The 72,089-nt window shown below is 33.8% G+C and overlaps 3 protein-coding genes, 2 long non-coding RNA genes and 1 other non-coding gene across 7 annotated transcripts; 1 reads left to right on the top strand and 5 right to left on the bottom strand.

Moving 5' to 3' along the window:
• The first annotated feature begins 7,456 nt into the window (after positions 1–7,456).
• Positions 7,457–7,563, top strand: LOC116107362. Its single transcript, XR_004124446.1, has one exon. It is a non-coding gene; the product is annotated as a small nucleolar RNA R71 (small nucleolar RNA).
• Positions 7,564–23,346: 15,783 nt separating this feature from the next.
• On the bottom strand, positions 23,347–31,344 carry LOC116107337 (structural maintenance of chromosomes flexible hinge domain-containing protein GMI1-like). 2 transcript variants are annotated; one of them, XM_031393615.1, is made up of 12 exons: positions 31,266–31,344; positions 31,039–31,147; positions 30,126–30,224; positions 28,718–28,784; positions 28,128–28,213; positions 27,763–28,044; positions 27,356–27,493; positions 26,550–26,664; positions 25,301–25,514; positions 25,012–25,203; positions 24,317–24,637; positions 23,347–24,162 (listed from the first exon to the last, which is right to left on the bottom strand). In XM_031393615.1, the coding sequence occupies exons 2-12, from the start codon at positions 31,069–31,071 to the stop codon at positions 23,901–23,903; spliced, it is 1,809 nt and encodes a 602-aa protein (XP_031249475.1). In that variant the 5' UTR covers positions 31,072–31,147; positions 31,266–31,344; the 3' UTR covers positions 23,347–23,900. The 2 variants fall into 2 exon arrangements, with proteins under 2 accessions (XP_031249475.1, XP_031249476.1); XM_031393616.1 differs by lacking the exons at positions 31,039–31,147; positions 31,266–31,344 and adding an exon at positions 30,832–30,916.
• Positions 31,345–33,313: 1,969 nt separating this feature from the next.
• Positions 33,314–33,958, bottom strand: LOC116107274. Its single transcript, XR_004124426.1, has 3 exons — positions 33,891–33,958; positions 33,614–33,794; positions 33,314–33,448 (listed from the first exon to the last, which is right to left on the bottom strand). It is a non-coding gene; the product is annotated as an uncharacterized LOC116107274 (long non-coding RNA).
• Positions 33,959–35,472: 1,514 nt separating this feature from the next.
• On the bottom strand, positions 35,473–43,757 carry LOC116107303 (structural maintenance of chromosomes flexible hinge domain-containing protein GMI1-like). The gene is made up of 13 exons (XM_031393589.1): positions 43,624–43,757; positions 42,457–42,817; positions 42,329–42,361; positions 42,098–42,184; positions 41,941–41,996; positions 40,700–40,783; positions 39,959–40,031; positions 39,687–39,742; positions 39,444–39,549; positions 39,217–39,285; positions 36,038–36,140; positions 35,566–35,626; positions 35,473–35,500 (listed from the first exon to the last, which is right to left on the bottom strand). Exons 2-13 carry the CDS (start codon positions 42,793–42,795, stop codon positions 35,473–35,475), a joined length of 1,095 nt encoding a protein of 364 aa, XP_031249449.1. The 5' UTR covers positions 42,796–42,817; positions 43,624–43,757.
• Positions 43,758–51,522: 7,765 nt separating this feature from the next.
• Positions 51,523–52,143, bottom strand: LOC116107304 (disease resistance protein SUMM2-like). Its single transcript, XM_031393590.1, has one exon. The coding sequence runs from the start codon at positions 52,141–52,143 to the stop codon at positions 51,523–51,525; it is 621 nt and encodes a 206-aa protein (XP_031249450.1).
• Positions 52,144–56,835: 4,692 nt separating this feature from the next.
• Positions 56,836–58,963, bottom strand: LOC116107343. Its single transcript, XR_004124442.1, has 3 exons — positions 58,616–58,963; positions 58,486–58,518; positions 56,836–57,064 (listed from the first exon to the last, which is right to left on the bottom strand). It is a non-coding gene; the product is annotated as an uncharacterized LOC116107343 (long non-coding RNA).
• Positions 58,964–72,089: the final 13,126 nt, after the last annotated feature.

Genomic DNA, 72,089 nt, shown 5'->3' on the forward strand with positions numbered 1-72,089 from the left:
AGTGGAAAACAAAAATTTACCGATTAAAACCATATAAGCCTCAAAATCCATATACGAGTGTAATGATGTTTACATGCTTTGAAACAACCAAGACCCATGAAAGATTCAGAATTTTACTAACGTTTGGAGGCTCCACCTCTTTTTCAATTTGGATGAAAACGCTCACAATCCAAGTGTAGGATTGAACCAACGATATCCACATAAAGGCAAGATTTAACATAAATGATTTACTAGATGATTTGTGTAGTCTAAAGAAGATAAGTGAGTGAAAGGGTTGAGAGAAAAAAAAAAAATTTCTCTCAATGAACATATCCTTAAACAGCCAAGAGAGGAAACAATGAGAGATTTATTTGATTTTAGGGAAAATTGTCCTTTTACAGGGTTGCCCTAAAATCCCTTGAATGGTATATTACCATTTACCCTTCCACAATTAAATAATTAGTGTCCATGATTTCGGAACAAAATCATATTCTAGGTATTGAGTCGTTATTATTTTTAACCTTCAATAACGTTCTTTCAATATTTAAAACATATACACACCGATATATACATTTAAATATTGACGGTTTATTTATTTACAATATATATATGACAATATACATATGACAATATACATATTTAAATAAATAACCAATCTTACATATTAAATCCAATACGGGATTGGATCCAGGCAACAACCTTTCCAGCAAATTTAATTGCTCCATAAGATATACCAAGATAGCCCTTCGTCAACAAATGACGAAAATGCCCCTCACATATTATCTTCTTTAGATTCCCTTTTATGTGTGTGACCCGAAGGCTCCTTGATGCGTGTTTAACTAAAACACATGCAAAGTAGCAAGTGCACTAGTCGCAAAAAGTAATAAAGTGGTGAAGTGAGTATTATTCCCACAGAGATTACGTATTAACTACCGAAATGTCTAATTTATCACTAATTGAAGAACATAAAGAATTTGGAGTGATGAGAGACAAAATGAATTAAACTAAAAACAAAGTATTAAAATTTGCAAGAAATTAAAATAACACTAATTTAAAGCAAATGGATTATAATTTACTCAAGACAAAGAAGTTAGGGTGTTTAACTTCACCAAGCTATACTAACTTAACCTATGAATTCCAATTGTTCAAATTCTATTGTGATGACTAAAAATTGAACTCCCTAAGATGTTTGGCGCTCCCTCTCAGGTTATACCATCCCACCTATTCCTATTAAGTCTCCGCACCAAAAAATTGAGACTTAATAGTTCAAAGCCTCTTAAGCACTGGGGAATCCTATCCAGATTACTAAGGTCGTGTTTATCTATCTCTAGTTTTTGTTCAACTAAAGGTATCTATCCCTAGAAGCCACACATGAATCATTTCTCAACCTCAACATGTTCAACAAGTCATTTGAATGAAAACCCACCATCCAAACACAATAAAAATGGAGATAAATACTTAATCACAACAATTAAACTTAAGAACAATAGGAAATTCATAGATTAAGCAAGTATAATCAAGGATCCATCAAACCCCTAACGCAAACAAGTTAGTTCATGATAAAAATGAAATATAATATAAACAAAACGGAGAAATCCGAGTTCAACATAAAAGGAATTGAAAAGAGAGAGAAATCTTCTCTAATTTGAAGCCCAAATCTTGAATCTTTCTTCTCCTCTTCTAAACTCTCTCAAAAATGACGAACCTCCCTCTAAAATCCACTAACTTTATTTTTATAGTAACCTAAAACCCTAGGACAAATCGCCTGTAAAGCAAAACTATGTGTATTAATTTTTACAAATTTTCCAAGCTTTGCCGCAGCAAGGAATTTTCCTTGCCACGACAATGGGTTGTTGCCAAGAATTTCCAAGAGAACCTTGCCACGGCAAGGAAAATTCCTTGTCATGGTGAAGTGTTGATTTTCTTTGGCTGAAATTACATAATTGCCCTCAGCTTGCTTTTTCACTTGAATCTTTTATCTTCTTGAATTCCGATTAGGTCAAGCTTCAAGGGTGCTTCCAATCAACCTCAAAACTTCTCCAATCTTCTAAATTACACTCAATTTTGGGTCAACGAACTCAAATTTTCTCCATTTCACTCCAAAAGCACGTTTAGGCCTGAAACATAAAATATACAGAATTAAGTAACAATTCATGCCCAAATCCAACGAGAAGTATTCAAAAACCCTAATAAAATCAAATTGGAAATAAAGCATAATCCTAGGATTATCACTCCTCATCATGTCGATAGTGTGTAATATCGCGATCAACACCCAATCAATCGTCTCATTACACAAAGATCAAGATTGGCCCCTAGTAAGGCATCATGGCCACCTGACATGTTCGGATTCAACATATTTGCTACCTGCCAATAGTATGGTTATCGTGCAATAAAATCATTTCATCATCTATTATCTCATCAAGGTTTGAAGCATAGACGTAAAGTCGGCTTCAAGTATAAACCAACTTGACATGTTCAAATTTGGTTATCGGACCAATCAACCAATTGAGCTTCAACTTGATTCCACTATGGCCACAGATTCCAAAGTCGTTGTCCTTCATCAGAATCTCACCAAGATAATATCTCCTGTGCACAGGAGTGATGAATCATTTGTTGATCCATCATAGTCGTGATGTACTTCTTGATGTAGCCAATCACTCCCATACTGATATCCCTATCAGGATTACGTTTGGATAGTGTCAAACTACAACAATAGGTACCAACGATGCTCTGCTAATCTCAAGTCTAAGGACCACATGCACCACCATTTGTTAGAGGATGTATTTCATGGACATTAGTGTTACCATCTATATGAAATCCTCTGATGGGTCTGGTGAACTCGTGAATAACAAGCACCCATGTGTCGTACCAAGTTGTCACCAAACAACCTTGAGATGTGAGGTATGTCACTACTTTCTGGTAGGGTCGTTCAACATTATGAAACCCTAACCGTGTTATCTATGCCCTAGGTTAGGATAATACTATAGATACGGACGTTTCTAGAATGGCCACCATAAGTGATCATAGGGTGGTTCTCACAATCAAGGCTTATCACTGCTTGAGTCCCTAGTCATAGTTCAACCACTGTAAGGGCATATATTAATACATACATATCAAATATGCTTTATATAATATAAACAATGCCTTTCATAGATTGAATAATCATGATCCATAAAGTCAACATACAACGATATGATTGGCTCAGGGGCACCTACACTAACACTCACACAATCAACCAAAAACCATTTATCCAAAAATCTGGATGATTTTATGCACAACTTTCATAGGCAACGAAATTTGATCTCTGAAGAATTTTTTTCTCATAAAAAGAAACAATAGAAATCGTACAATCAAACTCCATAGGCCCACTTTTCAAACCACTCTCCACTAATGTAGAATCCAAACACTACCTTGGATCATTAGGTCTTTATTATGGTTTTAACATTAGGCTAAGGTAATGGGTTATGAAAGAATGGAAAGGGATGTTGCAAGTGTAAGAGACTTAATCTTTTCACAGTATAATGACCATGAACAATCTCCTATTTGCTTCCCTTTTCATTCACCCACTATTCTTTCACATTCGTTGAACTCTTCTTACCAACATGAACATAAACCCTCATATAATGTCAACCTTATTCCATGTGCTTCTCACAAGCTACTTCTTCCTATGTTCATCATTTTTCTTTTTCCTTTTGTTTTTTGTTTTTCAAGATAGTAACTTATAAAAACAACAGTCAACCCCAACTTGCTTTTATTATTTTTTTTTCTCATAATCCCCAACCAATCTCATTGCATAACTCAGGTTGTGATCCAAAAGATATATTTATTTTCTTCTTCCACACTTCTTTTCATGAGTTTTTTTTTTCTACTAAGGTCACACCAAATTAAGTTTTTTTTTTTTTTTTTTCCAAATGAAGTCTCTCACAATAAGATGGGTCGGAAAATGTTTTAGGCTCATCATCAAGGTAGGATATGGTAGGTTTAAAACAAAGAAACAAGGCTTTTCAAGTGTATATTCAAGCTCAAAGGGTTAACTGGGGATAAAACAATAAAGGTTAGCTTGAAAGGCTCAATATCGTTCCAAAGAAAATTGCATAAATCATATCCTAAACAATTTGGATTCTAGGATTTCGCCTCAAGTGGTCATCAAATGAGTTCTAGAGTTTGTGGAGATATCAAGATTAAATGCCCATAAAATATCACACATAAAACTTCTCTAAGTAGGCGGATTACTCAACCAATCAATCTCATTCCCAAGAGAGTCTTAAACTAGATGCAATTGACACTCACTAACATCCTTACATTACGCAAAAGTTAATGTCTTCTTAAAGTTACTTGTGTATCATAATCATGGTTATATCATTGACATATGTATTAATCCAAGAAACAAACAAAATTCAAACAAATCATAAAAAAAATTTCCTCATCAATCCATAAGTTCAAAATTTTTGGAAGAAACTTCCCTTACCCCCACCCTAAAATCTACATTATCCCCAATGTACAAATGTAAACAAAAGGAAAAGGAGAAAAACAAAATTTACCCCCCTTTTGCAATAGTGAAGTGCGAAAACACGTAACAAATCGATCACCATCTTGTTTCATTCCATTGTTTCTATTTAATTTTGTCAAAACAAATAAACATACGGTGCACCTCATCAGCCACACACATCGATCGTTAAATCTATGAATCAGTGTAACCAATAGAAAGCAATATTATTGAACTAACCAGAAAAAATTAAACATACCTAAAAGCTAACACCTGCAACAATAACAAAGTAATCAATAAAAGAAAAAGAAAAAGAATCCAAAATAAAATAAAATAAAATAAACAACTTGGGTTGCTTCCGAAGAAGCACTTAATTAGAGTCGTAAGCTTGAGTTTTCTCTCTCTTCAATCCAGATTATCAAGGAGAATTGCAACCTGCTCATCTTCAAGTCCACCATCTTCATTAGGCTTCAATCGATGACCATTCACCCTCTCATTCTTAATTTCGGCCTCCATAGTCCTAGAGTTGACTAATCAATTTTCTAAGGGAGAAATAAGGTAACTTTCTTAGACAAAAAATAAATAAATAAATAAATAAATAAAAATTAGCCACTATGTTATCAGGGACACTAATCTTAAAGCATGTATCTAACTCAAATGGATGTTTCATGTCGTCGAAAACATTAAACTCTACTTGTTCATCTTCCACCCTCAAGATTAGTTTCCCTTGATGAACATCTATTAAAGTCCTACTCATAGCTAGAAAAGGTCTTCCTAATATTAAATGTACATTCCGGTCTTCTTCCATATCAAGAACTATAAAATCTACTAGAAAGATAAATTTGCCTACCTTTTATTAGGATGTCCTCCAACACTCCCCTAGGATACGTTATGGACCTATCCGTCAATTGGAGAGAAACCATAGTTGGCTTCACCTCTCCAAAGCCAAGTTTCCTATAAATAGAAAAGGGCATTAGATTAATGCTTGCTCCCAAATCACATAAAACTTTATCAAAATAACAACTACCAATAATGCAAGGAATAGTAAACCTCCCTAGATTTCTTAGTTTCAGTGGTATTTTCTTTTGAATCAATGCAATACACTCCTCGGTAAGCATGACCCTCTCATGTTCTTCAACCTTCCTTTTGTGCGTGAGGATCTCCTGAAGAAACTTTGCATATTTTGGCATTTGTTCCAACATGTGTACAAAAGGAATATTAATATATAAGCTCCTAACCATGTCAATAAACTTACCAAGTAGTTTGTCCAACTTCTGATTATTTAATCGGTATGGGTACAAAAGGGTAGGTTCATTTTTTCCGTTGGCCTAGGAGGCTTCAGAAGATTTTTCTACTTTTTCATGCTCATTGCAACGACAATTTTTATCGTCGCGGCATGCATGATTTTCTTCACGTTCTTGGTCTGCTTCAATTTATTCCTCATACCTTGTTTCCTCCAGTTGTTTACCATTTCTCAAAGTGATTGCATTGACTTGCTCCTTCGGATTTTTCTCTGTACCACTTGGCAACAATCCTTGAACTTTTCCTGATAGAATATTATAAATATGTCCCATTTGTTCATCAACTAATTTTGCAAGAGTACTTCATACTTCTGGAGTTGAGTTTCATTCTTCACAAACCTCTTACCTAACTCCTCCATAAATTTTTTAAGCGCATTCTTCATATTATATCTTGAATTTGAAAACCGGGAAGTGGTTTATGGTCAGCATTATTACTCCAAGAGAAGTTCGAGTGATTTTACCATGTTTGGTGTAACTGTTGGAGTACGGGTTTCCTTGCCCTCGCTGAAAGTTGCTCACATAATTTGCTTGTGTCGGTTGAGCAAATGAATTTCCTACGTGACAATCTTGACAAATAATTGATGCCTTGCTAGAGACAGATCTTGGTCTGTGTGTAGTGAGATGATTGATTGGTCTCAATCAGATAATACTCACTGCCAATATGATAAGGAGCCTACGGGTCATACACTTAGAAGAAAATTTAAGGATGGTGACCTTTTGGAAGGGTATATTCGTCTTTTAGATGAATGGATATATTGGTAATTTTGCTGTATAATTAAATTTAATAAGGTTGTAGCCTATGTCCAATTTTATTATTGGAGTAATTTAGCAAAATTATAAATTTAATTAAAGGAGTTAATATTAATATTTAAACTAAATAATTAAATTGGGTTAATATGCAATTCTACCTAACGTTTGGGTTATTGCTAAACTTGAGGGGTGGAAGGAATATTTGCCTCATTATATAAATGAAGCAAAATTAGGTTTATTCAACCTAATTTCATTTGTACCCGTGAGAGTCTTTTGAGAGAAGGATTTTCTCTCTTCTTCTCAATTCTCCTTGTTCCAAAATTTCATTCCTTAAAGCCAAGAATTAATTCTAGCAAAATTAATTCTTGGTCATTGTGGTACTGTCTTCGTGTGGACGACGTGAGTTCGATTCCATTCTTGAATCGATAGAGAGATCTCATTCAGAGACATTGACGAAGCCTCCAATTGCAAGTATAATCAAATCCTTGTATGGATTTACATTGTTTCAATTTAAGCATGTAATATATATATATAGACCCTGATCTTGGCTTTGTTAGAGTAATCGATGAGTGAAAATTTTTGTTTTTCCGCTGCCATCGTTCGTCGATTACTTACAATAATGTCATGCTCAAAATTCACATGTTAGAGAAGAAGCTTTAGTAGCATTCACTTGTAGAGCAACACCACCTAATTGTTTTTGGATGGCTACAAGTTGAGTAGCCAATGTAGTGTAACCGTCAACTTCATGCACTTCCATTGCTCTCCTTGTTATACTTCTCTCTGAGGATTCCATGTAGTTATTATTAGCCATCACCTCAATTGAATGTAGGCTTCCCCAAGTAATTTATTGTGCAATGCTCCTCCACTTGCAGCATCAACCATCACTTGCGTAATTGGCAGCAACACATTGTAAAACGCCTACACTTGCAACTATATTAGCAACCCATGGTGAGGACACTTTTGTAAGAGATCCTTGTACCTTTCCCAAGCTTCATAAAATGACTCCATATTTTGTTGGAAAAAATTAATAATGTCACCTCTCATCTTAGCCGACTTGACAGGTGGAAAATATTTTGTAAGGAACACTTGAACTAACTCATTCCAAGTAGTGATACTTCCAGGTGGTAATGCTATCAACCAAGCCTTAGCTTTATCCCGAAGAGAAAATGGGAAAAGCCTAAGCCTAATTGCATCATCAAATACCTGATTGTGTTTGAATGTGTTGCAGAGCTCTAGAAAATTTACTATATGCAAATTAGGATCATCACTTGGCAATCCTCCAAATTATACTGAATGTTGTATCATCTAAATGATGGCTAGCTTTATTTCAAAATTATTTGCTTGAACTGGTGGTCTCCTAATGCTAGATGAACACCCTTCAATAGTAGGACTAGAGTAGTCCTTCAATACTCTTTGAATAATTACAAATCCACCAGCCACATAACCCCTTCCACATTGTCCCCATGGACATCTTCATTGTTTCTTTCTTGGTTATTTGTTCCCATTAGATCAGCCATTGAATTGGATTCTGTGTGCTTGCTTGTCTGCTTACTTTTCTTAACTTTCTAACTGTTCTCTCAATCTCATAATCAAAGATCTAGATTTGCACCTTTAGAACGTAAGCTCTCCAAGACCTAAAGACACCAAAAAAAATAACTAAAATATAAATTAAAAAACTAAGAACAAAAATAAAACAAACTAAATTAGCAACTAAATAGTTCGTATTGATATTGATATTAAAAGTAATTCCCCAGCAATGACACCAAAAACTCAACAAGTTTTTTGCAAGTATACAAAATCGTGCAAGTAATAAATAATGAATAACGGATGTCGAATCCCAAGAGAATTACTAGCTACCAAGTACCAAAATAAACTAACCTATTACTAGTTGGTTAAACGAATCTTAGAAGCGTAACTTAACTAAAATCAACAGATTAAAAATCTGGAAGAAAATAAAATTAAACAAAATCAAATTGGTTGTAATGCAAATTTGACTAAACCTAGAGCATAGATTTAACACAAATTATATTCCTATGCATGGTTGAATGTACACCTTCTTATTATTTTATGTGAAATCATAATTGTGAAATCCATGAAGTTTTATGATCCATGACTGTTGTCAAATGTGACTTATTTGAGTTCTTTTTTCTTGATATACATAAATCCTATAAATTTTACTTACAATATAAACCATGGAATTGGCGACAACAATCCTTCAAAATAATGAACCGATTTTGCAAATCTTTATCAGATTTAGCTAAAACCCTAGCCATTGAGCAATCTCTCTAGATCTTGAACAAAAGCAGCCCAACCTTCTGAAGAAAAGAAATAAGCAATAGTTTCATAATTCTTCACCTAGAAAATGTAGTTTGATTAAAAAGGATCGCCAAATGGTGGGATCATTTTCATCATAGTCAACTGATTCAACAATGTTTTTGTTCTTGTCAAGAATGAAAGATAATTGATTATTGAGTGAAACATTAGGGTGAGGAATGTTAGACATTTTTTAGTAAAAGAGAAACAAGAGAGAGAAAAAAGAAAATGTTTGAGATTTGAGAATAGAAAGGAAAAGGGTTTGAAATTTTCAATTAAGACTTTTTAGGAAAGAGGAAGATGAGAGTGTTTTGTTGAAGAGAAAAATAAGAGAAAATCATTGATACAAAAAGTCTATTTCTCTCATTTATATATAATTATGTACACAATGTTTGCCCTTTTTATAGGCATACTTTTGGAGGGAAAATTTTACCATTCCCTCCTCTTTACATATCACACTTCCAATCCCTTTTTCCCAATCTTTTGATTATAGCATCCTTTGTTTTTATCATTTTATGTCATTGATCCTTTTTCTCTTAAGACTCTTACAAATTGTATATTGTTGTGCGGTAAATCTGGAAAGAGTAGCTCCCAATCAAGGAAGGATAATTTTGACTTTAGCAAGGAGATATCATGCAATACAAACTCCATAATTACAGTTGAAGATCAAGTTGTTTTCCTGTTTTTGAGCATTCAATGTTTATTTCCAATTCAAACTTGTAATGGGTGCTAGATAAACCTAACCCTAATATGTTTTGAGGGACGACAAGATATACAGATAGCAGAACGACTAGGCTAAGAAAAAGGAGAACTTGAGATAATTCTTTGTAACTCAATTTACAAATATGTTCAATAAATGGCAGTGGACATAGGTTTTGCATTATAAGTAGCCGAACTACTTTAAAATCCTTTTGCTATTTTTTTTTTTTTACTTTTATGTTTAATTGATGTTCATATACAACAATTTCTTTCCATTGCTGATCCATTAGAATTACACAAACATTTGACATGATTCTAACGTTGTCAATCACAAACCTCTCATTGTTGCAATTTCTTGCATCAACATATACAAAGTAAAGTATACAAAGAAATGTGACATTGCCCCTTAGTTGACAAATCTTTTATCTTTATTGTATGAGTTGATTTTACGGGTGTTCAAAAGCAGTTAACCGAACTAGTTTCTTGAATCGAAACCGAACCGATTTGGGGAGAAAACCGGTTTGAAAAAACTGGTTAACTGATTTTCCCCTTTTTATTGGATAAAACTTTTTTTTTTTTAAATCCTAAATTAAATTGTAGACATCAACAATACATGTCCAAATAAAAATTAAACATTCATACATACCATTGACCACAACTAACAATACATTAAAAATTGATACAAATAAAAGTCCGTAGTGAAACATCCATAATAAAACAACAAAATAACTAAATAAGTCCAAATGGAAAACAACAAAAGAAATTGTGCAAATAAAACAACAAAATAACTAAATAAGTCCAAATGGAAAACAACAAAAGAAATTGTGCAAATTTAGGGATTAAGATTATTATTATTATTATTATATATATTAGTAAACTGGTTCAAAAAATCGGTTTCGGTTAACCGATTTTCATTTTTACCTGAACCGAAAACGGAACCTAAAATCCAGTTTTTTGAATTCTTTGAACCGTAACTGAATTGTTTTTTCGATTAACCGGTTTTTTGGTTCGGTTAGGTTTTTGCATTTTTTTGAACACCCCTAGTTGATTTTATATTTTCACTCTCTCAATCATAATATGACATCTAACTTTAGATACAAACTCTGTAAGAGTAATATGTTCAATTTTTATTATTGATGACAAAGGTGAATATTGTTGACACACAAACAAGGCAAATATAGAGAAAGTATTGACACAAACAAGAAGAATAATGGGTTAAACTTAGATAAGGGAAGTATGAGAGATTTAGAGATTGATTGTAGAGAACATAATGAGCATAAGAAACGCTGATTAAGAGGGAGAAACCTTAAATCCCAAGCAAATAAGTTTTTTGGGATGTGACTTGTAGGTTGATAGTTAAAGTGAAATAAAAGTTTGCTACAATTTTCAATACCCATATAAAGGGGTGTTTGTCTGAGCTTATAAGCTAATCAAATCACATTTTATCAAACGCGTCAACTAGACTTGGCAAAACGGGTTCGGAGTCGCTGGTTGACCCTAAACCTGGGTAAAAAATATAGGGTACGATCTTTAACATTGGACCCATTTTTCTTGACCCGTACCTGACCCGACTCAGCCAGTTTTTCCAACGTGTTAGGCGAGTACACCCGTGAGTACCCGTTTGTTAAAAAAAAAAAAAAAAAAGACCTTACCCTTTTCATTTTGCTCCGAATTGTGAAATCCTAACTCTTTTCCCTTTTCCCTTTTCAATTTTCCCCTAACTCAAACTCACTCTCAATCTCTCATCACTCTTCTCTCAAACTCATCGGAATCACTAACTCCACCGTTGCTGCTTCTCCTATCTCCACTTTCGACATCTACAGTCTCCTAACTCCACCGATGCTGCTTCTCTTGTCTCCACTCTCGACGTCTGCTCATCCAAGGTATGCATATCCTAACTCACACCCACTCTCGTCTCTCACACTCACTCACTCACTCTCATCCTCTATTTAGCTCACTCACACTCATCTCTAGACTCCAATCTCCACGTCTTGCTTCTATTTTGCTACTCAAGGCTGCCAGTATGTTTCTATTCCAGCTAGTTTTTACTTTTTATCAATAAGTAATTGTTTTGTAATTGTAATGAAGTAGTTTCATTGCACCTTTAAAAGCAACATATTCATTCAATAGGTAGCATGATTGAATCCTAGAATCATAATCGTATGTTATCTGCTGATATTAAGTGATGTGTATATATAGGAAGAAGCTGCATGGTTTATGACAAAAAAGAGTTATGTCTTTGGATACGAGAGGCAGAGAGGATAAGATAATTAGCAGACCAAGTATCTGCCACATCAATTCTAGGCCACCAATGAGGTTTCAAGTTTTGGATTTCTAGATTTTTGATACTATATTTCATTGTTTTAGTATATGTTTGGTGGGGCTTGAGAGAGATATTTAGGTCCCATTCCCAAAATGTCATGTAAACATGATAAAAAATGAAATATGTAAATATACTTAGAGGCTTGACTGAATTCAGATGGATTCTGAAGTATATCTTGATCAGCTCTTATATGGATTCTGAAATTCTGACATTTTCATGCTACATTAACACTTGTGGCCAGATAAATGACATTGTTATATGAAAAGATTAGTACAAAGTGTCATTGTTATGACTTGACAGATTTGAAGTTTTACTTGATTTTTAAAGAAGTGATGGAGTTCCATGCAAATTGTAGTACGATGTGATTTGTGAACAATATTGCCTGCTGAAGTGATGATACGTTCTAGAAATGATTAATTAGCTTAATTTTTACATTATTAACTTAATATATAATTGACATCATTGTGATTACTGATTAGCACATGAAGTCAAGTATGCATTAATTTTGTTTTAATAGTAATCTGGAAATTAAGGCATGCATGGTTGGGTCTTTGGTAAGAAATGTTTCTGGTCCATGTTGTCATTTTTTTTTTAATTGTTTACAATAGTTTTACATCAATAGTTTTACAATTAGGAATATTTGCTCCTTGGTTCTCTTTTGTTAGTGGTCCTTTGATTATTACATGCCCTTATATATCCACTTATGCCCTTAAAAATTTTGGACATCATACATTCATGTCTTTGATTGTCTTTAAGTTTATGGTGTTTGGCATGCCTTTAAATTATTGATTTTTTTTTAGGTAGTCTCAAGCATTGACATGGCAGATTTTGAGTCTATAGATATGGATATGGTTAATGTGAGAGAAAGTGACAATGTATCTAAGGTAATGCCGCCTCCTTCCAATACTAGTATTCCTACAACTAGTTCTAGAAATAAACGTAAAATATTAGAAGTTTGGAATTACTTTGATACATATTTTGATGAGAATAAGAATGAGAGGGCTAGGTGTAAGGGGTGCAATAAAACTTATGCATATGGTAGTTCCACTCATGGGACTAAAAATTTGAAGCATCATATAGGAGATTGTCCAAAACGTGGCAACACTGATGTAGGGCAATTATTGATTGATCGTGATTATAAATTGTAAGGTAGAAAGATTAGTCAAGAGACTTATCGTGAGATGATGACATTATCAATTATTCAACATAATTATCCATATTCATATGTGGAGAATCAAGGAACTAGGAGAGTTTTCTCGTATGTGTGTAAGGATCTTAAGCATTATAGTATGAACACCGCTGAGGCAGATTGCTTAAAAATATATAAAAGGATAAAGGAAAAAACTAAGCTTGAATTAGGGAGGCTTACTAGTAGAATATACTTAACTTCTGATATTTGAACTTCTAGTAAAACTGAGAAATATATTTCTTTGACTGCTCATTATGTAGATGAGAAGTGGGTGTTAAAAAATAAAATACTCAACTTCTATCATATTCCTCTTCCACACCAAGGATTGTTTTGGCAGATAAAGTTATGACTTTTTTACAAGAATGGGGAATTGAAAAGAAAGTTTTCTCAATTACTTTGGACAATGCAAGTAGTAATGATATGATGGAGGATATCTTAAGGAACCAACTTTTTGTGCAAAATGCTTTGTTATGTAAGGGTGATTTTTTCCATATGCGATGTTCTGCACATATCTTGAATCTTATTGTTCAAGAAGGGTTAAATGCTAATAGTGTAGCTTTAAATAAGATTCGAATTAGTGTGAAATATATTAAAGCAACTGAGGCTAGAAGAATCAAGTTTGGAGAACTTGTTGTACAAATGGGTGTGAAAAACTCAATGAGGTTGAGATTGGATGTTTCCACTAGATGGAATTCGACTTTTTTAATGCTTGAAACTGCATTAATATATCGTCCTGTGTTTGTGGCTTTATCAACAATAGATCTCAATTATAAATTTTGTCCATCAAATGAAGAATGAGATTGGAAGGAGAGGATATGCAAGTTCTTGGAACAATTTTTTGAGATTACAACCTTATTCTCGGGTTCCCAATATCCTACAGCAAACTTGTACCCTAGATGTGTATGGGAAATTCAATTGCATTTAATTGAAGAGAGGATGAGTGAGGATAAAGTTATTAGGAGCATGTCAGAACAAATGATCCCAAAATTTGCAAAATATTGGGATTGATATAATCTTGTGTTGACTATTGCAACTATTCTTGACCTACGTCTCAAGTTTCAGTTTGTGGAGTATGCTTACAAAAACTTTTATGATTTAACTACTACCCAACAAAAGATGGAGGTTGTTAAGAATAATTTACATAGGCTTTTTCACTCTTAAGAGGTTCAATGTTCCAAAGAAGTTCCCACCTCACCTTCAGTTCTTTCTCCTGCGAGTGGTCCTACTCATGGTAGGCTTGTAGATCATACTTGTGTAAGTCACTATACTTTTTATATTTTTGTGATTAATAAAGTATGTTTATTATTTAATTTTAACTTTTGATACTTAAGTATTTAAATGGTGTAGGATTTTGACAACTATGAGAGTGAATTTATTACTACTAAGAAATCCGAGTTGGATCTTTATTTGGAAGAGACAAGGTTTGATCTCATCAAACATTATAATTTAGATATCCTCGAGCATTGGAAAAGCAATTGTGATCGTTATCTGGTACTTGTCGTGATGGCTCATGATATCATGGCAATATCAATAACATCCGTTGCTTCAAAGTCTACTTTTAGTATTGACAGTAAAGTGCTCAACAAATATCAAAGCTTACTTCAACCAAAAAATGCAGAATCTTTGATGTGCACTCAGACTTGGCTATATGGATATGAGTTTACAGGTAACATGTCAACATAATATTTCATATGTTTTATTATTTAAATTTATTAATATTTGTAGTTGATAATTGTAGATGATGATGTAAATGATGATTCTGATGATGATCTTGATGTGTTATTAACTAATCCGAGGATTGCGGAATCAAGAGACTCTACTATCAAATCTACTATGGAATGAACATGAGCTAGACAAGAATATGTTTAGTTGAACAATATCAAGTCAAGTTAAAGTTATCTTAATTATGTCTTTGTATTTGTAATTATGTATTCGTGTTATTGACTTATTGAGTTTGGTATTTGTTTTTGTGCATTAGTGATGATATATTTGTTTATTTTGGTTGGTATCTGTTCATGTGTGCTAGTAATTACTAATTATGTATTTGTTTATTGTGTTTGGTATTTGTTTATTGTGTTTGGTATTTGTTTTTGTGTATTAGTGATGATGTATTTGTTTATTTTGGTTGGTATTTGTTCATGTGTACTAGTAATTAACTAATAATGTATTTTTTTTATTGTGGTTGGTATTTGTTTATGTGTATTAATGATTCTGTATTTGTTTATGGTGTTTGGTATTTGTTTATGTGAATTGAATTGAATTGAATTTAGAGTAGTTGATTGTGGGAGTATAATTGTAAAAAATAAAAACTACAGGTTTTTTGGGGGTGTAACTGCAAAAATTGAAAACTAGAGAGAGAAAAAATGGGTACCCACGGGTCCACCCATACCCGCATAGTATAGGGTCAGAGTCCCATTGTTTTAAAAACCGGACAGCTCATTGACTCGGTCAAGGGGCTGATTTGCGGGTTGACCGGTCCAACTGATTGAACCGGTCGATAGCAGTCACATCTTTAAACAATTTTATTAATTGTTATAAGTTTAAAAACCAGCAAATACATCCCTAAAATTTACCTATAAGCCCCTGTAAGTTTAAAATAAAGCAAATACACCCTGTAGATTTTATTATTAATTATTTTTTCTCTCTCCGCCATCACTTCCATCTTTCTTCTTTTTTCTCTCTCCCTATCACTTTCTTCTTTCTCCTTTTTTCTCTCTCTCTCCTCATCACTCCCCGTCATTTTCTTCTTTCTTCTAACGCATTCGCATCTCTCTAGTCTCTCTACTGTAATTTTTCTCTCCTCTTCTCTTTCTCTTTATCTCCTCTTTTCTTTCTTCTAATCTTCTTCCTTACTCTTTCTCTTGTCTCCTCTTCTCTTTCTTCTTCCTTCCCCTCCCCTTACTTCTTCTTCTTTACACTGTAGATTTTAGAGTAAGTGAAGAAGAATAGAAGATGAAAATGGAAGATGCAATTTGGTTTTTTTTATTCAAGATTTTAGAGTAAGTGAAGAAGAATAGAAGATGAAAATGGAAGATGCAATTTGGTTTTTTTTATTCAAATAAAATGGAGAATGAAACGGTGCTGCAAATTGGTTTAGGAATTAGGATATAAATTTTTTAGGATTAGATACGGAAAAATAGCGAACTGTTTTAAGCTCCGAGTCGATCGAACCGACAGTTTTGTACTGTTCCGCCAGTCCATTGTCAGTCTAAAGCGGGTTTAATGACATTCATGGTTTTTATGTTAACCCGGACTAGAGTAAAGGCTGACTCCCGATCGAACCTGTTAGACCAGTCGGTCCGGTCTGGGTTTTAAAACAGAGCCGAGTCCAATATTTTGGACCTATTTAAATTAACCCGTTTTGGGCTTGTACCTGTTTGGACCCGACCCACCCCTTTTGTCAAGTCTAGCAGTCACTTATAAGTATTTTAACCAAACACATAATTACTTAAATTTCAAATGCTTAATATCACACGAGTTACTAGACCTTAGAGATGCTATCATAAGATTGTGAAGTTTATGCATGTGGGAAACTATGATAGCCGACCTTAGCGAAACCAATCAACACAACGATTGGTCGAAATCGTGGTCAAGGCCTTCCTTTTTCCCACACACACGTACACCCACACAACTTCTAACATCATCTAAAAGGGCTAGTGAATATTAAACCACAACATAAATGAAGAACATATACAAAAATGAAGAACAAGAACATAAATGAAAACATATATATTAAACATGTTAAAGAACATAAATTAAAAACATATATGAGATCTTTTGCTATCCGTAACATTATCAGAATATTACAACATCCTTGAGGTTGAGGGAAAGTTAGAAATATGAAAGAAACATGGAAGAATTATGGTAAAGATGTGTAGAGAAAATATGGAAGGGAAAAGTGAGAGATTCTTAAGGAAGGGAAATAAACAAGAGTTTTACAAAGTTCCTTCTCCTCCCGAGAAGGTAAAAGACTTTATTTATAGATAAGAGATACGACCACTCATAAATGAGTCATTGAATACAAGACTAAACATTTTTTTTTTTTTTTACATTAATTAGCCTACAATCCTTGACAAAACATAAGTCTACAATACTTGACTTTTACAAAGGATACGGGAGATATTACACTGAGATAGCAAATTGCCATTTAGTCCACCCCTATTTTACATAAAGGACACAACCTTTTATTTTAAGACACATAGAGCTTTAATCGTCTGACAGGTTGGTAACGTGCCACGAGTCTTCATCTTGAAAATCGAGACAACCCATTGATTGAATCCAATCAGCAGGAATTTGTCGAGAAGATGTATCTGGATGAGTATCCGAAGAAATGTCTAGAATCTGAGATATTTGCTTTGCAGAAGTACTTGGTGCATGCATGTACTGTTGCCGCCTGGACTTACGAAGATAGTAATCATGAGACTGCTGAAGCTCTTCTTCCTACACAGTATCTGGCTATGAGTCTGTGTACCACCATTTTGGATAATCCAAAATGGCATCGAATTGAGCATTGATGGAACGTATACATGTCTGTTTGGCTTGGAGTAATTTCTCAATGTAGTCTAAATGAAAGAGTTCCCACGGAGCATCATCACGAAAGGATGGCCATATTTCATCTGGAATGATCTGATTTTTTTCAAAAAGGATTTTTTGAATTGATCTAGTCTCAACAGGATGGTCAAACATATTATGGACGAGGTCATGTGGATAAGAGCGATGAAACGTGACTTGATGCTATGAAAAATATAGGCCATCAGATCTGATTGAGTGATGTCTGTGGAAAAACGTGATCGACCATGCCATTTTGGTAGACATAGGACCTTTGTACCGGGCAAGCTGATGAGCAAACACAGATTTCCATTTGTCGAGGGTTTTGAACCATCGAAGAAATGTCATTAAAGAGTATAATTCAGGGGTTGAGGATGACTGATATTGGGAAATTATTTTCAACATATGATGGATCGGGAATTGAATGGCAATGTGGTACTGGTGTAACATATACCAAAAGAACCATAATAATTCTTCTGGAAAAATCATATCAAGACCTGAAGGTAAACAAAAGATTTTTGAAAAAGGGGTAATCTGGATAGGCACCTAACATATCATACATGGATTGTCCATATTTTTCAATACATTGAAGCTGATAAGAAAACATGAGGGTAGTAGCATTTTCATCAATGGTACGCGTTCGAACAAGGTCATCGAATTCAGGAGGTACGTCTAGAGTATGGTTTGGTAAAGAAGATGATGAACAGGAATTGGACGGGGTTAATGGTTGGAACATAAAACAATGAAGAGGTTTGGATATAAAGTTCATGAAACCAACTTGTTTAGTTTTAGATCTGGATAAATAATTTGCAATGGTGTTGGTGTGACCTTTGATGTGCTAGACGGTGAAGGAATATTTGCTGAACCATTCTGCCCATCGAAGTAATTGTTGATGCAGAACCTTTTTCTCGTTGAATCGAAGCATTTGATCAAAAGACTTCATATCCGTTTCAACAAAGAAATGATGTCCAACAAGGTGGAATTCAAACCTTTCAATAGCATTTTTTACTGCTAATAATTCCTTGAAAGTATAATGATAATGCTGCTGGAATGGTTTGAATTGTCCACTCTGGTATCTGCACAAATGTCGTACCTTGTCCTCATCTTGTTCAAAAAGCACTACACCCCAATGAGTGTCACTAGCATCCGTCTGAAGAATTTGTTTCCCAAAAGAAGGAATCTTCAACGGCTGTGTATGGAATGATGTACGTTTAAGACTCTTGACTACATTTGTTTGCTTTTCAGAACACTCTAGAGGATTCTTCTTAAGCATCTGGGAAAGTGGAGTAGTGAAACGAGAAATGTTGGGAATGAAACTGCGCATGTAATTGGCAATTCCCAAGAATTGTTGTATTTCTTTCTTGGTTGTGAGAACATCTGGGAATTTTTGCAGTTCATTAGCAATATGAGGCTGAAGATCATGCTTGCCGTTAGCAATCACCATACCAAGAAAATCAATCTTTGTTTGCCCTAACTACATTTTCTTCTCAGAGAGCATAATACCATAAGTGTGGATGATATCAGCAAAGTCACAAAGAAGACGTATATGAGATTCCTCATCTTTGGAAAAGAGAAGGATATCATCGATATAAATGAGACATGTATGTAGAAGGGGAGCAAAAATCTTCGTCATGGCTTTTTAAAACAGAGAAGGAGCGACCTTAAATCCAAAAGGCATGACTGTCCACTAGTAGTGTTAGTTGGGAATGCAGAAAGCAGTCTTATGACGATCATTAGAATGAATTCCAAGTTGCCAAAATTCAGCTTTGAGCTCAAATTTGGAAAACATCTTTGCATTGTGGAGATTTGCAAAGAGAACTTGTCTGGAAGGCAGAGGAAATTTATCATTACGAAGAAAGAAATTCAATGGCTGATAATTGATAACAAGTCTAAGTTTTCCTCTGGCCTGTTCTGCACGTTTATTGACATAAAAAGCTTCACATGCCCATTAAGAATCTGTGGGTTTGATCAATCCTTGAGATAAAAGCTGAGTACATTCTTGTTGGGCTAGGCTGAAATGTTCTGGTGACATGCCTGAATGACTAGTTTTAGTGGGATTGATATCTTCGCTCTTGATAAATGGAAGATAGATAAAGAAATCCGAATTCTTCCATAATGGATGAGCACATTTAGTGAGAAAATATGCATGGGAATCTGCACAAGAGCTAGAAATAAGCTGGGTCTTGATCTGCTTAATAGGATTGCCTTCAATCTGGAATAAATTAGGCTGAGTGGTCCAGGATTGGAAAAACATCTTGTACCGAACACCATCAGGGAGGATTCTAAGTTTATTGAGTTTAGAATAAATATCAAAACCTAGAACCATATCTTTGCCAAGGAGATCGGAACCAAGAACTTTATGAAAAGTGAAACATCGTGAGAAAATTTGGATTTTAATGGGTTTGCTGATCAGATGAGTAGTGAAAGTGTCACTATTAGCAATGTAGGAAATTTCTTGATGAGGTTTCCACTGAGAGGCTGGGAGGATCTTAGGGTTGATAATAGTAAAAGTAGCACCAGTATCAAAAAATGCTATGACTGAAATGGGATTGGAGTATTTAGTGGGGAAGATCTGAACTTTTACTATAGGTATGTGACATGGATAGTTTTAAAGGTGATTTGGGTTGAGTTGTCGGAGGAATTTCCCATGAGGGATTAATGGATGGTGAATCTTTCCTGGCTAGTGGAGAATATTTGACATAATAGTCAAATTTACCAAGTGGTTGACCAAGAAGACCAACTTCAGGATCATGGTCTTCAAATCTGGAATGAAGATATTTTTTACTGCACCGAGCTGTCTATTTTTTATGTTTGGAATAATTTCGTCTAGAAAGATAATGCTCATTTATTTCCCAAATAGGATCATCACGGTAGGCCGAACATTGGCAGTCAAGGTCAAATGGGGTGCAACCAATGCCTGGATCAAATTGATGATAGGTAGGAGCATTAGATTGTTGAAATGAATGAATGGAAAGTCCAAGTTCTTGTACTACTGTAGCTGGTAGGACTGAAATGATCATGAATTGAGTTTATTGAAAACTCAAAGGTGAAGCACTTGGAGTTGCTAGAGACTTAAATCTGATAGTTGTTGTTCTGTCACTATTATTATACATGGCAGATTCTGTAGAAACCACCGGAGTTTCTTTTTTATTAAGAGACTCGTAACTCGTTACCCAAGAGTCGGGTAACAATTTAATCAAATCATCTCTGAAAATTTGTTTGGGAATATTGATGCAGTGAGGAGTATTTTGAGAGTTAACAGTAAGGAGCAGTGCATCAGTAGTCGTAGGGATAGTGAGATCAAGAGCATGGCCTTGGATTCGCCAAACGATCTAATAATGCAAAGTAGCTGCAATACTTCCTAGATTTAAATCTGCACCAACGATCTATAATTGAACTTTAAAAGCTTTGGAGTAATGAACATCAGATAGAGACATGTTGAAATTAGGAAACAGTGTCATATAACTGTCCTAGCATTCAAAGTTGTCTGTGCCGTCCCTATACAAGCATGTTGATATTGGACAAATCTACAGTCCAATAAAGCAATTCGGACAGAGACTGGGAGTCCTTTTCTGCCATGGTAAGATAAAGCTAGCCGAATAGTGACAAAGTGTACATGAGAGTATCCTTCACGGATCCATTGAGTAATGGATTCTTGAGGGATTTCCAAAGTAACATATTGTTCTTGGGTTGTGGCTGGAATTTGACACTTGTCAAAAGTACTAGTCTAGACATACTCTTTGACTGGCTTTCTAGAAGATCTTATAAGAGTCTTAAAGGTTTTAGACAAATAAGACGAAGAAAATGTTGTGTAAGGATTTACAAAGGGAGGGATAGTATCTTGGGCTTCGTTTGGTTCAGTTTTGGGAATACTATTATTAGTATTCCCAAAAAAGTTAAATAGTAAAATGTCATTATTCCCAAAATATTATTCTATATTTTTCAATTTCTTTTAAACCTCCTAAATTTGTTAATTTAACTAAACACCCCTAAATTTTTTTTTTAGAAATTACAAAAATACTCCGGCCACCCTCCGGCGGTGGTGGTCGGCTGTCCGTATTTAATGGATGGGTTAGGGGTGTTTTTGTTAACTTTTAATATTTTATTATATGGGTGTTTAGTAAATAAACAAACATAGGGGATATTTTTGTTAATTTCCAAATCCTAAATTGTAATACCCACCAAATTTAACTTTTTTCAAAAGATTATTCTAAAAACTATCAGAATAATGAACCAAATGGAGCCTTGGATTTTTTGATTTTCTGGGATATAAGATATTTCATACAAACTATCTGCTTTAGAACAAGATCTAGATAAGCTAGTATTTATGGAAGTAGTAAACGTAGATAAAGCTGAAGAGGATTTCATGTACGTAAGTTCAACATCTTGAATGTGTAATATCACCTCAAATGGTAAGGATAGCACAAGACTCATACATGGAACATAAAATAATATGAACACATAAAACAGAAAATATAAAACATAACCAAAACTTAAAAGAGCCAATATCCGAGGGGAGGTAGTCCTCCGCACACGCAGAAATTAGATCCAATAAGTAACTTAAAGAAGCCAATATCCGAGGGGAGGTAATCCTCTGCACACACAGAAATTGGAATGTATGAGTGGTTTGGCTTTGATACCACACGAGTTACTAGACCTTAGAGATGCTGTCTGAAGATCGTGGGGTTTATACATGTGAGAAATTACTTTATAAGTACTAACTGTTTATAAGCTAATTTTCAAAAGCTCAGTCAAACAGGTTCTAAATATCTATTTAGACTTGTATAATTAGCTTCCAAAGGCAAACTAAAATTTCTTAGCTTTTTTTTCTTATTTTCTTTAGTGTATATGATATAGTATATCTATATCAAACTATGGGAAGGAGTTTATCTTACAGATTTTTTTTATTTTTGTAAGTTTTATGAGTTCTCTTGATTAATAATAAAAAAAAAAAATTATTACTTTGTTTCTAAATTGGAATGACATAATTTACAATCTTATGTAAACGAAGCACTTGAAGTTTTTTCTGATGAAATTATATTTCTCAAATTTTAAAAGTCACAATATGGTAAAAATAGATGACAACAAACTTCAAGGTATCTTAGATTTATTTTTATTTTTATTTTTATTTTTATTTTTATTAAAATTCTAAATGGTTAGGAATTTGTGACATCTTTGAGATACAAAAAAGGCTTTTATACTGAAATAGGGTTATGGTTTACGCAAGAAATGAACTTATTTTTTAATAATTATATTATTATAACAATTCCATGCCTACTTAAAATCAATATTGGCTTTAATAATTATTTATTTAAGGTTATATTCTTCAAAACAAACAAAATACAGAAATAGAGGTTAAATGGTTAATGAACAGAAGGTGTAGGCTAAATATGATTTCTTTATATTAAATAGTTAAAAAATTTATGTATTTCTAAGTCCGAACCAGAAAAAAATAATAATAATAATTGCGCTAGATGAAATTACCATTTTTAGGAATGTTTTGTAATGGAATGCCATAATTTACACTCAGCAAATAGTGCATTGGAAAACTTTCTTTGAAGTAAATAGTAGACATAATATTGGTAAAACTTTTTTATTAAATAATGTCGAAATTCTAAATTACTTGAAATAGGCACTAACCCACATTACTCTCTTTTTACCATTGATTATAATCACGACAGCAAAATTACTTCCTAAATAAATTCTAGACCAGTTAACACAAAACAGCAATTATACTAAAAATAAAAATTGACACTATGATAAAGCATTTTAGAACTACAAATGCAGAAGATCAGTATCAAAATGCAAATGTATTTCCAGAATCCACTGCCCTCTGATTACTCACCAACGTTTGATAGGCCAAGTTTAAGCCAGCAATATCCAGAAGAATCCCAGATACAAGTCATATCAAAACAAACAGTTAACAAAATCTACACCACTGTTACATTCAACCTTCAAAATACTGTGTTTAAATTAGAAGCATTAGAGGAAAGAGATAATTAAGGTTAAATACAGAAGAAAAAGATGTATTGATTGGCAAACTGCCTACCACTTTCCCAAGTGATTCACTTTGCTATAATCTATCATTTCTATGGCATAAACTCTTTAAAGGGATTGGAGTTGATCTATGATTTCTATGGCATAAACTCTTTAATTCCTCTGAGTTAATCTATCACTATCAGTTCTATGGCATTCACAATTGTAAATTTTCCCTCCTATGCTATGGTACTATGGATATCCACAAACATATACATTTTCCAACTATACAGCAGTAAAACGGATGAACTAGATCATCTAAGAGAGATTTCTCAACTATTCTTCCTCTGGATTTCCATATTCCAAGTAATACTCTCTCAATGTTGGACTGATTTCAAACATATGTTCCTTATACTTCTCTTTTTTCTTATTAAACTTCTTCAAAGTTTTCTTTAGAGCTGTAGTGTGTTTCTCTTTTAAGCACATGAGCTTACCTAACTTCAATTTCTTCTCTTCAATTTGGTTCCATTTTTCCGTAATTTCTGAAGATGGAAGCATATCTACCTGCCCAACAACTGGAAAACATATTGTTGGATTCCTGAAAAGACATGATCAAACAAGATAATGTTTAGTGGTTGTACCTGTTAGCTTAAAGTAGCAATTGTAACTAGGCACCTACTCTCGGTAATGAGGGAAAAAATTCTACAAAATTTTAATGAAAGTATTGAGAGGAAGAGAGAAACAATACATACCAATGCCCAAGACAGATAAGTCCATTCTCTTTCAAAATCCCACCATCTAGAGATATAGCACCATGCTTTATACAAGCGCGAGCCTCTATCATGTCTTCACGGGTTCTGTAAACTTGAAGCTCACCAAAGAGTTGGTAGAGCAAAGTCTCCCTAAGACCATCACCTGCATCTGTCCTCGTGCAAACATGATGCTCATCTAGGTCAACCATATTAACTGCATACCCCATAAAACCTGGTGGGGTGTCCCCACATGGTAAGATAGGCTCTGGCAAGGCTAGCCACCTCTGAGGGTCACTGCCATCCAACGCCCCTGTGTAGGGCCTGCAATACAAATAATCATGTCTGAAAATTGAGACATAATATAAAGGAGTTTCAAGGCATACAACATTTTTTTTTCATAAATATTTCTGATAGCTTTGGAAGGAAATTCATATTAACAGTCACTATAAAAGTTTTTAAAGGGAGAAGACAATTTCCCACCCAAGGTTTGGCCGTAAGTAAGTTTTCCCACCCGAAAGGTTTGAAAAAAAACAATTTATAGCACCTAGGTTAAAGTTAACGGATAGATCTTAACTATGGATGGGAAATTGTTTTTTTCAAACCTTTCAGGTGGGAAAACTTACTTGTGCCAAACCTCGGTGGCAAATTGTCATTCTCCCGTTTTTAAATTGCAACCAGAACACTGAATATAGCACCTCATATCCTCAAGGCATATAACAAGAAATCGGCCAACTATAGACTTTCCACGTTCAGCTGCTTTTCCATGTAGTCCAAGTGTATAATTAATTTCTCCATTTTTTTCATACTCCTCAAGAGCACATGCTGCTCTGAAGGATCTACAGACCAAAGCAAGCATTTGATCTTCACCCAAGTACTCCGCTAACATCCTAAAGATTGATAAACCAGAGATTATAAACCACAGAAGACTAATGGACAAGTAATCATTTCAGTTAAGAAATTTGAAGAAAATAACAGATTGGTGACCTGCTAAGCTTGCTGGTCCATGCTCTTCCAATAAGTGCTACAAGGCCAACAATATCTTCAATGAAATCAGTCCTTGATTCATGGAGTGGAAACTTCTTACAAACACAATAGAGAACAGCAGCGGCAGATTGACCCCTGCTTTCAATCCGTCTTGTTATTTCCTCTTTTGTAAGCAAGGAGTATGGATCAGTCAAAATTTGACGTTCTGTTGAAGCTGGTAAACAAATCAACAACAAATCCAATTTCAGTTTTCCACCTCATTTGCTGTTGGAGCCACATTTATCAATACATTGAAGGAAGTGCTTTAATTTAAATAGCAAGTAGAAAATAAAACCAAATTTCTAACTATTTGATTTTACATGAACATGAACATTAAAATTAGACCATTATTCTTTTCTCCTACAATGAAGTTTATACCATGTGGAACAGAGTTAAATAATTTCAACATAGAACTCCAAAATAGCTTAGTATCATGCCAACAACTTTTTGCAGTACCACAAATATTCTGCAAATTGCAAGTTGTACAGAGTTTAATTGCCACAGAATTCATATCAAAACGTTTTTGCATCCTCATCACAAATGAGTCATGAAATAGAACTTAACTTTTCTCACACAAATATTACTATTTCATCAATGTTGTAATGACCACCTGCTCTTGTGGCATGGCAGAGAATGACAAAATGTGCCTTCAGGTCCTCAAAATAACAAAGGAACTTGTGATCCTCAATTGGGGTGTCTACATATGTCCTAAAGGTTTAACTCTCATTACATGAACCGAAACGCACAATGTCCGATACTTAAGCAGCTTGAACACATATGTAAACAAGGTAAATATGTACCTATTAATCATGACAAACAACTATTTTAACAGCTACGAATAAATAGAATAGACAAAATGTTGAAAATCTGAAAACAGGAAGATTCACTTGATTCCAATAGATTTATATGACAAATGAACCAAATTAGTAGTGACATCTTTAAATGATCAGAACTTTGCCTAAAATTGTGTAATCTTATCACCAAATTGAGCAAATTACCATTTTGGATCTTGAACTTAAAAAAGATACACAATAATAGGAGCATGTGTTACATTAAAGTTCTTGGGTCACTAAAGTTTCTTAAAATGGACAAATAATTTGTGAAATTTATCATTCTACACCATATCTTGTACCTCAATCATGCATACTGAGTAGGATTCATTTTCATATTATTTTTAATGAATGAGAAAGAAAACTATGTCAGTCAAAACCTTGCAATTGAGACAAGACTTGCTTGATTTCTGCCGTTTGATCATCAACAATTTTCAATGCCATTTCATGATTCTTGATACGCGAACCATATTTACAAATTTCATTCTCAAGTTCCTGCAACAAAAGCAGTCCAAACAACAAAAATTTGGCACATGACAACAACCAAGCTAAGCAGTAATGTTGAACACTAATGGGGACAATGAAAAACAAAAACAGTAGGAAAAGTTCTTTTACATGAATGAAATATGAAAAAATTCAAAGTCTTCTTTGACCGAGGCATAAAAAACAAGTGAAAAGAATCTCTAGCTGGAACAACTAAATCAAAGGCAATGAAGCACCTATTGCAGCATCAAAAATGTATTTACATAATAGAAATATGTACACTAGAAATATTTCATCATCAAAAAAGCATTTAAAAATTAGAATCATATTTGTAATTACAATTTTTTTGGATAAGATATTTGTAATTACATGCTGAAGTTCCTGCAAGAAAAGTAGTCCAAACAACAAAACTCAGACTAAAACCAATTATCAATTAGTAAGCAACATCACCACATTCGGCACATAACAACAACCCAGCTAAGTAGTAATGTTTAACACTAATAGGGACACTGAAACTCAAAACAGTAAGAAAGTTCTTTTTGAAATTTGGAAAATTCAAGTCTTCTTTGACTGAGGCATTGAGAACAAGTGAAAAGAATCTCTACCTGGAACATATAAATCAAAGACAATGAAGCATCTATTCTAGCATCAAAAATGCATTTACATCTTAGAAAAAATGTAGAGATGGAATTTGACACAATACCTTCTCAATCTTAATGATGGATACCGCAAGGTCTCCTCCCTGCTTGAGGGGAGTTGAGCCCTCGAGAAGTAGTAACTTCCCATCAGAATATGAGGGTATCTCACTGTACTCCGTTTTTGGACTTTGCAAAAGAGGAACCTGCACATGCAAACCAATGGTTAACAATGTAGTATTGGTGGCTGAAAAATGATAATCATGAAGTGTTAATACTAAAGCTAAGTTCTTAAGATTATGGACACCCAACAGTGGACACAATAGTCATTTGATTAAAGAAGTTTGCTAAGTGTTTTTGGTGGATTTCAGAACTCTTACTATGTCCCGATTCCTTTAGTTTTTTATTTTCTAACCCATTCATAAATAGATAAAACTATATAGTATTTAATCGCTAACATAAAATTTGTTGCAACCTTGATGCTTAGATGTAGCTCTGTGTAACGAGAATGCACAGCTACAAAGCAAAAGCAACCCTCACACTGAGGAAGGGGAATAGCAGGAACAGTGCAGCGCCCATGCCTGAAAGCATACCGAATTGAATCTTCTGTGCCAATAGATTTTGACCTTATAGTGAGTGTATGGGATTGGCCACCTTTCTCATTATCATGGATAGTTGCATCAACATCACCCTTGGAATCAACAACCTCAAAAACTATATTTTCAAGTTGAGAACCAACAGGACAACACTCAGGCACCTGATTCTATACACTATCAGTAAAAATGACATTTAAATTTCCAATAATTAAGCGAAGGTATGGCAAAAGTAAAGCACACTAACCCCAGATACAATTCTCAGTTCCCTTTTCTGAGTTCGAAACTCTTGATTGAAAATGACTTCATTATCAGATAAAATAGAAATTGATACTGCAAGGCAAGAAATGTTAGAATGCAATCACTGAACAAACCTAAATCCATTGATACAATTAACGATTGTAACATTCAACTGTTCATGATTATGTTCTCAGCATTCTAAAAAATTTCCTTTGATACAATTCACGATTGTAACATTTTCTCATGATCAATCAAATTATCCACAAGAAGCAAAATCTAAAAAATTTGGTGAAGATGGTTCCTAGAGATGGTTAAATTAAAAAGTCAAATGTTTTTCCTTTTTAGCTAGACAAATAAAACCAAAAGCTACAAAGTAATGAGTGACTAAGAATTTTCCATCAACCAATGTCTGCATCTGTGAAATTACAGTACACAACCAAAATATGAGATAACCAGTACTAGATACCACTAAGCTTTTAATATGTTACTGTTTCATTGGACTAATATTAGGCTTCAGTAATAAAATAATATCATTTTCTTTTTCGTACTTGCAAGTAAATATCCAAAACAAAACTGCAGTTAGATAAAGACACATACCACTTTTTCCATAACCAGCTGTTACTTTCAACAGGCCACTAAGGTCAACACATCCATAATCGTCCACCTATGTTTACAAACTTTTTCAGGACATTCAGATAATGTAAAAGACAAAAATGGTAAACTCCAAATGCAATAGAACCTAAAAGCACAATTACAGTATTAGCTTATCATGCATAAGATGTCAAATAAATAATAAGAACAGGCTGAAGCACATCATATTGTCATATAAGGGCACAAGAATTTGATTAACTCTTTGAACTTTTGGACATTAATAATTTAGACATACATACTTTCAAATGGGCCTTTAGGGTGTCTTTGTTACATTATATTGCACAGCATTAAAAAGTGCTTGGCCAAGTTACAGACTCGTTGTGAACTTAATCGGCCTACAATACAGTCCCAAATGCACTAATGTGAATGGGAAGTGGGAGTTGGGACATACTGTATTAGCAAAATTAGAACTCCCATACTGTATTAGCAATCNTTTCTCATGATCAATCAAATTATCCACAAGAAGCAAAATCTAAAAATTTTGGTGAAGATGGTTCCTAGAGATGGTTAAATTAAAAAGTCAAATGTTTTTCCTTTTTAGCTAGACAAATAAAACCAAAAGCTACAAAGTAATGAGTGACTAAGAATTTTCCATCAAGCAATGTCTGCATCTTTGAAATTACAGTACACAACCAAAATATGAGATAACCAGTACTAGATACCACTAAGCTTTTAATATGTTACTGTTTCATTGGACTAATATTAGGCTTCAGTAATAAAATAATATCATTTTATTTTTCATACTTGCAAGTAAATATCCAAAACAAAAATGCAGTTAGATAAAGAGACATACCAATTTTTCCATAACCAGCTGTTACTTTCAAGAGGCCACTAAGGTCAACACATCCATAATCGTCCACCTATGTTTACAAACTTTTTCAGGACATTCAGATAATGCAACAGACAAAAATTGTAAACTCCAAATGCAATAGAACCTAAAAGCACAATTATAGTATTAGCTTATCATGCATAAGATGTAAAATAAATAATAAGAACAAGCTGAAGCACATCATATTGTCGTATAAGGGCACAAGAATTTGATTAACTCTTTGAACTTTTGGACATTACTAATTTAGACATACATACTTTCAAATGGGCCTTTAGGGTGTCTTTGTTACATTATATTGCACAGCATTAAAAAGTGCTTGGCCAAGTTACAGACTCGTTGTGAACTTAATCAGCCCACAATACAGTCCCAAATGCACTAATGTGAATGGGAAGTGGGAGTTGGGACATACTGTATTAGCAAAATTAGAACTCCCATACTGTGTTAGCAATCATTAAAGAACCAATGTGTAGCAGATGAATGAATTATTTGTCAAAAATACAATCCTAACATAGGAAATATTCTGACCTTACGCTTTATGCCCAATTGGTCTTCAAATCGAAATCCATCCAAGTTCAATTCAACTTCCAAACCTTTGAATACGTGATTATTATATGCATCAAACATCTGGAAGAAATGAATGGTTAAATAGGTTAGCAAGTATGCCTGAAACCACTCTCAAAAGCTATACAAGTTTCCAATTATCTAACTTAAAAGATAATACATTTGTTTGATTGTTACAGGTTGAGCCAAAAAAATCTTTCTTTAATTGTTATGATGAAGTACGTCAATATTCCATTAAGTGTTCTAAATCTCTAATTATGCTAAAAGAAAATTAATAATATCAAGTTTCTGCACTAAAAAAAAGATTAACAGTATACACGAAGTACCACGAGTTAAATGAAAATACATTGTGAAATACCATATGCAATATTAAAGAATATAACAAATACCATTGATGTAGTTGATATGCTTAGGTTGTCAAATAACATATAATTATCAGTATCATCAATTGTGTTCCCAGTACAATATATACCATGTCAATATATAAGAATTAAATTTAAACTGAGTTCAACTAAGCCCCTCCTTTATAAGATTAATCTTTGAGACTAATGATTTGTCAACCACTCCAGTTTGCGTCATTAAATCTACAATGTACTTGATTACAATCATAAGACATTACAAATTTTCCAAAATAAGTCTAGCCATGAAAATTATAACATCCCCAAAATACCTCAAATTTAAGCTGCTTAACCACAGAGCCTGGAAGCAAATTGTTCCCAAAATTTGGTGATTGGATAGTAACATGCTTTAAAGATCCAGGAATAACTGATACATATATATAAATCATATATAAAAATATGAGTAAAATGGCAAGATGATGTTAGAAAGAAGTTTGAAACAGGTTCTAGATGTAAATCTATTAAGATCACTGAAATACCTTGACATGGAATTGACACTGATGCCAATTCATCTTGTGGAGATATCACCAAGGTAGCCTCATACCGTGGCTGGATCTTGTCCAACTCATAGCTTTCAATCAGAATATCCTGTAGAACTAGGAAAACTTAAACAAGGAGCTAATGCACACCAAAAACATATTAACACTATTTAAATAAGCACTTCTTTAAAAGGGCACGTAAAAGATATTCATGTGTGAACTCATACCTCAATATTAAGTGTCAATTTATCAGCTGAAAGGTCCATCTTGAAGTCGTCTACATGTATATTCACACTTGTGGTTGTATTAAGTTTGACTATCACCCCCGTAATAGATGTAAATGGAATCCGATTATCATAGATGTCATAGCACGCAACGGATAAAGGTGGAAAGCATGAACCAACTCTGTGGAAAGTGGTCATTTTATGAGAAAAGAGGGAGTATAAAAGGTTATTAAGTCTAATTAGAAATGCTAGCTTAGGGAAAAATAATGCATGATACAAGATGTGAAAGGTAAATAGAATTATTAAGTAACTACTTAAACCAAAAGTTTAAGCTTATAGGTTTAGGCCCAACAATAATATTTAAGCTGTAAAGTCTGCCATGTGTAATGCAGTTAAAGATGCAAGATGATGCTTTACTAGTCATTAATCCTTTTAAGAGTGTATTGAGATTGAGTGGATGATAAGAATATTACACTTAATTCTAGGATGAGCCAATAAAATTGTTTTCGTTTGTCTACAATACACCTAGGTGGGAAATTGTGCAATTCATTCTTAGCAATACACAAGCATCTTGTGATAACTTATTGGTTACTTATCATCGCTTATTTTGCACTCTGGCTTAAGACTAGGGAAGGATTTTACTATGAGTTTTCGAACAGAAAAATTATAAGTTGTTCGTTAAAAGTTTTCTTACCTAACACAGAACTGTGGGCTCTGTTTACAACTCAACAGTCTCCAATTTCCAACCTTAGAAATCCCTTAACTACCACCTGTCTCTCACAACTCTTACACTTGACTGAGGCTAAAGCACAAAATTCCATCACATCGGTTATATAATCATAAAACACAAGAAAGATATGATATATAATGCACAACAAAAAGAGAAAAGAATCTTTTGTATCACTTACAAGGTGAATGAAAACCTATACATCCCAGCATTCTGAAAAAAGTTTGGTAACTGCACCCGAATTCAAATATATATAACCTTGATACCCTTTCCTAGAAGCAGGAGGTACACGAGCTGTGTGATGTTAATACCCTTTTGAAGATTTCCCTTTACCTTGATCTGACTTCCATGATCATCTCTAATTATTCTTAAATGTGCTTTTGGTCCAACTTCTTTGAAACACTAGAAGAAACAACATTGGCACCCGAACAACAGCCACAATTTCTCTAGGAGGTACTTCTCCAGCTTTAGCACTAAAAGGTAATGCCTGAAACAGAAACTAATTAGTAGTGATTAAATATCTTGATGGAAGAGAAAAAAGGGATTGAATTTTTGTTCCTCAAGCTAAGTGCCAAAAGAAATGGAGAATATTTTTACATATATCAAGATGTGACAGTCTATATTTATGATTTCCAGATAACTTAATCTTGTTCTCATCCTTGATAAACCAAAATAAGAAAAGTTTGATGAATACAGACCCCATCAACATCTAACTCTTGACATTGTGTTGCGTTCAACAAGTCAATCAAACAGAGCCTTCTGACGTTGCTTCGCTAGTTGAGTTCAATCAATATTGTCAATACATACACACTAATGCCAATGACAAAAAAATAAATAATACTTACTCTCAGTAAAATTTGCAAAGATCAAAGAAATAGAAATGTACGCAGCAATAAAGAAAAATTGAAACTAAATGGAAAACCTTTCCAGAATCAATTATGCCAATAGGTAAGATAAGGAGCCAAAATATCCAGCTAACAGTCCCATTGTTCTCCACGAGAACAGATCCTTCCTTATCCATGAGACCTTTGGCCTTTCAGACCAGAAAATATTAGACATCACATGTTTATGAAACAAAAAGTACAAAGATTATATTTATCCACTAAAATAGAACTTTTAGAGCCACAAGTACACAAGATGCATACCTGCATATAATTCGAGCATCACCTATTAGAAATGTACAAAGGGGAGGGTGAAATTTATCAAATTGCAAGAAGATTAAATTATGTAAACATGCCAATATACATTTTTTCTATTACAAAATGAAAAGCAAAACAAGTCTAAAGTCTTAACACCATTGCCTACCGCGCATCCCTTGAAGACCTTCAATTAAAAATATTCTATTGTTGCATAGATATTGTTTGTATGAACCCAGCACATGCTCCCTTGAAAACCTTAACTCTTTGACCTCTTTTCCACGTTAAACCCTTCCTCTTTAGTACTTGGTGCACCCTTGCAACTATAGTTGATTATATATGATATGTCATCAGATAGAAACTAGGTAACAAACAAATCAGCAACAAAAGAAAAAAGAGACCCAAAAAATGAACGAAGTATATGAAAAGCAAACTATGCAAAATGGAAATAATGTTATGCAAGTTAAATTCCTTATCTCAAAGCCTACCATCAGATGAAATGCCCATGACTTTTTGTTTTTGGGGCTAAGGATAAAAATTGCTTGATCTGCTCCAAAGTTATTTTCTTTATCATATTGATCATGCATCTGCAAAAGCCAGTCTTGATATTCCTTTTCCAGTTGCAAGGAGTTAATAGTTTTCCAGCTCTATGAATTTCAACATTGATATCTGCAAATTTGGAAATTATACATTGGAAGATAGTGTAACAATTCAAATAAATGATTAAAACTAGCCCCATATTTACAATTTGCAAATAAGATTTACCTTTGTCTTCCTTACAAGTATTAACACCAAAATCTTCAAAGCTATGGTAAACAGATTCTGTGTGCTAATCATTCTGTTAAATCATGTCATTTGACCAAAAAAAAAAAAAAATTAACACAAAAGATTATACAATTACTTCACCACATCCACAAACTGAATTTAGAATTATTTTAGTTTGTTGCAATGTTATAACCATCTCTGAAAATCTTGGTCAGAGAGATTTGAACATTGTAGGCATATGCTGAGAGTAGAAACAATTAGTATTAAATGTTTTTTATTTCCAAATTAATATTTAAAAGAAAATTATACATTAGCTTTTAAAGATACACTAATCTACTCCAATATATAAGTACTTTGGTAATGAGGCCTTAGCAACTCACAGTCAAACAAAACTGTGAAAAAGACGTTTCAGCATGATATGTACAAAACATGAATTTCAATACATTCCTTACCTTAGAAGGTGTCGGATTAAAACCAGCATCAGTATCTGCAACCAAACGTTTGTAAACATGTCTTAATGAGAGGAAAACATCACATCCCAGTGGTGGAAAGCATGGATAGTAGTGACTTAAAAAAATTTCAATTACCCTACCAAAGCTTTTGCTCTTGAGCAACATCTCTTCAGTAGGTGAGCCTTATCCCCTTTTTCTGCCTCAAATCCATAAGGAAGCACTGCCTGGTGTAAATCAGAAACTGGAAAAATTACCTTGGGAATTAATTAAGTGGCGATGATACATACAACAATTTTTTCCAAGCATAACTAGATATATAAAGAATGAAAGCATTAGTAAAGCTTGCAAATTTCACCTTAAATTTACAACTTAAATATTTTTATGTCATAATATGGTTAGATGTAGAGCTTGAAAATATTATTGGACCCTTACATAAGCTTTAGGTCCCGTTTTAACTTAGGCATTAATAGGACCTTTCATAAGCTTAAGGTCACACATAACTTAAATGGCATTAGAGTGAAGTTAAAATGATCTTGCTTTGGATCATCCTATTAATTAATTATGGTTAGTCGTGTTTATGATTATGATTGTATTGTACTTAGTTGGTCCACACATAAGTGCATGTGGGTGGCGTAGTAGAGCTTTAGTACTATAGTATAGCTCTTACCTATAGTTTTTTTTTCTTAAAGTTGTAAATAAGCAAGAATCAGAACCAAGTTGACCAAGTACTCTTGTGTTTGAATCCTCCTACCCTAATAATCATGTCTGTCATTATGATTGGTTATGGTTATGTTTGATCCACATGAAGTGCAAGTGCACTTTTAAATCCTAAATGGGCTCTTACTTAGCAGATTAACTTTTTATAACAAGAACACACAAAAACCAAGGAACTCTAGCTTCTCCTAAACATTGACCACATTGTGGATGTATGTCCAATAGGGAAATTTGAGGTGAGTCATTATGTGATTAAAACGATTTTATTTTCCTACTTAGCTCATCACTTCTTTGAATTCATAGGATTTAGAACTTACCCAGCGGCATCTGGAAGAACGACCAAGACGACGAATAGCAACACGACTGAAAGTTTCATATTTTTTCAGGAACTCCACATCCTTTAGAATTTAACTTCTCTATAATTCTTTCAATGCTCTCTCCCCCCTGTATTAAACAATTTCAGAAATTATCTAGCATGCAGAAAAAATTTGTGCTTTGTATGCACATACCTCCGTACTGGAAAATAAACACATTTTAAGCGTGCATTTGCTTCTTGAGATGTCCATGAACCTGACAAATACCAATTCTTAAGATTTAAAATCTACCAAGATTGCATATTGTTGACAATTGATATGCCATTGAAAATCATGACAAAAGACTGAATTGGTCCCAGGACTTTTGGCTGTAGACAACCAAGTTTAAGGGAAAAGTGAAGCTGTAAAACACTCAGGACCATTGCATAATGCATGTTTGTTTATGCAACCTCCACCTGCAATTTCAGCTAAGTCAACACCATTAACCTGCAAAGACGAAATTCTTTTTTTGTTATTTCTTTTTTTTTATTTTTTTTTATAGAAACATAAAAAAATTCTATTATAACATAAATGGAGACAAAGCTGCTTCCAATTCTCTATGACTTCTGTAATTCCTTCTCATGACTTGTAAAAAGCTTAAAATCCCAAGTACTTTGGTGTATTATACCATCACTTGTATTAAGAAGAAGTTCAGCACGTAAATACAATAACAAGTTAAACCTGGAACTCAATTGTGTTGGTGGTCTTCCCCGTCTTTGTACTTCTCGCCACTGCACATCAAAAATATAATGAGACATAATCATTATTAATATCTAGAACGATTTGCATATTGATAATGTCTACAGTCAAATTAATTTTGTATGGTCACCAAATTGTCATGATAATGAATGAAAAAAAAAGTAGTTTTTTTACACAAAAAAGAAAAGAAAGAGGTGATAGGTAAAATATGAGAAACAATAGGAAAACAGAAAAATAGAAACATTCTTATATTAAAGGCAATGCCTTATATAGCAAATGTATTGCCGTATATTTTCTACCGAAGTCTATAACAACAAAAACCTTGGCTGGTAGGCATATGGAAATGATCCATGAGTGTTTTCACTTTCAATACACACAGTGTCCCAAACATTGACACCAAATTAACTTCCAATTTACAACTAAAAATCACTACTGTATCCAATAAAATGTCAATGTCCTCTTCTCTAACATTTTCAAAAATCCTCCTGTTCCTTTCTGATAAATACTCAAACAAGCCAAAATCCACACTTGAATGATGATGAGCTTTTCTACCACCTCCAAAAGCAAAATTTTCGGTAAGCAGAGAAATAGAATGGGCCTAGGCTACCAAGACAAATTGGCAGTTCAACTACTTTATTCCACAATTGTACTGCTCCGACAGAGACGAGTGACTTAACGATGTTTTATGCTTTTTGCACATTATCACCAATAAGGAGATAAATACAAATAATTATAAGACTATACAAAATCTAGAAATGTGGTAAATATATTATTAATTACACTTATATCATATATGAACCCACAATTAACTGGATAAGAATGAAGCTTTTTTTTTTTTAATGCAAAGACACCTGAAATAGGGAAGTAGATGTCCTTTAGCTGTACAGCAGTTGAAATTTGTTCAAGCTTTTAGCTTAGGCTCAAATTCCACCTGAAATATTCTCCAAAAGAGAAATACAAGCTAAGTACAGTATTGATCCCCACAAAGAAGAAAGAAAATTTAATGACAAAAAAACAATCAAATAGCACATTGCCAAGCTAATTAAGCACACTATGGTCAAATGGAAAATATGATAGAAAAACATGTCAATATTATTGAATTAATATTACAAAAGAATGAACAAGTTGTACCCATCTAAAACCATAAGACTTCTACAGAAAATAATTCAAAGATTCCATACCAATTTCAAGATATTTCAATGAATTAATCAAGGTAAAGCGAATAAGTCAATTATTCAAACCTAAGACTAACCATTAAAAACCAACTTGAACAATAAATAGAAACTTAACAGTGTTGACATAAGAATACACAAACGTTGTATCACTGTCATTTGTTTCAAAGTTCACCATTATAATCAATGATGTCTATTACTGACTCATTATTTGTTTGTTTAACTAAAAATAGCCAAATGTAGACAAAAATTAGATGGCCTTATCAACATCCATAATTCAAAGTAAATAACTAAACACCAGCGAATCACTTGACTCAAAAGAACAATATTTATCCAACAATTCAGCAAAATCAAGGAGATGTAAAACAGGAAAATCTGCAAGAGTACTGACAGAACTAGTTATAAAGGCTTTATATGCTCTTATGTAACATTCTTATAGAACCTCGCGAAAGAAAACTTTGAACACATTCTAGTGCTTATATATAGCTTAAGAAATTCCCTATCATCTCCTTAAACTCAAAATTTAGGTTTCACTTCCCACTAATTTCATAATCTCAATTATCCACCCAGCACAACTTCCATATCTTGCAGTCAACTATAGTTTTGTTAATATGTTAAGAAATTCCCTATCATCTCCTTAAACTCAAAATTTAGGTTTCACTTCCCACTAATTTCATAATCTCAATTATCCACCCAGCACAACTTCCATATCTTGCAGTCAACTATAGTTTTGTTAATATGTTAAGAAATTCCCTATCATCTCCTTAAACTCAAAATTTAGGTTTCACTTCCCACTAATTTCATAATCTCAATTATCCACCCAGCACAACTTCCATATCTTGCAGTCAACTATAGTTTTGTTAATATGTTAAGAAATTCCCTATCATCTCCTTAAACTCAAAATTTAGGTTTCACTTCCCACTAATTTCATAATCTCAATTATCCACCCAGCACAACTTCCATATCTTGCAGTCAACTATAGTTTTGTTAATATGTAGGCTATACTCCAAATAAGACCAATCTTAATATATTAAGTTTGCATGGACATAGAATTTAAAGCTAGAAGGTTTGGAAATTTAAGCTCCATTAGCATATCACAATATTTATATTGAACATCAAATCAAGGTCCATTGATTGTCCTAAGCCTCAGAATATTTCACTGACATCCATCTCCCAATGGAGAAAAGGAATTCATAAATCAAAATGATAAGCACATTAAACCTTCACCGATCGAAGTCCTAGTAAGTATTCCAAATAACGAAACAAACCTGACAACACAACAGATTATAAAGGAAAAATATTAAAGAAAAAAATTAGGGATATTTGTGCTACAGATGTTTTGCAACTATACAGTCTATTTGAACTCATAAAATGCAGATTGGTCCACAATAGTTTAGGTAATAAAGGTATATAAGACAATAATATTTAATTTTTGACAAAAAATTGATAAAACATAGCTAAGAAAGAGTTAGAGTTTTACATAAAAACTCATAAATCTTGTTTTACACATCAATATACTAGTTTTTCCTATCAAAAAAAACATAGCTCAAAAGTATTTTCATGCATGAAGGATAATTCAAGATATTAATTGAACAAATATTTGCTTGACTGATTATTAACAATACTCATCGGAAAGATTATGCTATCCTTAGGGACTTGATCATTTTGTCGATCAATCAAATTGAAACGCAAACTGTATCAAGGAAAATGAGAACAGTCCAAAACAATTGGACAGAAAAACTGGAGGGAAACATAACAAGTATCAACCTAATTCACTTAGTGTCGCAAAAATAAAGATTCAACAATACAAAGATCTGCATCACTTATTCAATTACAGGACCATGATCTAACTTTAAACTGAAGAGCTCAGAAAAGTAAGCAACACTTGCCCCAAGGAATAAATACAAAGTGCTAGACAAAATGAAATAGAAATCACCTTTGTAAAACTTCCATGAGGTGATTCTGTGCTTTCATCTTCTGAAGGAACCCTAATGCCACCATTAGTCTAAAAATAAAGGAGTAACACAACCTTAATACAACCAAAAATAATAATTATAATAACAATAATAATAAAAACATGACATGTCAAGAGTTGAAAAACATGTGCAAAAGAAACAAATGTCCATTAGTAAGACAATAATTTGCTTAAGGTGACTTAATTACCCGCCAAGTAAGTTCAGAATCTGAGCACTTGAGTAGAGCTTCTCTCTCAAGATGCAATGTAAAGACTTTATTAGATACTTTTGTCTTTGAAGAAACTAGAGCACGCCTATAAGAAAGCAGTAAAATTAAGAAAAACTAAAAAATGCACTCAAGTCATTGCTTCATTGAGAAGAAAAAAAAAAAACTCATTCATTGAGAGAGAAGGGAAGAGAGGAAAAAAAAGAAGTTTAAGAGAGAGAATACCTTCCTAGATGCATAGATGCAATAGGTCCTCCATATCCAAACATGCCAAAAAAAGGCTGTATTGTCACCAAGAGAAACAAAAAATCTTGTAAACAAAAAGAGTGACAGCTTCCAATAGAGAATATGACTAATATCAAAGTTAATATGGGAAACTAGGACAAACAGTGAAAAAAAGACCGCATATTTATCTACAATAAAAAAAAAAGCAATACTACTAAATATATGTATATATAAAGGCAAGATACAAAAATATTCACAAGATTACCCTTTACCTTCAAGTATGGAGGTTTGCCTCCTACACCATGTTCTTTAGAAGTCCTGTTAAGTGAAGCACCCATCTTCCCCCTAAACATATGAACCATGAATAACATATAATCCAAGACTGAGGCAGCCAAAAGAAGATGATAATTAGGAAAAAACAAACCTCATGTAAATCAGAGCTGTGTTAAAAATGTGCACGATGGGGAAAGAACAATTATATCTAACAATGAATGTAACTATTATTTGGAAATTACATAAATATAAAACACAACATGCAAGTAAATCAATGAATGCTTATGCAGTCTACCCTAGTTAGATATTCCTACAAATTCATATATGAAACCAATAGCCTGTACTGAGCAACTATTCTTTCTTGTCAGTCTTTGCTTCTCCTTTCTCCCAAAATTTTGGTTTCGGGTGGAGAGATAGACAGGAAGTTGTTCCTCTACCTCGCTGTAAGCTTATTTTCCTATTTCCAAACAAACTAATTTTTTCTTCTTATCATATATAAAAAATAAACCTCTTGGAAATTTTTTCATTCCTACTTCTTCAAGGAACTACATCAATATTCAACAAAATTGTAAAATAAATAAGCCAAAGCTGAAAATGTGGCAGTCACAAATTTTCCTTTCCTTTATTGTCAAAAAATGAAGTTTAAGCCCTGTTCCAACCTCTAAAATATCCAACAAGCACACACAAGCACTGAAAAAAGAAGGGAAGTTTGTAAGTAAATATTGAAATCTATAACACACCACTTAGCAATAGAGTTTTCTTCACTACTATCCATTCCTGGGCCAGTGTCAAAAATTGATATCCTATCCTCCGCAATATGCACACTGCAAAGATATTAAAATGATCATCCCATACCACGCGTTAAAATGTTAAAGGACATTTGAGCCAAGCTATAGCAACTTATGACAATTGAGTGAACTGAATATATGTACCAAAACAACCATATATATCAACCCAATTGAAAAACGAATAAAGAACTAATTATAAGCAGATATACAGGTGCTCAATTTCATGATTCCTACACCTCAACTCAAGGAGACCTTCATCACAAAGAGTAGAACTCTAGGGAAAACTAAACCCATTGATATATGCAATTTAACACCAATAAAGTAAGCTTAAAATTGTTTCTACTATGGAGAGCAATAGGGCCTTTAAGCAAATTTTTAAGATATGAGATCATTTACTAATGCTTTTGAAAATACATGTTTGATATAAAATATAAATGAAAAAAGTTCAGAAAAAACATAATGTAAACACAATAAGAGGATAGAATACTATAGCATGATAAAATTGTATGACAATATCAGCTTTGTCCCATTGGTTGAAAACTGAGGACATCACTGAGACTTAAACAATATGATATCAAGTTCCATCCTTTCTTGCTGGAATAAGCGGAAAGCAAATTTAATCTAGGGAGAGATATGTGGAACTGACAGAATTAATATCTTGATGAGAATGATCACACAACTGATCAAAGTTATTTTGGTTATTTTGTAAATAATAATAATGAAAACCAAACAATGGAAAAAAAAAAAAAAAAAAGTTGTCTTGCTTGGGTAAGTAAAAGTAATAGAGAAGTTAAAAAACAAAGTGATGACTTTTTTTCTTGCTCTCATTTGTATTATTCTTTTCATTAGAACTTTTATGTTATGATACATGATAATTTTTTTTCTAAAGAAAGCTAGTTTATATATATTTATCTATTTCGAGGTCAAACCTTACCATCTCTATTTACAATGAAGTGAACAATAAACAAAAGTACTCTGAAAAATAACGGAGTTCATCAATTCACATATGAACTAATTAATTTGCATGTCCACTGGGTCAGTTTGATGATAACAGATTTGAAGTTCACGTTGTAAAGAATTGGAAAAATAGAAATAGTAAATAGCATGAAAATCAAGCATCTATAAAACAAACACATAAAAGTAAATATAATATGCAGCAAAGAAAAAAAATGGTCATCATACAAATGTCATACCTAATTAATCTCCTATCATTTTCACGGTTGGTCCATATGGCTTGCAAAGAATTATCCTGGTACATGAGCAGCAGAGAATAAGCGACTACATAAATCGAAAAGATAAGCCAAAAACTCAAAACTTCTTCAATTCTTTCAATTGCATCCAACAACATACAATCAAATCTGCAAGAGCTGTTTCAAAAGTGTATTCTTCTGGCAACTCCATTAATAGATCAGTATCTGGCGTCAAATCCCACATGCCCTGTAAACAAACCAGTCCATCACAAAACTGAATACAATTTCTTCATTAAACGCATAAAAGATGAACAAAGAACCACAATGAATGTTCAAAACCAACAATAAAGCAAAAATATGCAGAAAGTCAGAAATATTAAGAATTACTAACCTCAAAAGTATTGGAAATCTCACTGGACCCATCCTGGTGAAGAAATAAACAAATTAAAGCATCACTGAATCCTGGCATGAAAACTCTTATAATCAAACAGCGTAAACACTTAAACTAGGAATACTCACATTTAGCCGTAAAATATGGTACCTATGTGGCTTGAACTTCCCAAAGTCCATTATATTTCTTATCTTATTCTCGTAGGCATCTTCAAGGTACAGCCCTTCATTTTTCCAATTTATTGTTCTTTTCTGACTCACTGATTCTTGCCAAGCCCGAAAATATTCACCTTTCACCAACTTAACGAAGTCTTGCAAGGGCATTCGGAGGATGGGGTCCCATAGAATTAATTCTACACTAGCCCCATTTGGTAATAGAATTTTAAATTTATATTTCCTCCCTACAATACCATCATCTTCCTCCAATGCTCTTTTTTTCACCCTCTGGGATGCACTTGGTCGTTCCATAGGGAAAAAAAAATTGCAATCTCTGAAACAAAAATAAACTCTTTTCACAGCTCTATCTCTATGTTTGTTCAATACACAGAACAAACCCTAAAGCACACAGACCCACAGCCATACACAAATACATACAAGCCTTTCAGAAAGGAAGAGGTTATTCGTGACCAAAAATTTATCTCAACACCCATCGTTTAAGTGGACCCTCTATTAAAATCTTAAAACCTAAACCGTTAATAGACACATTAGTGCTTAACTGAATAGAAAATATCATGAAAACTTAAAATATTGTTAATAGGTGATGCAAAAAATTATTTCTAAAACTTTGATAATGTAAGTACTCAGCAAAATGAGTGCATAGAGTGGTTTCTTTTTCAGTGAATATGGACCCAGGAAACCCTTTCTTTCCCACTCAAAAGAAACATAAATATATATTATATGATCTTAAGCAAAAAAACTTGACATTTACGCAAGTCAGTAAACAAAATCCACCATAAATGAACACTAAAAACACCTAATTTCGATAAAAACAAAAAAACACACAACAAAACAAATTATGAACAGGCAAGCCTCTTTTTTTTCCCCTTTTTCATTCAAAATAAAATAAAAAATTATCAAATGAGCAAGTTCTTTGTTGGTTAAGTAAAGTCGTAAAGACTATCCAAAATCGACGAACACAAAAGACATCCAATCTATAAAAAGACTATCCAAAATCAACGAACACAAAAAAATCCAATCTGTAAAAAAGAAAAAGAAAAAACAACAACAAAACGATTAAATGAACAAGAAACCGCTGCTTTATCATGCACTAAAAAGAAAATACAGTTTCTATTTTACCTGTCTTAGTGATGAAATACAGCCTCTGATTAAATGGAGCTCCGGAGAAGAACGAAAGTTAGGGTCAAAAAAGAAAAAGGAAATTATAGACTGAAAGAGGAGAGAAATTGAGAGTATGTTAAAGAGAGAGGAAGTAGAAGTAGAAGCGCTCTATAACCTTTCAGTTTCTGGTGATGGAAATATGAGACGCATGCAGGGTGCTGTTTTTGCCAAGTAGGATGGTTTGCTAACATGTACCTATGGTACAGTGTACCCCACTAATTACTAATGTGTGCTACCTATGCACATTGTATGGTAGTTATCGTTATCTGTTTATTTAAATTTTCAAGGCCAATGACATGTTCAAATGACATCAAACTACAATTTGTCCGTAAAAATACCATCTTTACCCTTTATTATTCATAATAAGAAAATAAATTTTCAACTAATCCAAAAATAATAGGAATCTAATATTAATTCATTAGTCACAGTTAATCCCCAATCAATTCAAACGTGTCAAATTAATTCAAACTTTATCTCATATTAATCCCAAATTAATTCCAACTTTATCTCATATTAACTCAAATTAAATTCAATGTACATCTCAAATAAATAAGTTTGTTTTAGTTGTACATTTGTAATTATGAAGTTTAAGGCAAACTTGTTAGGATTGGTGTTTGGCATGCTAAGTACATAAGGTTCCGTAGAAATCTGATAATAACATTTAGGTTTTTGTAACCTATAAGTTTTCTATTTTTTTTAAAGTCTGAAATACCCTTAATATTTTTTTAAATAAATGAAATTAAAAATTATAGAATTATGAAAAAAAATCTCTGCTAACTGAAAATTCTAGTAAAAATTTAGAACAATTTCATTAATTATAAGAAAATAAAAAGTTAACAAATTAAGGGTATTTCAGAATTCAGACTCCTACAAATAATAATAATAATAATAAATAAAAAAGTTTATACTGAATAACTGATAGGACCTAAATGTCATTATTAAATTTTACTGGACCTTTTAAATATGGCTCAAGGATCAAAATGGACGGTGATGTGATTGTTCATCAACTTAAGTGCAGTCCTTTTATCCGCCATTTCTTCAACATTAATGTGGCCGAATTTACTGATCAATGACACGATATAAATTAAAATCTTTTCCTTTTGTTATTTAGAAAAATGTTACTGACCAAGGTTTTGTAGGGATTTTTACAGGGAATTATGCATCACGTTAACAAATGTTTCGTGAATAAATATAGACGATCATTCATATAATATGAACGTTTATTTATAGTTTAAACTAAACAAATTTGATTTAAATTGTTTATTACGAGGACGCGTCATATTTTAATATTAACAAATTTTAAATTTATTTAATGCCTTAATTGTGAATCCTAATTGAGTTAATAATATGGCATTTGTCCAATTATTTTAAATATAGATAAAAATTTAATGAAGCTTACCCAATTATTTTGAATATTGACAAAAATTAAATGAAGATAGCAAACATTTATTTTTTGATTGAGATAAAAATTGAATGTAATTTTTTTTAAATTAAACAATGAAAGGGGTCGCATGTCTGAATGTAAAATTTTTTAAAATTTTTTGGATGGGATAGACGCTCATCCATAGTAAATAGACACATATCCATATAAGATAAACGGGCGTCTATTATTTTTCTTTTAAATTTTTTTAGACATGGACGTCTGTCTATAATAGATGGATATTCGTCATATAATATGAACGGGAATCTATTAAATATGGGTGAACATTCATAAATATTGGACGATCATTCATTCACAAAAGACTCCAATATGATCACATCTGACTAGTTTTTATATCCATCTATACAAAAATTTGGTGTAAAGAGCTGTTTCAAAGATCTGTCACATGTAATGATAATGAGTTCCACTCATTTTAAATTTGAAAACGATTGAGATGTCGTAAATTATACTATACGTTTTATTATGTAAATAAAATTAAAAATTATAGAATTATAAAAAAAGAAAATCGCTAGTAATTGACAATTCTAGTAAAAATTTAGAACAATTTCATTAATTATAAAAAAATAAAAGGTTAACAAATTAAAGGGTATTTCAGAGTTTTACAAAAAATTAAAAAATTAAAAAAAAAGTTTACACTGACAGGACCTAAATGTCATTATCAAATTTCACTTGACTTTTTGAACATACCTGACTTCATGTGCATATCAGATGTGCATTTTGTATTTTTGTGCGGCCGTACAATGGCTAACATGCACCGTATGTCAATGTCATTTTAATAACCTTATGTACGAAAAGGCTCTTTCAGATGATCTGCCAAGTGTTAAAGTAAGATCTTTGAAACGGCTTTTTCACCTCGTTAATGGTAAAATATATAATCTTACCTCATTAATGATAAAAATGTTCAAAAAAAAAAAAAAAATCTTCTCTCGTTAATTATAAATTATCTATCTTTCTGGTTTTTTTTTTTTTTTCACCGACAACTTTTATCCAAAAATTTTATTATTTAATATAATATAAAACAAGATTCAGGCCTTTTATTTTACCCTTATTATCAACCTCTAAATTAAGGTTAATCAATTAAGGCTACTATCAAGATTGTATTACATTTACAGTTTTATTTAATGATAATTATTAAAACTTGTATTATGTTACCAATTATAACCTTATTTTTTGCTATTTCCTTTTTTAATTTTGGTTCCTATATAATTAAATTATAAGTATATTATATAATTTTGGTTTGTATAATAAATAAATGAATGTCCGGCAACATATCAACAACTTTAACTTTCATAAAAGAAAATTTTAAACATGTAAAATTAGAATTAAAAGTGAGAATATTCACTTACTAGAGACATTTATGTAAAAGAAATCAATTTGCCACTCCAATCAACCTTAAAACAATATTAAAAGGAATTCAATTTGTCACTTCAATCAACCCTAAAACAATATTAACAAGCTTTTCAATTCAATTAAAGAAGAGTGAATACAAATAATTAACACAGAGGTCTGCCTTCATCGAATCATCCCTAATGGTTAATAATCTTTCAAATTGAATGTAATTTTTGTTGAAAATATAACTCTTTTCGGTCATGATCTTTGGCTACAACTTCAACCATGAAAGAAGCAGCCAAATTGGATTTATTGCTTTGTTGTGATCTTTTTCAAAGAGAATGGTAATTCTCTGGACAGAGGCTGATGAAATTGGCTAGTTTCTCAAGGGTTTTATATTAGGGAGGACAATCTCTTGCAACTATGTTTTCTCCTCTTCGATGATCTGAATAGAAGACATGCTACTAAGCAGCATTGCTTATTGCAAGTGCTTCAAGTTGTACAAAAGACATCTTGCAATAAAGATTGGGAAAATATATTCCAATCTCTTGCAGCTATCTACAGAAAGAGATTCTAATTTTGAGAAGATGAGGGAATTTGATAATGTTTCCTCTCCCTTGTCGCTGTCACCCTCTTCCATGACCACCAGCTGCTGCAAACTATCACAAGAATGTACTGAGCGATTTTGGTTGCACCAAACTCCGAGCAAGTGACATTGTGAAGAGATATGTCAAGCTTTCACATTCCATCACTTCCAACATTTGTAAGACTTTTGAGGTTTACATGTTTGGTATGCCCCTTCCATATGTACCTCAATTGTGGTAAGTCTCCTACCTTTTAACTCTGTTAATTTTGAGAGTTGCCCAAGATTTTCTTCCTCTATGAACGGGCCTTTCAAGTTGAAATGCTTCTTGTAGCTTATTGCAAGAGTAGATTTCCACTTCTTTCAGATTATTGAATCTTAGAGGCGACATTGATGGAAATAAGCTACCCATACTGTAACAGACGACGACTTCTATAGTTTACATTGACTGGAACATGTTCTTATGACATATCTATTACACATTTCAAATCATCAGTCTTCAAGCTGAAGGCATCTCAACTTTATGAAGCCCTCTTGATTAATGGTTGGGATCAATATATTTTAAAAGCAAGTATTCTACAGTATCATACAACACTTTAAATACATTCAATGAGGTTTCATCAATAGTCATGATTCTTAAGGCGTTTGTATTTGAAAATCGTTCATAATATGATTTTAAGGGTTCACACACGTCATACTTTACCAATTTCGAGAGAGGACAGTCTGCTAGAAGGCATTCAGCTTCCATTTCCACAGATAGAATGGTCAACCGAGAATGTGAATTCAACTCGGAAAAGCTAGCATTACTTCCATTTTCACTCACTTCTTTAAATTCCCAATATTCTTTAAAGCTGTATCTTTGTATCACATTGGAAGGTATTATTTTTAACGCATCACAACCACACAAATCCAACAATCTTAATTTACAAAGTTCCCCAAGTTCTTTTGGCAATTCATCAAAAAAGGAATCTCTTAAACAAAGAATCTCAGGTTTAATTAGCCTTACGAGGAAAGAGATGTCTTTGAAATGAATACAGCCAATCAGCTCTAGGGTCTTGAGATTTGCTCGGAATTGCAGTGATTATAGTGATGGGTCCTTTAGGGCATCACCAACCCGGCGAAACGAGACACTAAAATGGTGTGAAAAGTGTGCTCCAATCCAAAGCCAAACATTACATCAATTTGGTGTAAGTAAACAGTATCACGCGCAAATTTGGTATGACACTATCCACTTACACTAATTTGGTATGGCATTGTTCAAATACTATAAAATACATTTTATTTTGTTATTTGTATATATGTTAATTTGATTATTATTTATATTAATATTTATAATAATTATATAATTTAAAAAATGATGAAAAATTAAAAACAAAACTTTATTTAATGCAAATATTAAATAACAATAATTCAAAATAAAAATTAACACTAATTTAAAAACACTAAAATTAAAAGAAAATACAATATAAACTAAAATAATAATTTAGTATTCCGGTAGATTAGTTCGGGATCCTCTAAGATCATCAAAATATTGAAAAGAACTAGAGTTATTTTGAGATATTTGACCTTGTTGTTGAGCTTTTTTTTACATAATTCTTGATTGCTCATTTTGAAAAAACTCACGCATGAAATAGATTAATTGTTGATTATTAAAAGCAATAGAATATTCTAAAAATATTCTTTTTTGTGTAATATTTAATGTAATGAATCGGAGATATAATAGTGAAATACATAAAAAATTATACCAATTTAATGTAAAATTTACACTAATTAGGTGTTTGTGGTTGGAGATGTCTTAATAACTTAACTTAGGGAAACAACTTTTGAAGCCTTAATCTCTATTAAAAAATTAATTTGAAACTTTCAAACTCGGTCAGGTAGTTTATATCACCTAGTAACAAGATCTACTAGTTTGTTGGCAAACGAGGAGACTGCTGTATATTGTTCCCAACCTTCCTCATTTGATATTTTGACCACTCTGCCAGTCCCATGCCAGCAATAATGATACGGACATCGGGATTTTTACACCGAAATATTGTACCGGTCTACGTGTAAGATATCTCAAATTTTTTAACGATTTTTTTCTAGTAAACGGCCGTTCACTCACATGGATGCCCGTCCATATTATATGGACGGGCGTCCATATACAAGGGACGGGCGTCTCCATTTAAAGGATGCCCGTCCATAAAAAAGATACAATAAAAAGTTTTTATAAACTTTGGGGACGACCGTCCATAAATTTTGGATGGCCGTCCCTTATGTTTGGACGGGCCTCCATACGCCCGTCCATACTTTAAAAAAAAAAAAGTTTGGACGGGCGTCCATTAGGAAGGACGCCCGTCCATACCTTAAAAAAAAAAAAAACATTTGGACACTTTTAAAAAAAAAAATTCGTCTTCTTCGTCTTCATTCCCCAGCTCCTGGGTTCTCATATTAGTTTTTCGTCTGAGCATTTTGTTGTACAAGAAATTATAAGAACTGAAGGTGCTCATCTTTCAAGTACTAGCCAAAATCCTGATGATGCCAAGTGCAGGAAGCTAGGCTTGCAAGTTGTATCTGGTTTAAGCTCAGAGCTCACCAGTGTGAAGAAATCTGCTGCCATGATTCTGATGTGCTCAGTAGTGATGTGTCCAAGCTTTCTAGAGCAAAATTGGATATATCCCTCTCATGGATATTATTTTTAATTGTTTTTTGTGAATGTATAGACTTCTCAGTGTGGTGTTTGCTTTAGTTGAGTTATTGGCATTGGTTTTATGGTTTAGTTTGTAGTGTGTAAAGAGGGATCATGGTTATCTGAAAAAGTAAATTAATAATGGTTGGAGAAGCGATCAGTTTTGGCTTGACTTGAAGAAGAAGAAGAGCGAAGAAGGTAAACATTTCCGAAAGGAAGAAGAAGCAGTATCCATGTTTAGAATTTTTTTTTTTTTTTTTTTTATATTAAGTATGGACGGCCGTCCATTCGCAATGGACGCCCGTCCAAAAGTAATGGACGACCGTCCATATGTTATGGACGGTCGTCCATTACTTTTGGACGGACGTCAATTCATAATGGATGCCCGTCCATACTTTAAAAAAAAAAAAATTTATTGTATTTTATTTATGGGAGACGCCCGTTCATATAATATGGACGGACGTCCATGTAAGTGAGCGGCCGTCCAAATTTGATGGACGACCGTTCACTAGAAAAAAATTGTTAAAAAATTTAGAGATGTCTTACACGTAGACCGATACAATATTTCGATGCAAATATTTCGGTGTCCATAGTGTTATTGCCCATGCCAGACTCGGATCACATCCACTTCTACTGATAATGTTTAAAAAAAAATAAAATAATAATATTTTCAGGGTCAATCGCATATCTATTGATAGCAATATGGTCGTGCAATTATCATTCACGTTGAGGACTTTTGCTAAAACACATAAGATCATGATGTTGACAAAAAAAAAAACATTGGGCTTCTGAGTGGGCCAGTCCAGTTAGGATTTAACTTGGGCTTCGAAATGGGCCTATCCAATTAGGATTCGGAAGTATCATTTATCCCCCCCATCCTTTTACGAAGTGTTCTAACCCCCACTAATTGGTCTTCACAGCCCATGGCTAAGTATATTTCTTCTATAATTAAAAAAAAAAACTCTTTAAATCCTATTTAATATCAAAAATAATCTTCTAAGCTTATTCCCTTTCAAATTCGTTCAGGCAGTTTATATCACCTAGTTTGTTGGAAAACTCATGAATACATTATTCCCTTTGGATCCCGTCCACAAGACAACATGACAAACCATGTCATGCATTTTCACAAATTCCTCTCCACCAGAATCTAACAAGAAGCATGAAGCTTTGAGAAAATTAAGAATCTAACAAGAAGCATGAAGCTTTGAGAAAATTAAGTGTTGAAAGCAATTCATTCTTTGCATCTTCAATTCTCTCAGCATCTTGATAAAAATCCAGCCCCACTCCATATGTAATCAATTGCTCCAAACTAATTATATAATCTTCGGAAAACAGTGAACACAACAAGAAACATAACTCAATTTTGTCATGCATTTTCACAAATTCTTCTCCACCAGAACTTAACAAGAAGCATGAAGCTCCAAACTAATTATATAATCTTCGGGAAGCAGTGAACACAACAAGAAACATAACTCGGTTTTGTCATGCATTTTCACAAATTCTTCTCCACCAGAATCTAACAAGAAGCATGGAGCTTTGAGAAAATTAAGTGTTGAAAGCAATTAATTCCTTTCATCTTCAATTCTCTCAGCATCTTGATAAAAATCCAGCCCCACTCCATATATAATTAATTGCTCCAAACTAATTATATAATCTTGGGGAAACAGTGAACACAACAAGAAACGTAACTTGGTTTTCTCATCCTTCAAATAATCATAACTCAATTTAAGACAAGTATACACCTTTTTCTCCAGCAACATCAGGTATATTCTCAAGTTTTGACTCCTTTAGTTTTCGAGACATGACTTCCCAATCATTAATTTTTTTTTTCCTTCATAGCATGTCCAATACTTCAACAGCCACATCATTCAATGCAGCGTGGTCATCACCTATACTTGCATGTTTCTTGAGTAAAGTCAGTCCTTCCCTTCCATTCCAAACATTTAGTTGAATCATCAGCTGACGAATTTTGCAACCCTTATGATCATAACCAAAGGGTATTCCTATTTCTTCTTTCAAATCAAACACTACCCAAACATCGTCCATGATTACGATGGTCTTTTGATCGGTCTTCGTAAATCTCAAGTATAACTGCTTTACTCTTCCCACTTCACTTTCTTCCCTGAATTTCAAATCTGACAAGTCTGCAAGTTCATCATGAATTTTTCTGAAGTCTGGAGTTTGAGATGTAAAAACCATTACAACTTCATCAAAAATCTCTTTGTTGAGTTTATTTCCCACCGCTTTAGCCAATGTTGTCTTGCCAACTCCACCCATTCCATACAATCCAATTATACGAGTTTCGTCATTTTTCAATGCTTCAATAATCTGATTAAAAGCAGATTCTGAAGACTGAAAAAACTGAAAATCTTTGGGGGCTGAAAATTCTATGCCTGGTACAGTGCCAGGAAGAGACACATTCTGGAATTCGCCATCTCCAGTTAGCTTCCACATAATGCGCGTATTCTTTGCTGTTTTCCTATCTAACAAATATCGACAACCCCAGTTAGAATGTATAAAACAATCAAACAAGAACTGATGAACAAATGAAAAAGAGAAAATCCAAAGTACCTTTCTCTAGTGGTTACACGTATGTTTCTCAAATTACAGCGGCTTGAAATGGCAATGAAAAAAGCACACAAGCACTTAGCTTAACCTGTATAAAGTGAAGAAGAGAAAAAATAAGTACAAGTCATATTAGAACTCGTTAAAGCTCAATTCGCGTCAGTATTTCCGATAAAAGGAATAAGGGAAGTTAATTCAAGTTGAAAATTTTAAAAGGTTGACTAGTCAAGTTTATATTTAGCTGGAAGACTTTTTTCTTGTTGCAACAAATTCACTTCATCACTCAATTAAGCCTTTTTACAAACATTTTCTATGCATTATCAAAGTCAAACTGTAGTTCAAACAAGCTGATAAGATAGGGATAACAAAAAAACTCACCCAGAAGCTAATCAAACTCAACACCATCAAAGTAATTCAATAAATACAGCCCACATCCATATCATTTAGTCCAAGCCATCCAAAAACAAGATAAAGAAGGAAAAAAAAAAAAGTTAAAGCAACTGAAACATGTTGAGAATTGAGATGAAAGGTTAGTCTCCCTTACCAAGCTTGTGAATGAAGTGAGGTAGGGTTGCGACGGCGAGGCTTGGGAGCTGGGATGTGTTTGTTGGCGTCGGGTTTGCGAGATGGGCAGGGGGCAGCTATTTGAAGTGAAAATATCCCTAGCCGCCACTAGTTGTTCAGGAAGTGGGCTGGGTTACATTTTTTTAATAAAATCTCGAATTTTTTAAATATTAAATTTATTTTTATTGAAAAGATTTATTTGTACTTAATTTTTTTTTTTTTTTTAGTTCTTTAATTTTTTAAATAATTAATTATGCATTTCGTTTGATATTGCACGCTAAACATTTAATTCAATCCAATGTAACACAGCGAAGTGTACCCTAAAAACTTACTATAGAGGTTAAATTTACAATTACCGATTGTCATATTCTTTTCTTTAAAATTAAATTCATCATAAAATTCTATTATTAATATGGTGTTGCTACATTTAATAATTACATCACTTAGAGATGTCAGCTCTATAAGTGTAATATTAATCAAATAAAAGCTTAATCAAGGATGCAAACTCTTTTGGGGTGAAATTGTAAGTGGGCCATGCAAGGGTGGAGTCCATTTAGCAAACTTTAGGGTTATTGGGCTTGGGCGCTATGGCTTTTTCTCGAGTGACGCTGAATCCAACCGCAGGGACAATGCAATTTCAAATCTAATTTTTATTGGAGAAATGCAATTACTGTGATAAATTGAAATTAATTCCTCATGTTGAAAGGGATCTCCATTCCCCATTATGAAATTAAATATAAAATATTTTTATTGGAGAAATACAATTATTGTAACTTTTTTTTTTTTTTTTTTTGTTTCACATTTTAAATGAATGAAGTCTTAATGATTCTTAAGGAAGATAAATCCAGAAGACTTTGAGAAATAAATAATGCTATGGCACATTAAAAATTGTTTTACAGATTAGTTTTATTCTTAATTGTTTTGGTTATTACTTGTTATGGTTAATTTTATTTTAAACATTAATACTTTGTAGTAATGATTTACGTAATCATAATGCTATATATATATATATATATAGGAGAATTGAATGGGTTTGGGGAATGCACTCCTTATGTAGGGATTCCTCATCAGTCATCCCTAACCCGCTTAAATAATATGGGGGACGGAGGAGCCCAACTCCCCCATTGCCATATATAAAATTAAAAAAATTAATATTTAAATGTTTTAATTATATACCATCATCTTTTATTTTATAAAAATATCCCTTAATCATAATAAATAATTTACTACTTTAATTATGTTATGCCTAAAAGGTCAAGGCTGACGTGGACTCTCGTCAACAAGGGTCAATCAGAAAGTCGATGGAAGTTTATGTTGATGACATGCTGGTCAAGTCGCATGTCGCTTTAGATCACATAGCGCATCTCGCTGAGATGTTCGACGTACTCCGAAGGTACAGGATGAAGCTCAATCGTTTTTAATGCTCATTCGGAAATACCTCATGAAAGTTTCTGGGGTATATGGTTAACCAAATGGGAATCAAAATCAACCCTGAGGCTCTCTTTGATATGAAAAACCCGACCAACAAAAAACAGGTTCAGAGCCTAAATGGAAGAATAGTGGCTCTTAGTCGCTTCATATCAAGAGCAACAAATCGTTGCTTGCCATTTTTTTTAATATACTCAGGGCCAACAAGAAGTTCGAGTGGACTCTAGAGTGCGAACAGGCTTTTCAGAGCACAAAAGAACACTGTGGAAAGCCACCTCTCCTATCCAAGTCTCTGCCTAAGGAAACTCTACTCCTGTACTTGTCCGTCTCTCAGCATGCGATCAAGGCAGCTCTCATTCAGGAAGAAGGCACAGTTCAATGGCCAATGTATTATGCGAGAAAGCGACTACTAGATGCCAAGATGCGGTATCCAGAAATGGAGCGATTAACTTATGCCCTGCTGATCGCCTATAGGAATCTGCGACCCTATTTCCATGTCCACACAATCCATGTCCTAACCAACTACCTGCTCAGGCAAGTTCTTCAGAAGCCAAAAGCTTCAGGTAAGTTACTCAAATGGGCAATGGAATCGAGTCAGTTTGATTTGCATTACAGACCGAAAGCAACCATCAAAGGGCAAGCTTTTGCCGATTTCATTTTAGAATTCCCGTACCAACCAAATCGGGAATCCGAGTAGCAAGCCAACGAAGTCATCCAGGAAACCGTTCAAAATTTATCGACTTGGAGTGTAACAGCTTCTTTTACTTACTAATATACTCAAACACATACATACATAGTATATGAAATATAGTTGGGCCCAAATTTTTTTCTTTTATTTATAAACACAATATTACATATACAAAAGTAGTATACACAAGACTTATACACAAGGGACAGTGGTGCCTTTTCTCTCCGCTCCGTGACGTCCATCCGACCGCCGCTTACCTATTTCCTGCAAAACATGGAAAAATAACGGGGTGAGCACAAAAGGCTCAGTAAGTAAATCCTCTACTACTTATCCCCGCAACTTGTTCTTGGTTCTTTCCTTACTCTAATCTTACTCTTCTTCATTCTTTCTGTTCTTTTTCTTTCTTTCTAATTCTTCCTATTCTTTCTACTCTTTCTTTCTTTTCTTTCTGTTCTTTCTATTCTTACTCACCATGATGAACATCATGATAATATGCATGAATGTAATGCACTCACAATAATGCATAGAAATGTATTTTCTTTCTTTGTTTTCTATTCTTTTCTTTTCTTTTCTTACGCAATCTATTCTTTTCTTTTCTTTTCTTTTCTTGTATGCTTGAGTTTTCTCATTCTTATTCTTAGTCTAGCTTATTCTTTCTCATTCTTCTTCTTGGTCTAGCTTATTCTTTCTCATTCTTATTCTTATGCCAATCGGACTTGGTTGATGCATAAATTCGGAACTCTGGCCATGTGAGTGAGTACAGTCCTCATCTACATGCACTCTTACGGACTGTACAAATTCTTTCTTATTCTTAAGCCACTCAATTAAGGTGACGTGCATGTAGGACTTTCTTCTTAGTACAACCCTCATCCACATACACTCTTACGGGTCGTATGATTTCTTTCTTCTTCTTATGCCACTCAAGTAAGGTGACATGTATGTGAGACTTTCTTCTTATCACTCACGAGTTCTCCCATCACAACAACCTATTCTTTCCTTTTCTCTAGCACTCTCTTTCTTAAATTCTTTAGTGCTATTTCTTTCTTTCTCTTTATTCTTAGCATTCTTTATTCTTTCTTACTCATGCATATGCAAAGATATACATGTGGATGATATATGCTTATGTTTCTTTCTTTAGTGCAATCATATAATCACCATAAGAAATTTAAAATTTAAGGACGAAAATTTTCGTCACAGAAAGTGAAAAAAATTGTCCTAAAACGTAATGCGAGACGACAGACCAAATCGTCCCCAAAGCCGCGTTGCCAAAGGGTAATGCCCACGAAAAAACGAATCATCCCCAAAGCCACACCATTGGGGACGAAATACGGTTTCGTCATTAAAGATGATTTATTTTGTGACGAAATTTTTTGTCCACAAAAGAATAATTATTCGTCCCAAATAATATTGTTTCGTCCCAAAATAAAGCACAATTGTAGACAATTTTTTTTCATCCTTGTGTGGTGAATTGTGGACAAAAATTTTCGTCCTTGATGGTGTGATGAATTGGAGATGAAAAGTTTCGTCCTTGATGGTATGATGAATTGGGGACGAAAATTATCGTCCTTGATGGTGGTGAATTAGGGATGAAAGTGTTCGTCCCTGACGGTGTAGTGAATTGGGGATGAAAATTTTCATCCTTGATGGTGTGGTGAATTGGGAACAAAAATTTTCATCTTTGATTGTGTCAAGATTTAGAGATGAAATGTTTCGTCCTTTCTTTATGATGAATTACGACAAGAATTTATTCCGGATTGAAAATTAACAAATGTATTGATTATCAAAGCCAAAAAATTCATGCGAAACATCTTTTTAACTAAGTAAAAGATATTAATTAATGTCAAATTGATACTACTACAAATCAACAAATAATCAAGTAATAACAAAATATTATATATCCATACATGTATCATAAACACATCCAATTGTAACTAACATATAAACAAAAATTATAAAATGTATCAGCCATTAGTGTAAAATAACTACAGTTTCTTTGTTAAGTAGATGTCAAAATATATACTATTTTCTTCAGTATTTGGATGTCAAAAAAGGTACCACGCTTACAGGTTACAGGCAACACTTGAAGCTTCTAAGGTCTTGCTTTGCACCAGAAGATCTTTCAACAGGTCTCTGCAGCAGGAATAACAATTGAAATCAGTATAGAAATAGTTTATAGAATCCAGATGAGCAAAGTGAAGTTTGTAGAAATAGTCAACTTCTATATATATTTTGTTAAATTTAAACATTCAATTCCAAAGTTAGGAAAGAAACAATACATATATTTCCGAAGTTAGGAAATAAACTAAACATATAACACTATCATACATACATACATAACATATAAAAATATTTAAACTAATTAATCTCAATATATAACTTAATAAATAATAATAAAAAATACAAACGAATAAAAAAAACCCATCACAACATTCACCTACTTTTCCCTTTCCTTACTCATACAACTATACCTTTCAAAAAACTACCAACTCCTCCACAATATAATCAAACCTTCTAATTAACTAGCCTATTTTATACCGCTTACTCATTCTAATTAAATACTCATTCACACCACACTCCACTTCCTCATTCTCTTTACATTCACATACACACCACACAAAATAATCCCACAAACTACAATATCACCTAAATATATCTTACTCCATTCTATTACTTTACTGACCATTCATAATCTATACACTCTATCTTTATACTACTCACTCCCCTTTATACCTACATCACCCGTACTAATTATTCATTTATAACATCTACAATTTACTACTCTACCTATTATACCCACTCTTCTCCACTAATACTACCTCAACCACTAAAAAATGCCTCTACTAATACATATACATAACACTAACACTAACTACTGACGCCAACATATAACCCAAAATACCTTATACTCACTAATAAAATCACATATCTCTACACATAAACAACTATATTCACACTATTACTCTTCTAATTCCAATTAATACTCTCTTACCCACCTACTCTATCTCTACTCACTCAACAATCTTATACCTCTCTATTCTTTTGCTAACACTTCCAAAGAACAAACATAAGCCAGAAGGCTATGTGGGCTAACTTCTGTGAGTGCAACAAAGAGAAGTAGCTCTTTGTGTTTATATAAACGGCCTAGTTTTCACAAGAAGAGAAATCGCATTGCTGTTTGTTTGTCCCAAGAAATGTATCACAAAATGACAATGTAAGTAAGAAACGAAGAAACTCTGAGAAAACATGCAAAGCCTCAAAAGAACTGTCTTCAAAACAAGAATTCATTTTTTGCATTTAACAAAAAACCATGAACTGCAAATAAAAAAAAAAAATCATCAAAAACGCTAAAAGAAACCCACCAAACCTTGAACTTAACAATTTATAACAAGTTAATTAGCTAATTATTTACACAAACCTAATATAATCCAAACAACAAAAGAGTCAACTCAACACAAACAAAACATCATAACAATTAATTTTTCAGTCAACATTAACACCCTAAATTACAAGAACAAGAAGAAAGATTAAATTAAAAACAAAAATAAACCCACCAGGATCGCACTGCTGGTAAAACTTCTCAAAATCTGCAAGAAACAACCCACCGAATTAAAATAAAAAAAGAACCCATTTCACAAAGAAAAAAACGAACCCAAAAATTATATAAACAAACAAAGATTAAACCAGTAATTAAAGCCTTGATCAAGCCAGCTCGTCTGCCCTTGAAGTCGCCGAAAACTTCCTCCACAGTTCTGAGTATTGGGTGCCGTATTCTCTCCACAAACACTTGTATAACAAAAATGGGTTTGTCGGTATTGAAGAGAACAAGAAGAAGCAGAGTCAAATGAAAAGAATTTTAAAAGAAAAGGTCTAAAAAACGCTTAATTTGGAAATTAGGGTTTCTGTTTGGGGGTTTGAATTGACAAAATTGGGTTAAAAAAAACGCAATTTTGAAAGGAACCCGGAAGTGAAAAGATGGGAAAGAGAAAGTGGGAGACAATTTTGGGTTGAGATTGTGTAAAACTAAAAGGAGATATATTGTGAGAAAGAGAAAGAATATATAAATAAATGTGCACATAAGGGTTTATGTTTATTTGTGGTCCTGTACGTTTGTGGGTTATAATTAATTAATTAATTGGATTTGTAGGTTTTGATTTGAGATTTTAATTTAATTACTTTTATTAATTAATTATACGCAATTTTAGCCAATCAAAACAATAATTTCAAAACTTCTTGTGACCATTTTTGTGAATAATATTACTTACCATTATCATGTAGATATATATCTTGATAACATTATCGAACCATACATGATTTTAGATTATGATTTAAGAGTTTTCAAGAGAGGAAAACGTTACGTTGATACTGGTAACGATAATATATTTATAAAAATTCATCATATATACAAGTTTTGCATGTAATATTATGGGATTTGTAAAAATTATACTATTCACCATTAATATTTCAATTCTCGTCACGTCTTTATCTAGAAATTTGAAATAACGATCAAACTTTGCAATATTTGTGAAACAAGAAATAAGGGTGTAGACGGTAAAATCTACGGTTACAAATACGAGGGTTGGATCTTGTGTTGTGAGCCACTGACAATCTGGTGGACCTGCAGGGAAGGTAATGAAGGCTGTCGGGGTTGAGGTGGCACCTAAGAGACGTCGGAATATTGCGGCGACTTGACAGCTAGAATGCGAGAGCTAGTAGGTGATTTCTGAATGAATGATGAAATGGCTTGCCTCTCTTTATATAGTGAACCCATGGGGCTGAAATCCTAGTAGGACTCCGAGTCCTACTTAGTAGAGGAGTTCTAATTTGGGAAGGAGATTAGATCCATTGCCTTTATTAGCTGAGGCTTCCCAATTTGGGCAGAATACGGGATCCTACAAGAAGTGAAAATTGAGTGGGATTCATCCAGGAATAATAACTTTCATTCCAGAATGATTTCCCTCCATATTATTTCATCCTTCCCTCCAAATGGCATTATTAAATAGATTTCCAAATTTCGTCCCTAAAAATACATTTTTCACAATCGATGACAAAATCATATTTCGTTCCTAATAAGTTTCCAAATTTGGTATAATTAAGGACAAAAATTTTTGTCCTAGAAATATAAAGTTTTTAGCTTCAAAATGTTTCATCCAGAAATAATACATTTCGTCCCAAAATAATTTCCCTCCATATTATTTGATCCTTCCCTCCAAATGAAATTGCTAATTACATTTACAAATTTTATCCTTAAAAATGCATTTTTCACAATCAGAGACAAAATCATATTCTGTCTCTAATAAGTTTCCAAATTTTGTACAATTAGTGACAAAAAATTTCATCCCAGAAAAAACAGGTTTTTAGCTACAAAATTGTTCATCCATAAATAATAAATTTCGTCCCAGAATGATTTCCCTCCATATTATTTTCATCCTTCCCTCTGAATGGCATGGTTGGCGTGGGGGGAAAATTGAACCCTAAGAATTTTGTGACAAAATTACAATTTTGTCCCCTAAAATGACAGTTCTGGGATCACCATGAGTTCCAAATTTCGTCCCCAAAAAATTATTTTTCACAATCTATGATCAAATCACATTTCGTCCCTAATAAGTTTTCCAAATTTTGTGCAATTAGAGACAAAAACATTTGGCCCCAAAAGAAAAAAGTTTTAGCTACAAAATTTTTTCATCCACAAATAATAAATTTTGTCCCTAAAAATGTATTTTTACAATCAAGAGCAAAATCGTATTTCGTCCCTAATAAGTTTTTCAAATTGTATACAATTAGAGACAAAAAAATTCGTCCCAGAAAAGAAGGTGTTTAGCTACGAAATTTTTTGTCCAAAAATAACAAATTTTGTCCCAGAATGATTTCCCTCCATATTATTTTGATCCTTCCCTCCAAATGGCATTGTTGGCACGGGCGGAGATTGATTGCTAAACATTTTGTGACGAAATTAAAATTTCTTCCCCTAAGATAACCATTTTGGGACAAAACTAACTTCGTCCCTAAATATTTCGTCCCTAAATGTTAAATTTCTTGTAGTGAATGCAAATATGCAAATGTTGCACAAAAATAAGTTCTCTACTCATGCATATGCTTCTCTCAAACATTTTATCAAACAATAAGCATGCATAATTAGACTCTACTTTAACTATAGTTGTATTTCTTTCTTAGACCATCCATATATGGCGTAAAACTCCTCCATAATAATTCTAAACCTGTCAAGGGAAGGCACTTCAAAAATCTCTACTCAATTTCTTCTTAAATTTAGCCAAACTTCCATTGGCCATCCCAACCTTGACTCTACTTCTCATGGCTTAAAACAACCATTCATCAACCCAACAACTCATCCACAATTACAAACTTAGCAATCAATCTCACAATTATAACTATATAAATACAAATCAAGTCATATAAATACACATCAAGTCATTTGATTGCTTAAATCTTAACTTGGGTTGGATTTACTTACATTTTTCTTGAATTCTTCCACAAAAGCTCTCTAACTTGTTGGACTTGCTTCTTCTCTTAATTCCTAAACATAAACTTAATAAGAACTCAACATTTACTCAACTTAAATTTATACTAGAGCATGAATCCTTACCTCTTGATGCTTAGGAACAACTCTCTATCAAGATCCAACTAAAAGCCCTAAAAAAAAAAAAAAAATACTTGGAAGATTGAGTGAAGAATTGAGAGGAAATGGAGAATGAAGAGGCGGTGGGACTGAGGAAAATGAGGAGATTTAGAAGACTAACCCTTAATATCTCATAAACTAAGCCTTCTTTCCCATTTTACCCTTCCACTTTCTTGAAAGTTCCATCCTTATCCTTTAATTCCTTACACTTGCACCCCCATTCTAAAACATTCTCCATGAAATTTCCTTGCAATTCACTCCCCACTTTGCTTTCTAATTAGCGGTAGAATGGTCACTTTACCCTTATGGAAAATTTTCTTGAAACTTCACTAGAAAAATCTACTGGTTCTTCACCCCGGCGAAGAAATACAGGGCGTACGTCGCCGCGGCGACGCTTTTTCTTCGCCGCGGCAAAGTCTGCACTTCCCAAATTCCGCAAGACTTCACCAAAATCAGGGCATCCAGACAATTCTAACAACTTAATTAACATGTCCATTTAACTTAGGCCAATAAATAAAATTTAAAAGCAAATGAACATGAGTCAAAGATGTACCTTAAAGTGGATGTTACATGGAGCCTTTATGTCGATGGTTCCTCGAATAGGAAAAGAACTGGGACAGGTCTTCTCCTCCTCAGTCTCGAGGGGACTCGCATCCATGTAATTCTTCAATTTGGGTTCCAAGCTACAAACAATGAGGTCGAATATGAAGCGCTACTCACTAGTCTACGATTAACGACAGAAATGGGATCGAACGCTATCAGTATTCATAGCGATTCCCAGCTGATTGTTAATCAGATCTTAGGAGAATATCAAGCCAAGAAAACAAACATGATTAGTTATCTAAAAAAAGCTAAGGCCACACTCGAGCCTTTCAAGCACATCACGATCAAGCAAATCCAGAGAGATAGTAACTCTGTCGCGAACGCCTTGGCAAGAATAGCCTCATCACTAGACGTAGATGTGTCGAAAAGTAACTCTATCACGGACGCCTTGGCAAGAATAGCCTCTGGTTGTTAATCAGATCTTAGGAGAATATCAAGCCAAGGAAACAAACATGATTAACTATCTGAAGAAAGCTAAGGCCACACTCGAGCCTTTCAAGCACATCACGATCAAGCAAATCCCGAGAGATAGTAACTTTGTCACTGACGCCTTGGCAAGAATAGCCTTATCGCTAGACTTAGATGTGTCGGAAAGTATTCCAGTTCAGTACATAGAGATTCCTAGTATTAGCTCACCCGAACAAACTGTAGCTATAACAGAATCAATCTCTTGGATGACTCCAATCATTTAGTATCTCCGAGATGAGACTCTTCCCAGTGACAAGATTGAGGCAAAAATCCTGCGCACCAGAGTTGCTTGTTACACTCTCGTCGGAGATCAGTTATATAAGCAAGGGTTTAGCACCCCTTTCCTCCAATGTGTAACCAACAAAAAAGTAGACTATATTATGAGGGAGATACATGAAGGGATCTGCGACAATCACACTGCCGTATGATCCCTCGTCAATAAAATTATCCGCCAAGGGTACTATTGACCTCTACTTCAGGAAGACACCTTTAATTTTGTGAAAAAGTGTGATAAGTTCCAATGGTTCGTGAACATCCCGCGAGCTCCTTCCCACCAGTTGACAACAATAACCAACCCTTAGCCATTCTCCATGTGGGGAATTGACCTTATTTGGCCCATGCCAGCCGGAAAGGGAGGCGTCAGGTATGTTGTGATTACAATAGATTACTTCACCAAATGGGCCGAGGCTAAGCCCTTGGTTGTGATCACTACCAAGAAGCTCAAAGACTTCGTCTTCAAGAATATAGTGTGCTGCTACTGGATTCCTCATACACTCATCTCTGATAATGGGAAGCAATTCAACAATGAGGAATTCAAGTAGTTTTACGATGAGCTAGGGATCCATAAAAAGTTCACCTCAGTCGTAAGACCGCAAGCCAATTGTCAAGTTGAAGCTGTCAACAAAACCATCAACCACACACTGAAGGCCAAGCTTGGCCCTGCCAAGGGCAATTAAGTCGATGACCTCCAGAAGTTCTATAGGCATATAGAACGACTTCGAGAACCTCTATTTCATAAACATCATTCTCGTTAGCATATGGTTGTGAGACTATGATCCCAGTGGAAGTAGAGACTAGTTCACTCCGGAGAGACCTATTCAATGAAATAAACAATGAAGCATTTCTACGTGTAAGTCTGGACCTAGTTGAAGAACACCGCGACAAGGCTCAGTTAAGGATAGCATCCTACCAGCAGCGTGCGAAAAGGTTTTTTGACTCTAAGGTTAGAAGAAGAGACTTTCAGGTTGGCGACCTGGTTCTGAAAGAAGTCTTTCTCAGTACAAGGGAACCGAATGCAGGGGTACTGAGACCTAACTGGGAAGGTCCATACCACATCCCTAAGGTAATACGACCTTAAACGTATCACCTCAAGAGGCTTAACAGTTTCGAAGTACCGCGAGCTTGGAATGTTGAGCATCTTTGCCCCTATTACTAGTAATTCCGAACTCGCTCTTAATTTTCCATTTCTTTTACTTGTAAAGTTTTCCTTGGAACCTTTATGAATAAAATCGTTATACTTTATCTTGAACAAATATTTGTGTCATGTATGATCTTGTTCATTAAAATATTTTACAAGTTTCCTAATCAGATATGTAACATTTGTCTTGTGAAGTGCTCGAACTATAGAAGTGCTATCACAAATGGCCAAAAATACTCTTTTCATATATATGTGATCCGAATAAGTATAGTGGGCAGCAGAAAAAAAAATAAAGAGAAAGAGGAAGAGTCAAAAGAAAAGTTGTGCACAAGCAAAAAGAGCGATCATTGGTCCCCGCCTCTAAGCTTTGTTGATGCGACCTTTGTATCCCTTCGATGGTTGCTAACCATCCGATCAACTGCTGGGTCCTCAAGGACATATGCCTTTATCTGGTCATCCTCTGCAGGAGGCTCTTGTCCCTCTTCCTCCTTGGCATCATCAGTCTGGGCCATGGAAGCAAGAATGTCTTGATATTCAATCAGGAGGTCGGAGAGGTTCATCCCTAGATTCCTTGGTTGCAAACTATAGATGGCCTATATTGCCCAGTTAGTGGCCTTCCTCTCAAGTTCAAGATTTTGCCGCTTCATCTGATCAGTTAATGAGGCAACCCGCCCTTGGGACAGCTCAAGGTCAATTTCCAGAGCTCTCTTCTACTTCTCAGAATTTTCCCACAGTTGAGCTCTATCTTCCTCCGCCTTCATGGCACGCTCAGAGTTTACCTTTAGCTGATTCTCTTTCTCGTCACACTCTTTGGTAAGTCTAGCCACTGTCCTTTGAAACTCTTTGTTCTCCTCATCTCTCTTCTTGAGCTCAGCCTTCTAGAAGTCGACCGTGCGAAGGGCCGAATTTCTCTCTACCAAATACTGGTTCGCCTGAATATGGATCACCTTCACCTCTACGTCCAGAGCCGCGAAGTCTTGTTGCAGCTTGGTATTCTCTTCCCTTAACTCGTGGAACCCTCTAACAGAGTCTAGGTTGATCTTCTATTGGGCCATATGCAAGGCGAGCAGGGACTGTATAAGAAAAGAAACAAGAGTTAACTTCCATTTTCCCAAGAATCATAAAAGTTAGAAAATCCTTGGTAAGAGCAAGCTGTTTTACCCGGCTTTGCAGTTGGAGCGCAGTGGCCACCAGGTTCGCGGGTCGAGAAGCCACGAATTCCTCAAAGGCTATAGCCAGTTGACACTCTAGCAGAGTATACACCACCTGTTGCAGATACCCCGGGAGTTACCCCATGGAATCCAGCACAGGCATGTCTGACCCTAGAAGAACTGACATCTCATCGGCTCAGCACAGGCGTGTCGGACCCTAGAAGAACTGGCATCTCATCGACTCGCTGTTTGCCCATTCTTCTTTGGGCAACCACGACCTCCCCCACACCTCTATGCGAGCTCTCGAGGGCCACAGAGGTACCTAGAACGCTCCTCAGGGGCACCCCCGAGCGGAAAGCCTAGTAAGGCTATGATCCCCCTAGCTGCACCCCTAAGCCCTCCAGCTCGGACTTTGATTCCTCCTCAGCTAGCAGCTGTTTTCTTTTCTTGGTTTTTTGGCCCATGGTTTTTTGCATAGCGGCGCGAGCAGTCGCGAGCCGAGAAGCTTCCCCATGTCGCTCTGTAGGTGTTTTGCGCACTAATCTGTATCCCTCATGTGGGGATATCACCAAGGATCACCTCGGCTGGCTCAGTCGGGGCGACCCGAGGAAATACGAACCCCTTAGTTCTTGTTGTCGGCCTTGGAACCCTGGGAGGCATGGTCGCTGTGCGCCATAAAAGCATGTTAGCGAAAAGGTCACCACAAACAAAAGAAGGAAGTTCTAAGTGTGAGGATACTTACGGACTAAGGGTTCCAGAGATGCTTCCGGATTGAAAAAACCGTACTTTCTTAGGTTGACGGTAGTCACGAGCAGTCTTACATTGTGACTCTACTCGGGTAGATGACCGAATGTCACAATTCGGTTAAAATCTGTCAGAGCCGTCAATCTAGTCATCTTATTTCCTACAAAGAGACAAAAAAATTCGTTAAAAACAAGAGCTAAAGAAAAAGGAACAGTTCGCAAATTGAAGGAAAGGAAAACCTATTCGGCTCCTTAAATTGGCAAATGCCATCATACTCAAAAAAGAAAAATTTTATCTCATAAGCCTCGATGCTACTGGGATAACTAAATATTCCTCCCTCGATCATAGATCACTTCGAGGGGTTAAAAGAGTCTTTATCCTTGCTTTTCTTCAGATAGTAAGCGCATGCGAGCTCTAACGTTGTTAGCTCGCCAAGGTCATTTTTGCCACATACGATATACATAGCAACAACTATCATATACACATTAGACGTTAATTGTAATGGCATAACCTCGAAGTGGTCGAGAATCGATCTAATGAAGGGATGAAAAGGTATCAATGCCCCACATTTAAAGATCGCCTCAAAGATCGTGACCATTCCCTGTGGGGGATTCCGAGTTGTATATGTCCTATGCTGGTAGACATCCACGCTAAGCACATACTGGTCCACCGCTTTCTATATCTCGTCCTGGGTGGCCACTGATAAGGTCTCTTGCATGGGACCTGTTAGGGCGCCCTACACTTGTGAGCTCGTCCCCTTGGCTGCTTTGGTCGCTGAGGTATCCATTGCTCCTAAAGTCTGAAAAAGGGGCGACATGCAAAGATAACTCAATCTCCGTACAATGTTCCGTATGATGATGTGGAAGAGCAAAAGAAACCCTAATGTACCTTTCTTAACCCCTAGAAAAACCCTAAAAACCCTTGGGGATGAATCCCCAAGGAATCGTGCCCTAAGTTTTCACTCTTTATAAAGAAAAAAGTTCTCTTCTTACCATTGTCCAAAAATACGCACCATAAGAGCTTGCCAGACAGTTCATACCCACCATTACCGCAAAAGTCGAGCAATTAACAAAATAATAGAAGAAAACGAAGGAGAAATCTTCCTTACCTCTTGGCTGCTAGGAATGAACTTCTTGTCATAACGGAGAGTGCACATCAACTGGAAGAAGGACGGACTGATTTTGAGAGAGTTTTGTTTTCTCTCTGAAAATATGAGTTCTGTGACAAAACTTGAGGCGAACCCAGGGTTTTATAGGAGGAAAAACGACTATTGGTTTCCCTAAGCAAGCGACACTTGGGCAGGATCGTTTCTCGCCATTGATTGCGACCACATGTCATTAATTCGCGAGAAAAAGTAACCTCCACGCTTCGTGAATGCCAATCGACACTTCCCTCCATTGGAGCAACCAAACATTGGCGCGGTTACCTCCTCCACATTAAATGCACCCTCATCCGCATTTAATGCTTTGAAAGAGAATGTCGTTTTAGCATGACTTGCATTTAATGCGCATGGTTGGCACTTTTTGTGCAACAGACACGTCTGTCACAATAAAGATTATTTTATTGACCAGACTAGCTATTAAGCGCAACGGATAATATTTGAAGAGGTCGTTCGAGTAAAACACTCTTCGCCATGTATCAGTTTAGAGACGATGTGATTCCTTGCTTTCGACAAAAATGTGCTAAGTATTCTCAGGTTGCGAGTCGCAGATGAGATTCAGTGCATGTCAGTATGGCACTGAGTAGGGTCTGACCCAGGTCGCTGAACCTGTGGGAGAATGCCGCCTCAAGTTGCTTGTGTTATTCTTAGAGACCTATGTTATGACCTCCTTATGGCTCAATCAAGCGTCATTTGGGAGAAGTAAAGTCGCGGCATAATCATGAAGTTCTTAAGGTTCAATCCTAAACCTTAAAAACTAGGGGGGCTTCTTTTATGTCTACAATGTCAGGGCTGATGTGGGCTCTTGTCAGTAAGGGCCAATCAGAATTCAGGGAGACTTTATGTCATCTAGATGCTGCAACGTCGCGCAATGACGGAAGATGTATACTTCTCGTCAGTGCAGCAGGTGAATGTCAGACTTGCGAGTGGCTAGGAATCATCCACCCGCCCAAGCCCTACGCAATTTAAGGACTTCTCTCATGCAGACAACCAATGGGAAGCGGTTTAGGAATTATACCACACTTGTTAGACTGCAGACTCATGATTATTACCTTGAATCCTCCAACTATAAATAGAGGGCTCCTCTCTCATTTATGGGATTGACTTATCTTTAGTCTTAAACAACATACATTCTCTCTTTCTCTCTCTATATTCTCTATAGATTGTAACTCAGTTCGCTGCATGCGACCTAATTATAACCATCTATTAATACAACTACAGTGGACGTAGGATTCCCTTATGAGCATCCGAACCACTTTAAAAACTGTCTTTTTATTTATTCTCTCGCTATATATTTTCATATCACGTGTAATTTTTAAGCCCACTTAACACTTTGCACGTGTGAGTCGTTGGTGTCAAAATCAAACATCAACAAATTCCTTCCACATTTTTTTTTTTGATAAAATTCATCTTACTCTATCAATTCCATTGTTGTAATTGTTCTCTTCATCTATTTTTTTTTTTTTTTTTGAATTCTTTAATTAAAAACAACGTTGTTCATTTTTTTTTCTTTATTAAATGCTGTTTCCTAGTAACATATTTTTTATATATATTTGAAAATTTTGTTATTACTCCCAAATATTATTTTTTTGGCTTCGCCCCTCATTTTTTATTTTTAGTTTTAATAATATATTAGCTCGGTAAGCAATCCCTTAATAAGAAAATCTTAGATTTAGTTTTAATAATATATAAGCTTTTGATTCTCCATTAAATTTGCGTTAAGACACTTCTATTAACAGCCACCGAATTAAGATATTAGATATGTAAAACTTTTTTTTTTTTTGTTGATCAATCAGAAACCGATTTGGTAATTACTTAATTGATACTAAAAATAATAGAAAGAAGAAAACATAAGTTTATATGATTTTAAATTGGTTGCACCTACCTTAATGCAATGTGAAGAAAGGTTCATTTTATTCATAATTGCATTAAGTTGCTGCTATCTTTCACTTTAGTTGGTTGACCACAAATCATTGTTTCTTCATTAATTGCTTACAACCCACACTTAACCATCATTTAAAAAATATTTATTATTATCTTATATAAAAAGTTGAGATTTTAATTAATATGATTGTTGATGTAACAATTCTATATTTATAAGATAAATAATTATAAAGAATATTATTTTATTATATTAATATAGTATTAACGCATTGAAAGTCATAATGCCAAATCAATCAAGACTTAAACATCCAAAGTCCAGATCTCTACTTTTTATACGTAAAGTTATCATAAGTTATTATTATTGATTTAAAGTATTACCATATTGTCAAATTACTATTTTATCCTTTATACATAGCAAACACAAACTCTATTAATTGATACAATTACCAATCTGAAAACAAAAATAAATTACTATTGTGATTAAAAAATAATTAACTATATACATTTATCTATTTTTTGACAGTTGAGGTGGGCCACTAAAGATTTCTTTAAAAATAAAAAATTAATATTGTTATTCCACAACTGTTGAACAATTTTATGTGTACCCTTTATCATGATCACAGATCATATCAATGGTCCCAATATATTTTCTTATGAATGCAATTAATTTTGAAGTAAGCACACGTAAATTAGGTCTCATGAGGATTTATTACAACGTTGCTCCTAAGGTTTGATAGGAAAATGCTTTCCCCTTAATTTTGGGAAATTAATGCTTTCACTCCTAGACAAGTTTCGTTAGTTAAATTTAATGGTTCAAGGTTGCTACTTCCGAATAATAATTTTGTTAGTTAAATGTTAACGTTCAAGAGGTAGAAAAGATGTTAAGAGTAAAACATTGTTAGCATTTTTAATAAATGATTCAAAGTTATGGACAAATGATTAGAACTTTTGGTATTTTGATAATATTACAAATTTCTTAAATGTAAAATGATAAATTGCACCTTTATGTTAAACCGACAGAATCTCTATTTAGGGGTGTTAGCATTAGATAAAGAACACTTTTTTTTTTTTTTTTTTCATCCAACCTCACGGGTGAAAATGTAATAAACTTGTCCCATAATAAATAATTGAACAGTTACATAATGAATTTGGTTGAAGGTGTTTGTCAATTGTCAATTGTCAAATGGTCACCACACACTCAAAAGTTAGCTATCAAAAGGAAGAAAGGCACACAACTAAGCCTATACTCTTATTATTATTGCTTATAATTATGCTTTAATGCAAGCAATGTGCTATCTAACTCCTTTAAACTCTTTTATTTTTCTCTTTGAAATCTCAACCAACACTTTTACATAAGAGGAAAGAAAGGACATTTATTTGTGGTGGAACCATATTGCCCTTAATATGGTTATATGAAAGAGACTTCACATTCAACAATTATAATATGTATTTATTAATGCTCCAAACCCAACAAAACAACATGATGATACCAAAATATAATTTAGTTTTGTAGTTATTGCTTGTGATATTAGCATTTAATATGAGTTCAAAGATCAAGATATTTGATGTGGGGTTGCATTTATTTTATTTTTGTTAATCGAAGGTAATTAGGTCTGATATTAACTTGGTATCTCTTCATGTCATTAGATTGTATACGATGAATGGTGCGTAAAAAGTATTAAAAATTATGTTAAGTCATAATATCCCGACTCATATTTAATTTATTACTTGAAATAATTTTTAGATTTCAGAAGCACTAAAAACAGTATAATATCTCTTCCTTGAAATGTATAAAAGAATTTATATAAATAAAAGTTCAATTGTCATAGTAGAATTAGAAAGGGAGAAAAAGAACATAAAATGGTCACGGGACTAATGAGCAACATGGACTTCATGTGATCTTGCATTATTGATGATTTTTTTTGTTTGCCTGCTAATATTAACAAGTCTGAAAATGAAAGTCTTATAAACTTTACATTTATTTTCAATTTTATATTAATTGGACTAACTATTATTATTATTATTATTGTGATTTTAATTAGGGATGTTTGATATCCAAACCAAATTGATAAAACCTATAGATCTAAATGAAAACGAGGCAAACTTAATTTAATTTAACTTGATGAATTGATGGATGAATTTAATTAGGTCTAAATTTCAAGAAAATGATAGTCGAAATTATTTGGTTGGTGGAACCTTAGAACAAATAACTCATAATATATACACATAACAATAGAAAACTTAATTAATTTATTTTAATGAGATTGGGTGTCATATTCATTAATCCTAAACCAGTCTTAATTTTAGAATTTATTATTACATGGTATTTTTATGAAATTTGGTGTAAAATAGAATGTGATATCTCTCACCGCCAATTATTTCTACCCCAACTACTGTAGCTCTCCTTAAAATTTAACAATATTATGATGTATTTAAAACCTACTTCCCATTTTGTCTTTGTATCGAACGTTAATCACAACCTTCAATATTACTCATTTAAGCATAAAATTAGGATATTCATATTAAACATTAGGGGTGTTCAAAAAAATGTAAAAACCGAACCGAAAACTGGTTCAATTATGGTTCAAAGAATTAAAAAAATCGGATTTTAGGTTTGGTTTATGGTTTGGGTGAAAATGCAAACCGGTTAACTAATATATATATATAATTACAATAAAGTAAATAATCATTATGGATATTATATATTAAAATAAAATAAAAATTAAATTTATTTATATCAATTTTTAATGTATTGTTTGTTGTGGTTAATGGATATGTATAAATGTTTAATTTTTTATTTGGATATATATTGTTGATGTTCACAATTTAATTCAAGAAAAATTAAAAAAAAAAAGTTTAATCCAATTTAAGGGGAAAACCGATTCAAAACCGGTTAATCGATTTTTTTTAAAGCGGTTAACCGATTCGGTTCGATTCAAGAATTTTCCTTAACTGAAAAACCGGTTCGGTTCAAGATTTTGAACACCCCTATTAAACATCATCAATAATATAATTTTTATTAACAACTCATCGCAGTTTTACTTTTTATTTAATTAAAGATTAGAGTTGATCTAATTCTACTCAACATTATTAAT

This window comes from Pistacia vera, unplaced genomic scaffold (assembly GCF_008641045.1).
Source record: "Pistacia vera cultivar Batoury unplaced genomic scaffold, PisVer_v2 Contig531, whole genome shotgun sequence".
Lineage (NCBI taxonomy): Eukaryota > Viridiplantae > Streptophyta > Magnoliopsida > Sapindales > Anacardiaceae > Pistacia > Pistacia vera.

Bases quoted from the DNA above. Each gene is read 5' to 3' on its own strand.
- LOC116107337 (XM_031393615.1), bottom strand. From the start codon at position 31,071: ATGAATTGGCATCAGTGTCAATTCCATGTCAAG. The intron at 28,214-28,717 runs GTATGTGTCTTT...CTTGCCTTGCAG, and splicing joins AGCTGGTTATGGAAAAAGTG to TATCAATTTCTATTTTATCT. The intron at 25,204-25,300 runs GTCACCAATCTG...ATCAATCTTTAG, and splicing joins TGGACCAGCAAGCTTAGCAG to GATGTTAGCGGAGTACTTGG.
- LOC116107303 (XM_031393589.1), bottom strand. From the start codon at position 42,795: ATGGAACGACCAAGTGCATCCCAGAGGGTGAAAAAAAGAGCATTGGAG. The intron at 40,032-40,699 runs GTGTGTTATAGA...TCATATGTTTAG, and splicing joins GAAAACTCTATTGCTAAGTG to GGGGAAGATGGGTGCTTCAC. The intron at 39,550-39,686 runs GTATTCTCTCTC...GCTTTCTTATAG, and splicing joins GCATCTATGCATCTAGGAAG to GCGTGCTCTAGTTTCTTCAA.
- LOC116107304 (XM_031393590.1), bottom strand. From the start codon at position 52,143: ATGTGGAAGCTAACTGGAGATGGCGAATTCCAGAATGTGTCTCTTCCT.